The 72,089-nt window shown below is 38.3% G+C and overlaps 1 pseudogene; it reads right to left on the reverse strand.

Moving 5' to 3' along the window:
- Positions 1 to 4,967: 4,967 nt before the first annotated feature.
- LOC129872386 (B3 domain-containing protein At5g60130-like) lies at positions 4,968 to 34,209 on the reverse strand (annotated as a pseudogene).
- Between the last annotated feature and the right edge of the window lie 37,880 nt (positions 34,210 to 72,089).

Raw genomic sequence — 72,089 nt, forward strand, 5'->3', positions numbered from 1 at the left:
GCGGGGGCTAAGACATGTCCCTAGCCACCCTCAAAATAAGTGTCAAGAAATGTCTTCATAAAAGTTTTAATATTTTACAGAACATGAGCTTAAAATATAAAGGAGATTATTCCCGGAACATGGGAACTCACCACAAGTAACCTTCAACTCACCCGAGCTCGCCACGTGGAGGAGGTCGAGGAGAGACGTCGGTCCCTAAATGGTGATATCATGTAGGCAAAAGTATGTGTTTGTACTTTGAATGTACTAAGTATATTAGTATGCTACGAAATGAAGAACATAAGAGTAACATGAATAAGCAGTGTGCATAATGAATGCATACATTAAACATCATCATAAGAAACCTTAAAACATTCATTTTGTGGAGAAGTGACCTTATCTGACATTTAAGACCATGCGAGCTATTACATGGAATCCAACATAACCCCCTACGTTGGCACGGGAGACTACTTTCCGGGTAGAACTCTGTCAAATTTAACGTTCTTTAACTTTAACGCTATTGGGTTTTTATGGATCCACTAGCCTAAATAGCCTACAAGGGCTCCTATGTTGGTGCGAACCTCTCTGGTCAACCAAGCATAACTTTTGACTCCTAACTCCAAAAAATAAAATATTGTTGGTGTTGGAAAGAAGACTCAAAGAATTTTAATTTGATATGTTATGGGCCACCAATTCATTATATTCTAGGAGATATGGTTGTTTGAAATTGATCCTTCTACGGTCTCATACGAAAACTTAGTCGATAGAAATTCTTTGGGCTTACCTTGGTTTTAGAGATCCCTTATGACCATAAACCACATATTATACTCTTTAAATACTTAGGAATTGATCCTACCTCATAAATACAATTAAAAGTCGATGAGTTTGACCTTATACGCCTAAAGAGAATGGTTTGAATCTTGGCATAGAAATTTTTGAGATGTTACACACCCGTACCCCTCTTTTGATGAAAATCCCCAAATCACCAAAAATTATCCAATTTTCTTAAATATGACCCACCACTCAATTTTAATCCATGTCTAACCCTCTAACTATCTTAACCCAACCAAATTACCCATTCCCCATCTTCATCTCCCTCCTCCATGGAAACTTCTTCTCTGTCTCCATCTCCACCACCATATTCATTGGCTATCATCCTATCAAATAATAGATTCATTGACCTCACCGATGGTTCTCTCAAATCCAGCATCACCATCATTAATTTTCAACTTACCATTTTTACCCCTACTAATTCCTCCATCCTCACTTGCCCTTCGTTCTCCCTTTCCCTTCCTTTCCAAGAACACTATATTCTTGGTCTGTATTCATTTCACTTCCTCCATTGTTTAGCATTGGTACCAAGATTGAAACTTTACTCCAACTCGTTGTCTCACGATTACACCATTTTGATCCAGAAATTCCTCAAGGGAAGTGTTTTTTAAGGGATGGAAATTACTAAATCAAATATCTATAACAATGGGTTCACCATTGTTCATGGTTCACAAGGGTACGTCACTCATTTTTCTCCAATTTCTAATTGAACTGAGAGAATATTTACTTTATCCTTGTCATTTCTTCCACCAACATGGTGACATTTGCTGCCACACACTTGATGTTAAAGTATGCCATAAGTTGTCTGCATAACGACGGTTACATGACACTTGTTGTGAGGGCTAAGTACCCTGCTCTAGCAAATTTAAAATCGATGATTATTTTTGTAATGAATGATTTGGATATATTTGGTATTGGAACTGCCCATGAGTCTATAGAAAATCTTGGTTTCGTATTGTGTCTAATAGGCTTTTAATAGCATCTGTGTCATGGAATTGTCTCTTAATACAGAGTTGATGATAATAGAAAAAAAGGGGGGAAATTGGTGGTGACAACTGTGGGTGGCAAGTGTCCTTTGATATCAATGAAGATCAATTATGTTACAGTCAAGAATTTGGATCTTAGAGTGCGTATGTTCGGCTTTGAGGTAGGCAACGGTCTGCTTAGTCTTAGATTGTGCTTCGGAGGAGTTCATACCCGGAGAAAGAAAGCAGACTACTAAATCGACTACTTCATAAGATAAATTTTAGCGTATATTGCATGTGAGTAGGATTTTATTTGGCGGGTTTAGGAATTTCCTTCCCTTATCCTTAGATCTTGATTCCCTATTGAGCCTTGGGCTAGTTTAGTATTGTAAGATCCGTAGATTCAATTGGTACTCATTTACTTGTGCCTTAGCCTAGTGTTTCTAATTTCCTTTGGAGTTGTTGATTGATGTTTTATAGTAGTCGGTGTGATTAGTAACATAAAATGGGTTTGGTAGATCCTTAGTTATTATTGCGGCTTCTCGTGAGAACTTCTTAGGTTTGGTGCCTTCGCTAGTGCGGGGACATGAGGTTGAGTTAGGATTTTTGAGGTTCGGGCTTGCTTACACTACATGAAAAATGTGAAAAAATAATGCAAAAAGTGATGGACTTGGTCAACTCGATGGAAAAGCGACGCAATCACTTTCATAGTTTTTTTGCTCGATGTTTTTAAAAAAGCGAAGGACAGGTTCGCAAAAAGCGACGGACTACATCGCCCCTAAATTATTTAATATAAAGCGATGGATTATTGGTCTCCGTCCTTCGCTGTTTGATATTGGTGTTCTAAAAAATTTTCAAAAAGGCGAAGGACAGAGAGTCTTTGTCCGTCCTTTTTCGGGAAAAAATTTTAAAAAATATTCCAGAAAAGCGACGGACAAAAAGACCCTGTCCGTCGCTTATCTGCAATATTTTTGACAGCGTCAAAATTCAATTTACTTCATAGCAATTCATCTCATTCAAACACAAATACAATAAACAAAATACGCAAAATACATAATAACAAATATAATTAAACACTTAAAACGAATAAAGTCATTATTTAGAACGATTTTAAGTATTTCAAAGTTAACAAAAAAATTTCAAAATGTTCATAAACTAACATAGTGAACCTAAGGACTATTTTCTATGTACTCATCACAATCGTCGGATTCATCCGGAGTGTATCCTCTTAAATAATGGAGCGGAGGCTGACGGGTGAGGTTGAACACTTGTTTTTTAATTTGCTGAACTTGTTCATTCATACTTTTTTGCTCCTCAACCCTTCTTTTCTTAGATTCTGCCAATGCACGTCTAAGTTCTGCAATTTACTAAGACACAACAGCTATCTGAACCCTTTCAATGGCCTCGGGTTGACGCGATGATCCAATACCTTCTAAAACTGATTGGAGTCATCGTACATTATTCTTAGAGACCATTCCATCTATTCGTCTCTTGTGGCTGCCTCCAACCACTTTTTCTTTCCAAATTTGAGTGGACTGTTCAGGTGTTGGCTGGGTCGAATATCTAATATCACGTATATACCGCTCCTAATCTTGCTGCACATTAAAAAATAAAATTTATAATCAAAATATAAATATATATATGCATGCATGTATATATATGCATGTATGTATTAAAAATAAAAGTTAGAATCTAAATATATTATACATTATGTTAAATAACTTACATAGACTCGTTTGGCCCTTTCCTCCACCCACTCATCCAGATCTAACGCATTAGTCTTTTTCTTTACGTGAGTCTTTTTAAAGACTTCATGACGATAGGGAGTGTGTCCCAATTATTTTTCCTATAAATAAAAATACAATTAATAAAATAATATTTTGTCAAATAATTTATTTCAGAAAATGAATTTAAACTTAAAATTTAGAAATCGTACCATCCCCCTCTGAATTGTACCAACACTCTTTGCACCTCTAGTGTGCAACAATCTACCCTTTAGGCTGACTCTTGCTTTTTTTCCTTGTTCGGACAAAGCCTTGAATTCTTTGGTATCCCAATAGCGGCATAATTCTTCAAATATATAAGGTAGCATCGAACTCAAACGTGTCCGATCATCCCTAACTTTCTTTAGCCAGCTAGATAGTCTAGCGCTCGTTTTTCTTTCAAAAGTGGTCGCAATGACCATATTATACCTTGGCTCCCAGGTACATGAAGTCTGAAAAAATGAATAACGTTAAATAATTAGTTAAGTAAAATAAAGTAAAAATATTAAACGTAATTTTTTTAAAAATAGATTTAAACATATATATACCTTGAATTCATTAAACATCGCCTAACTAATATTGTTTGGAATTTCCTAGCAAGAGTGATAGGGCTCAGTATATAACCTCCTAACACTCTCCTGAAGAGCCCTGACGCCTCCTTCGAAAGATGTCATCTGCAAGACACATAATAAACATGTAATTAGTTCATGAATAATTTATTAATGTAGCAAAAATAAATAAATAAAATATTAAACTTATGAGGATCCATCAGACTCAATCACGACTCTCCAAATTTTGTCCCTCTTCCTAGGAGCTAGCCTAGGCATATCATGTGCTGCCACTAGTCTATTAGTAGAAGAAGGTGAAGCTGATGCTGTAGGAGTGTTAGTCTCAACACTAGAATCTCTAAGTCTCATAGTAGGTATGTGAGGTGACTAAGATGTGGGAGACAGAGTAGACGAAGATGCTACTCTTTGGGGTTGAGCAATAAACTTTGGGGGTAGATGGTAGGTATGATCATATGAAGTATATCAAATATGTGAAGAAGAAGAAGCATTGAGTGGTATGCAGAGCTGACTATGGTAAACTAAAGGATCCATAGTCCCAAAAGGCACAGCATAAAAATGTGTAGGACTAGCTCGGCGACACTGCATCTCCGGCGCTAAAGAAATATGTCCTGGGATATCTTCAGGATCAAAAAGTCTCCTAGACTTCTTTGTAATTCTACCAGAATGGCTAACCCCAAGATGATCCCAGAATGTATCACCATCACCAGATGACATCTATATGTAATGTAACAATACAATATATGAAAAATATAAATTAAATAAATTACTAGTTACAATCTACCACTCTGTTCCTCCTCGCTTGTTTCATTTTCATCATCTTTCCATTCCTCCTCCTCAGCTGTTTCATATTCATTGTCATTCTATTCCTCCTTCTCAAATGATTCGTATTCCTCGTTTACTTCTTCCTCAACATTTGGCATTATAAGTTCATCATCGGAAACCTCTTCTAGTATGTATTGAGGATGTTCTAGTATGGTTTCCAACTCAACATCAACTTGTTCTTGAACAAGTGCAACATCATTTTGGTACACCACATGTAAGAATTTCTCAATTTCAATTCTTCCCACAGGCTTTGTCATAATAACAACCCACCAATCAACCTTATCTCTATGCAATGGATATGGAGCGTAATTCACTTGCTTAGCATTTAGGCAATGATAAAAGGATCATAACTTTCATATTGTCTTGTGTGCTTAACTTCAATTATATTATGTTTTTGGTCCACCCTTGTGCCTCTGTGTGATGGGTCAAACCACTTACACCGAAACAATACTATTCAACGCACACACCACTATTATTGGTTTTCTTATGCATAGAAATTTCTTCAGTTTGAAACCTAAAACTATTCACACAATATTAATTCATTTCAGGAGGAAGGTTGTACAGGGCAAGAAATATAGGCCAGCAAGAATAAGGTGAGGCACCATTAGAGAATGGTGTGAATCCATCTACACACAACCCCAATCTGACATTTCTTGGTTCACTAGAAAAATCAACATACATGTTATCAAAATGTGTAACCCCCCCCCCCCAAAAAAAAAAATTTCCATAAGATTCAAACCTTTCTTGTATACGTGTAGGGTCGAACTCATTTATTGTGAAGTATATGCTTGGTTAAGATGAGTCCCTGAATAATTGAAGAGTGTTGGATGTGATGTGGGGTCACAAAGGACCCCTAGGACCAAGCTAAGTCCAAAAAGTTCGTCGTGACTATGTTTTTGGATGAGTTCGTTTAAGGGGTCGACTTCTAACGACCATACCTTTTGAAAGACAACAAACTAGGTGGCCCACGACCTATTAAATTAAAGGTCATCGAGCCTTCTTTCCAACCCCAACAAGAATGTAATTTTTGGAGTTCGGAGTCAAAAGATATGATGATCCTAAGACGAACTAGCACAACAGAAATTTTAGGCGTGGGCTGCAACTGCTGGGAATCTGGACTTCGCACAGCAGTGGCGCTACGCGCCACTATCGCTCCAGGAACACGCCTCAGTAGTTTGGTCCCTGGCGTGGTGTGCCACTACGAGGTGTGCAGGGTTTTCAAGCCTATTTTCTAGAACCCAAAAAATATGGCCTTGGCGCTGTAAGGGCGCGATGCGCCACTATCGCACCAAGAAAATGCCTCAGTAGTTTGGTCCTTGGCGCGGTGCGCCACTAGAATATGTGCCGGTTTTAGGCCAAATCGACCTGGCGCTGCAATGGCGCAATACGCCACTATCGCACCGGAGCATTTTAGCCTATTTTTCAGAATTCTAGAGAAAGGGCAATTTGGGAATTTGTCCCAAATTATATATGTATTATCCTTGAACATGTTGGGAACATATTTTTAGCCTCTCTATCTCTAGAAAAGCCCTAGAAAATCCTCTCTTCTCCTTTTTCTTCTTCTTCTTCTTCTCCTCCATTTCCAATAAGGAATTGTTCCAAGAGCTTTAAGATTCGAGTTCTCCATTGAAGACCCAACATCAAGGTTTTCTTAAAGTATTCATTAAGGTATGTAAGGCTACTCAAAACATGGGTTGACGTCACTCATGTGCCCTACTCTTTCTTTGAAGTCAAATGTCCATAGGAATAGAGTTTCTTGATAGGCCTATGTCTCAATGAGTCTTGTCACCCATTAATGTGATTTTTGTTTTGTTGATGTTGTTGAGACAAGAAATTTCTATAAAGAACCTTCATGTGAGTATGAGTTTATGAAGACAAGTTGTTAAACATATTTTATTGATTTTCTTAACTATGTAGATTATGATAAAGGATGTTATTTTCCTAATAATGTTGCTTATCTTAAATTGTTGATTCAAAGCCTTGAAGTTATGTTGAGTATCAAAGATTTATTAAATGGATAGAGGAAATGTTTGGTTATGTTTTCATGCTGCTATGAATGTGCATTTAAACTTACTTTGAAAAATATGATTGAGATTGATCGGATTGTATGACCTGGAGAGGTTTGATTGTGATAGAGTTGATGAGTTGACAAGGTTGTAATGAGACTTGTCGATATAATTTGATTGAGTTGATTGGATGGAGTTTATGAGCATTGAGTCTTGGGAGGAGTATCGAGCACTAAATTGGGCAAGAGGTCTGCTGCTACCAAAATTAGAGACTTTCTGAGGATGAATCCACCGGCATTCACGAGTTCTAAGGTTGATGAAGATCCTCAAAATTTTATTGATGAGATGTGAAAAATTCTGGAAGCTATGTATGCTATGGAAATTGAGGGGGTTGAGTTGGTGTCTTATCAACTCAAGGATTTTGCAAACATTTTGTATAATCAATGGGAACAAGATAGAGGTGAGGATGATGAACCTGCTATGTGGGATAAATTCGAGGGAGCCTTTCTTTACCACTTCTTTCCCTGAGATTTGAGGGAAGGGAACATGGAAAAGTTTGTGAATCTGAAACAAGAAGGCATGACTGTTAAGGAGTACAGCCTGAAGTTCATCCAGCAGTCCAGGTATGCTCCAGAGATGATCCCAGATGTGAGGTCAAAGATGAGGAAATTTGTCTACGGTTTGGGAAGACATGTGAAGAAGGATTGCAAAGCAGCATTGTTAATCTCTGACATGGATATTTACAGATTAATGGTGTACGCTATATAGGTGGAGGATGAGAAGAGAAAAGACAGAGAGGATCATTTGAGCAAGAAGGCAAGATCAGCGGGGCATGATAATGAACAGAGGCAGAACAAGGGCAATATGTCCTTCTTCTAGAAGAGGCCTTCCAACTATGCCTCATCTACCGCCAATGCACCTATGCCGCAGAACAGGTATGATCGGCAAGGGTAGAGTTACCAGAATTTCCGACCCCAGGGTTCTCAATCCTAAGATAGCGTAGGTCAAGGTTCACAAGGGAAGCCACCATGTGTCAAGTGTGGTAAGCTCCACTTGGGAGATTGCAGAGCGGGAAGGGTTGGTTGTTATAAATACGGACAAATAGACTATTTTCAGAAGGAGTGTCCAGCATGGGGGAACAAAGCCCTCTATTATACCACCGCACCACCAGCTAAAGGTAATTAGAGGGGCACTACTTCAAGTACAAGCGGAGGTACAAACCGACTATATGCCATGGGTAGTCGTTAAGATCAGGAGAACTCTCCAAACGTCGTAACGGGTATGATTCGACTCCTTTCTCTTGACTATTATGTTTTGATGGATCCGGGTGCCACACTATATTTTGTGACTCCTTATGTGGCAAGTATGTTCAATAAAATCCCTGAACGTCTTCTTGAACCTTTCAGCATAGCTACTCCTGTCGGTGATTCTGTCTTCGCTAAGAGAGTTTATAGAGATTGCACCGTGTGAATTCATCATAGGGATACCTTGGCTGACTTGGTTGAGTTGGACATGGTTAATTTTGATGTGATCCTTGGCATGGACTGGCTTTATGTCTGTTATGCCTCTATTGATTGTAGGACTCAGATTGTCACGTTCAAATTTCCGAATGAGGTTGTCATAGAGTGGAAGGGTAGTCCGGTTGTGCCTAAGGGTAATTTTATTTCATACCTTAGGTCCAGGAAGCTAATTTCAAAAGGGTGCATTTATCACCTTGTCCAAGTGAAAGATAACAATATTGAGTCTCCATCCCTTGAGTCAGTTCCGATTGTCAACGAGTTTCCTAACGTCTTTCCTGAAGATTTGCCTGGAGTTCCTCCTGATAGGGAGATCAACTTCGGGACTGATGTCCTTCCTGATACTCAGCCTATCTTAATCCCTCCCTATAGAATGGCTCCTACCGAGTTGAAAGAGTTGAAAGAACAATTGAAAGACTTGTTAGATAAGGGATTCATTAGGCCGAGTGTCTCACCATGGGGTGCTCCGGTCCTATTTGTGCAAAAGAAAAATGGGTGACTTAGAATATGTATTGACTACAGGTAGCTGAACAAGGTCACCATAAAGAACAAATACCCTCTCCCCAGAATAGATGACTTATTTGATCAACTTCAGGGTGCCACTTGTTTCTCAAAGATAGACCTAAGATCGGGCTACTATCAGTTGAAGGTGAGGGAGTGCGATATCCCAAAGATAGCTTTTTGGACCCACTATAGCCACTTTGAGTTCTTAGTGATGTCCTTCGGATTGACTAATTCCCCCGCAGCTTTTATGGATCTCATGAACCGATTATTTAAACCGTACCTTGATATGTTTGTGATTGTATTCATAGATGATATCTTGGTCTACTCCAAGAATGAGGAGGATCACGCCCATCATCTTAGAGTCATCTTACAAACTCTGAAGGACCAGGTATTATATGCAAAGTTCTCCAAATGTAAATTTTGGCTTGCATCAGTGGCTTTTCTAGGCCATATTATATCTGGAGATGGTATTCAGGTGGATGCTTAAAAGATTGAGGCAGTGAAAAATTGGCCCAGACCCATATCCCCGACTGAGATAAGGAGCTTCTTGGGTTTGGATGGCTATTATCGAAGGTTTGTTGAGGGATTCTCATCCATATCATCACCATTGACCAAGCTGACCCAAAAGAAGGCTCAGTTCCGATGGTCCGATGCTTGTGAAGAGAGTTTCCAGAAATTGAAGACCAAGCTAACCACTGCTCCTGTTCTAACTTTGCCCGATGGAACAGAGGGTTTTGTGATCTATTGTGATGCATCTAGAGTTGGTTTGGGCTGTGTGCTAGTGCATAGGTGAAAGGTTATAGCCTATGCTTCAAGAGAGCATAAGGTTCATGAGAGGAACTACCCAACTCATGACCTTGATCTGGCAGCTGTGGTATTTTCCCTTAAAATTTGGTACCACTACTTGTATGGAGTGCATGTTGATTTGTTCACTGATCACAAGAGTTTACAATACATCTTTAGCCAGAAGGAACTCAACCTGAGGCAAAGGAGATGGTCGAACTACTCAAAAACTATGATATGAGCATCCTCTACCACCCAGGTAAAGCTAATGTTGTTGCTGATGCTCTTAGCATATTGTCTATGGGTAGCACTACCCTTGTAAAGGAGGGAAGGAAGGAATTGGAAAAGGAGGTACATAGATTAGCCCGATTGGGAGTCCGTCTGGGAGAGGACAATGAAGGTGGAGTTACTGTTTAGGATAGGTCTACATCCTCACTTGTGGCAGAGGTAAAGTAGAAACAAGAACAAAATCCCGTCCTTCTCTAATTGAAGAAAGTTGTTCACAAACAAGAGGTAATTGTTTTTACCAAAGGGGGAGATTGTGTGTTGAGGTACCAAAATAGATTGTGTGTACCTGATGTCGATGATATTTGAGAGAGGATTATGGCCGAAGTGCATAGTTCTAGATACTCTATTCATCCGAACTCCACAAAAATGTATCATGATTTGAGGGAAATCTATTGGTGGAGTAGGATGAAGAGAGATATTACGGAATTCATTTCCAAGTGCCTGAATTGCCAACAGCTGAAAGTTAAGCATCAAAGGCCATATGGCTTGGCTCAAAATATAGACATTCTGGAATGGAAGTGGGAGATGATCAACATGGACTTTATTACGGGTTTGTCGAGGTCCCGAAAACAACATGACTCGATTTGGGTGATTATGGATAGAATGACGAAATCAGCTCACTTCTTGGCAGTTAAGACTACTGACACCGCATAAGATTATGCAAAGTTATACATTCAGGAGATGATCAGATTGCATGGAGTCCCCTTGTCTATTATCTCAGACAGAGGAGCTCAATTCACTTCCCAATTTTGGAAATCTTTTCAGAAGGAGTTAGGTTCGAAAGTGAACTTGAGTACGGACTTTTATCCCCAGATGGATGGCCAAGCAGAGCACACCATCCAAACATTGGAAGATATGTTGAGGGCATGTGTGCTTGACTTCAAGGGAAATTGAGATGATCACTTACCTCTCATAGAGTTTGCCTATAATAATAGCTATCATGCAAGCATTTAAATGGCTCCTTATGAATCTTTGTATGGGAGGAGGTGTAGATCGCCAATTGGATGGTTTGAAGTGGGTGAAGTTGAGTTGATTGGGCCTGATTTTGTTCACCAAGCCATAGAGAAGGTGAGGGTTATTCAAGATAGGCTAAAGACAGCCCAAAGCCGCCAAACATCTTACACCGATGTGAGGAGAAGGGACTTAGAGTTTGAGATGGATGATTGGGTGTATTTGAAAGTGTCACCCATAAAGGGTGTCATGAGGTTTTGAAGAAAGGGGAAGCTTAGTCCCGATACATTGGTCCTTACCAGATTTCGAGGTGGATTGGGAGTGTTGCCTATGAGTTGGAGTTACCCTCAGTGCTAGCCTCTATTCATACGGTATTCCACGTTTTGATGTTGAAGAAGTGATTGGGCGACCCCTCGTTGGTAGTCCCCATTGATAGTATTGGAGTTAAGGATAGCTTATCCTATGAAGAGGTCCCAGTCTAAATTCTAGATCGCCAAATACGCAAATTGAGGAACAAAGAGATAGCCTCAGTTAAAGTCCTGTAGAGAAATTTGTTTGTTGAGGAAGCCATGTGGGAAGTGGAGGAAGATATGAAATCTAAATACCCACACCTATTCATGCCTACCGATGAGAATGTTGAAGGTAATGTCCATTTCCTTGACTTGAATTCGTTTGTGCATCTTAAGCTTGATTGGTAATTTGTTTAAGAATTTGATTGACTGAATGAATGAATTCTGATTGTGATTTGTACCTCGATTTCCATTATTTGTTTACTCGTCATTCGAGGATGAATGATCCCAAGGGGGAGATATTGTAACCCCCCCAAATATTTTCCCTAAGATTTGAACCTTTCTTGTATACGTGTAGGGTTGAACTCATTTATTGTGAAGTATATGCTTAAGTTAAGATGAGTCCCTGAGTAATTGAAGAGTGTTGGAGGTGATGTGGGGTCACAAAGGACCCCATAGGACCAAGCTAAGTCCAAAAGGTTTGTCGTGGCTAAATTTTTGGATGAGTTCATTTAAGGGGTCGACTTCTAATGACCCTACCTTTTGAAAGACGACAATTTGGGTGGACCATGACCTATTAAATTAAAGTTCGTCGAGTCTTCTTTCCAATGCCACCAAGAATGTAATTTTTGGAGTTCGGAGTCAAAAGATATTACGATCCTAAAAAGAACTAGCACGACAGAAAATTTAGGCATGGGCTGCAACTGCTGGGAATCTGGGCTTGGCGCCACAGTGGCGAAACGCTCCACTATCGCGCCAGGAACATGCCTCAGTAGTTTGGTCCTTGGCGCGGCGCGCCACTACGAGGTGTGCAGGGTTTTCAAGCCTATTTTCCAGAACCTAGAAAATATGGCCTTGGCGCTGTAAGGGCGCGATGCGCCACTATTGTGCCAAGAACATGCCTCAGTAGCTTGGTCCTTGACGCGATGCGCCACTAGAAGATGTGTAGGTTTTAGGCCAAATCGACCTAGCGCTGCAATGGCACGACGCGCCACTATCGCGCCAAGAGTGTTTTAGCCTATTTTTCAAAATTCTAAAGAAAGGGCAATTTGAGAATTTGTCCCAAATTATATATGTATTATCCTTGAACATTTTTGGAACATATTTTCAGCCTCTCTCTCTCTAGAAAAGCCCTAGAAAATCCTCTCTTCTCCTTTTTGTTCTTCGTCTTCTTCTCCTCCATTTCCAACAAGGAATTGTTCCAAGAGCTTCAAGATTCGAGTTCTCCATTGAAGACCCAACATCAAGGTTTTCTTGGGTTGAGTTCACCCATGTGCCCTACTCTTTCTTTGAGGTCAAATGTCCATAGGAATGGAGTTTCTTGATAGGCCTATGTCTCAATGAGTCTTGTCACCCATTAATGTGATTCTTGTTTTGTTGATTTTGTTGAGACAAGAAATTTCTATAAAGAACCTTCATGTGAGTATGAGTTGATGAAGACAAGTTGTTAAACATGTTTTATTGATTTTCTTAACTATGTAGATTATGATAAAGGATGTTATTTTCCTAATAATGTTTCTTATCTTAAATTGTTGATTCAAAGCCTTGAAGTTGTGTTGAGTATCAAAGATTTATTAAATGGATAGAGGAAATGTTTGGTTATGTTTTCATGTTGCTATGAATGTGCATTTAAACTTACTTTGAAAAATATGATTGAGATTGATCGGATTGTATGACCTGGAGAGGTTTGATTGTGATAGAGTTGACGAGTTGACAAGGTTGTAATGAGACTTGTCGATATAATTTGATTGAGTTGATTGGATGGAGTTTATGAGCATTGAGTCTTGGGAGGAGTATCGAGCACTAAATTGGTCAAGAGTACAGTCCATACTCGAACCCAATAGCTACGTCGCCAAACGTACGAGGGGAATGAACCATTAAAGTTGGATGTTTCCCCAAAATTATTGTCCTGACATTATAGGAATTGGTTGGATTGGATCCATGATTGGTTGATTCGTTCATACCCTGACAAAGTATGAACGGATGCGGCAACAACATCAGTTTGTTGTACTTTCACTGGCTCATAAGTGATGGTTGTCAGATAAGAGAAACTCCCACATAGTTATTGATAGTACTCTAAGTTAATCGAGTTGAATTGTATGTGATTTTGTCCCGTCTAAACTATATTCTTGCTTAGACTCAGGACGCTTATTGAGATGTATTTCTTTCTGAGTTGAGATTCTCGAGCTGATTTGGTTCCTCCTGATATTGTTCATTCGGCCATTTTACATACTCGTACATTCCATGTACTGACGCTATTTGGCCTGCATCATTTCATGATGCAGCGACAGGTTATAGAGATCATCAATCGGCGCTCTGTTGAAGATCCACATACACCCCCAGCCAGTTGGTGAGTCCTCCCAGTTTCCGGAGGATGTTGAGCTTTCTTGTATAATTTTGTTGTCGTTTCCTTTATTTTGATTATTGGTAGCCATGGGCTTGTCATTGGCACCTTCTAGACTTTGATAGAGGCTTTATAGACTAGAGTGTGGGGAGGTTAGACTATTATCTTTTTTAAGGAGTCTTATTATATTTGTTGTGATGAGTTGATAGGGATTGGCCCTCGGCCCCTATAGTATGAATAGTGTGTTTTTGATTGAGTCTTCCTATAAGTGAATGTGAATGAATGATAGTGTGACTGAATCAAGTGGTTCGCTTGAAGGCCAGAAATGGCTTCCGAGTGTCGGTCGCGCCTAGGGTACCCTCCCAAGGCATGACAAAATGTTTCCATGCTTCTTCGTCAGATAGATGAGACAAGACACCTACGGGCCTTCTATATTCACGATGCCATCTAATATGTGGGGAAGACCTCATCGATGCATACAACCTCTTTAATTTAGGAATAAGAGGTAAATAATGCATTGCCTTAATTGGGACCATCTTTCCAGTTGGAGTCCTTTTATAACTAGCTTGTCCATAAAACTTACAATTTTCTAATTCACTATCAGTCTTATAGAAAAACATACAACCATTAACACAACAATGAATTCTATCATACGACAATCCTAACTTGGAAACCAATCTCTTTTCCTGATAGAAGTTCTTTGGTATGTTAAACTTAGGATTAAATAGTTCGCCCAAAATATCAATCATTGAGTCTATAGTTGCATGAGGAACTGTCACGACCCAACCCCGAGGGTCATGACTGGGGTCCGACCTAGACCCCCGTTTACGTAATTATCGACTATAGACAAATTGGACTATGAATAACGTGATACTGCTCACAAAAACCTCAAGGGGTTAAAACCTTTTTCATGTTCATACAGCCTCCTAGATATAGAAATCAAACACATGAACCCAGTGGGTGATAAAATATTCATACACGTGTGGCCTCTTTCATTTGCATCCTGTCATATAAGGGAAAGCCAGCCGATAAGGCTGCCATAACATAATCGCTTTTACAATATATCGCATAGGCATAACCGAAATAAACTCCTAAACAACCCACACACATATGTCTACAGACCTCTAAGAATAAGAACGACAACATATGGCGGGACAGGGCCCCCGCTGAACCCCTGCATAAACAAATATATACATCGCAGGACCAGTACTCAAAAGCTAGGCTCCGAAATAGTGAAGCACTTCCAACATAGTTGAGCGGAAATCCTAAGCTGGCGGATCTCCGAAATGAACATTTGTGCCTGCGGGCATGAAACGCAGCCCCCCGAGGAAAGGGGGGTCAGTACGATATATATACTGAGTATATAAGCATACATAACTGAGATAACAACTGAAACAGGGATGCAGGAAACCAAGTATAGCATTTAATAGGGTACTGTACATGCATCTCATAAAATAAAGTCATGTTTACCATTATCACGTACCGTATCTGGCCCGCTCGGGGACTCGGTGTTACAAACATATCATCTATCATGATAGGCATATGCATATTATTAGCACTGTGGAAGGTACAACCCAATCCATATATATAGCAAGCACATGCCGAGGAACGACGGCCCGATCCATATGTCACATGATAATGCCGAGGTATGACGGCCCGATCCATATATATAATGCATAATAATGCCGAGGTACGATGACCCGATCCGTATAATGCATAATAATGCCGAGGTACGATGGCCTGATCCGTATAATGCATAAGCTGTCGTGGAACGTATGACCCGATCCTTACATAGCAAACTCTGCAGAGGTACGTTCGGCCCGATCCATATATATATATAATAATGCATATAAGTGCACACAAAACTCTGTAACATATCAAACATCCCTTAGATACCATCATAAAGCATGTTCAAGAGCCCCTAGGTATAGGAGCTTACACATCCCAACACTATTCAACCTATAGGAGGCTCAAGGGTCGTAGTTCAACTACTTTAAGGCCCTTATCATTCAGAAGTGGGTACAAGTTATGAGTTACGTCCAGAATCTATAACTGGAGCTATCTCCAAATCCATGTTCTATAGTACCTATCGTCCTTTCTTTCTAGAAGTAGGAAAAGACAAGCTCTACATGTACCATTTCCTATCACATGGAAGACTTTGAAAAAGTAATGACTCAACTTGTTACAGGAGTTCTAATCAGTAGGAAGTGAACAAGAGTCTTAACTTCATATACACAATACTTACATCTCAGTCATGCCTTCAGAGAGGAAGAATAACTTTACATACACTAGCTCTCAGCATATAGAAAACTTGAGGAATGGAAGCTTAACTACTTTAAGAGTCTTAACATTCAACAGTGAACACGAATTATGAATCATGAATCATGTTCAGAGCTCATGAATAGATTTACTCCAAGCTTCATACACATATCACTTGTCACTTAGATCTAATACATGCCCAAAAGAAAGAACAGATAGGCTTTACATACTTATACCAAAACATGCCAAAAGAAGGAATAGCTTTACATACTTATGCCAAAAACATGCCAAAAGAAAGCTTCACATACCTCGTATGGACTTCTCTTAATCATGTCCACGTCATCGTCCTCCAAACCTATTTAACATGGAAGTAATATGAGTATCAAACCTTCTTAACTTTCCAGCATCTTAGGTTACACCTTAGTATTAATGGAGTATATTTCCTTAGTCGTTTCCTCGACTAGTTCTGTTATTTGCTAAGGCGTCGACAAAAATTGGGCAGCACCTCCCCTATAATGTGCCATATCCAAATTTCTGATTAGGTCCCTAAGACCTACAGCCAACCAACAACAATAACCTTCAGCATATGTTTAAGCAATTCACACCAACAATATACAACATAAACTCCAAATGACTTATTCAAAAATACGATATCACAATAGGGCGTCTTAGCCTTTATTTTGTAACGCCCTTAATTATACGCAACGAGGGGTCGTGTGGATTGAACCAGCAGCACCCTAACCCACATTAGAACATATTTAGTCCCTGCAACGACACATCAAACCCCTGCCGCAGTACCTCACACGAACAACACTATCCTTTGACGACAATTTACCTATAGCAATTCCAATTTAGTTTATTTTGAACGTCGAGCATTTCTACGACAATATTAAAATTCCATAAGCATAAAAGGGGTGTAATACACCATATAACAACACCATAAACTCCAATTTAAAATGGAAGGCCTTACCTTACGTTAAACTTGTCAAACTCGCCGAAACTATCAAAACGCGATATCTGGACAGCCCACTGTCTTATGTTGTCTCTTAGTTTCGGAGGGGTAATTGAGGGAAACAGGATTTGTGGCCTCAATGAAAGTTATATACATGTGTCTCAAGGTCGCAAAAAAATTTTGAATTACCCCTACAACAATTTTTTACGAAAATATATGCCCAAAATACTCACAGCTGTCCGTGTAGGATTTTCAAAACAAAATCTGGGTAGCAGCTCCCCCAAGCTTCACCACCATTTTTCGAGCAGCTAAAAGCAAAAATAGGTTGTAGAGTCTGAATAAAAGTTGTATACCTATGAAATATCTTTCCAAAACATCTTTAATCACCCGAAACTAAGCTGTACACAAGAAGTTATACCAATATTACTAACAACTGTCCTATTCAAAAACGGGTTTATTGACAAAAACGAGAAGTTCCTCGAAACCCCAACTATAAATTTTACGTTGTGAAACCCCTCTATATAAACGTAGGATACCCTAAATAATTAATTCACGGATCGAAAACGGAGGCCTTACCTTATTCTTGTGGCTGCCGTGACTCTCTCTTCTCTCCCTCAAGTTTTCTCCAATTTTCCTTAAGTGTAAATGCTGAAAAATGACTTCCTTAGTCATAATTTCAGCATATATATCCAACTTTTGGAGGTTACACGTGGCATCCCCTAGGGGTGACACGTGTTATCACCCTAGGGTGCCACCTCATTGATGCATCCAACCCAAATCTGCCATGTGGCAACATGGGACCCACCTAGGTGTGTCACCTGCTTGCTTGTCACCTGCTTGCTTCGCTTTCGTAACTTTGAAAAATAGTTTTTTTTTTGCTCCCTTTCGTAGGTTCTTCATCTTGTCTTATTTTAAGAGCCTATGTAATCCTTTCTACGCAAGCTTGGTATGTCCTTAAGCAACTCAAGTATGTAAGACGTCTAAGTTGGTAGCTTACGCGACTCAATCGAGTCCTACGACTCATTTCTCGGCTTCCAACTCCTTTCGAATTTTTATAACCCTATTACCAATCTTCCTTATTATGAAGCATTTCGTTCTCCTTTCCTTGGAGTTATTTGATAGCATTATTAACTATCCGACTCACATAACGACTTTTAAGAAACTTAAGAGCCTTCCTAGAAACTTGAGAAGCTTAAGAAGCCTTCTAAGGTACCAAAGTACGGGGTGTAACATCCTTCCCCCCTTTAGAACATTCATTCTCAAATGTTAAATTAGCCTCATAAGGTCTTACGAGTGCTTCAGGATTCTTCTGTACTGGTTGCCGTTCATAGGCCTTGTATCAACTCATATGGTCTATTTAAGAAGGTAGATTACCTGTAGGCATAGGGAACAAGTTATATTTCTTTTCCATCACTTCTTTCCAGTTTCTTAAACACACATCATATTGCACCCCTTTACACGAACATGTGTAGGAGCTTAAAGTAGCCCGAAAGATGCTTTAGCATCACCATACTAGTCTGTACGTAAACCTGTGTCGTTTCTTACTTCCTTCCTTTACTTACCCTTGAGTTTCCTCATATTCCAGTATAGGAGAGATCTCTCATCCTTTCCTTGTTTTGCTGCTTGTACACCACAATATTAGTAGTCAGTAACTTTGTTACAAACGTCTTACCTTCAGTCGATTATAGCCTGGCTATTCCTTACAGCATGTTTAAGTTCTCATCGTAATTCTCTTGTTGTATTCATCCCCTTTGTATGCACCTATTCTTTGATGTCATACTATTCAAGTCCTTATTATTAATTCTCTGCACTGTCGCCGGTACCATGGCTTCTATCCGTTTATTGTTGGCCTTTAGATCTTATTAACTCGTGGCAGTATGGGATCTCACTTGAAGCCACTTCCCCCCCCCTTTAGGGTGTAACCATGTCACTATCTGTTGTGTTCTACCTTACGCCCTTATTTCCAATTTTTCAATACGTATGATTCTTTTCCAACACATTCGGTATACTGCACCATATCTATGCCTTCCTTTATCTCTTCCATACCTTTGGTTGCCTTGGTACGACAACTTAACACAATCATGAGGTGCTAATCCAGTCTAATTATGGGTACTTGAGTCACATAGCAATTTATTCGAACCCACTTTCTCACAAGGCTACTTATTTTCATAACTATCCTCATTATATTCACATCATATCCTGTTCACATTCTACCCTATAGTATAACACTTCTTAACCTTTTTCACGATTCTTACTATGGATTACTTACCCTTCTTAGTTAGTCTTATCCTTAATATCTCACAAGTTGTCTTATTAACACTTCACTTTCGTCACAATTCTTTTCCCCTTGTGCTCTTGTTTTAAGCATACTGTTACTTCTTTCAACTATAACTCATCATAGTTTATCCCTGTGTATCAATTCAGGCGATGCCTTAATATATTGTTTTATCCAGATCTATCAATCTTCTCTAAATCATCTTCTTTGTCTTATAAGTCTTTTCCAATTTCGTTCTACTATACCAGTATCGACCTCCTAGTTTCTATTGCCATCAATTTAGTAATTAACTCATTTTTGGAGGTCATCCATACTCTTAGTTTAATCAAATCTCATCATTGTTATGGGCACAACCTTTCAAGATATACTACAGCCCTATATCTCATTCTCTTCTTATTTCTAGGAAATTTTGGGCAGAGTTTCCTCTGTATTTCTTACTATCTCAACACCTACACGCAGAAAATGCCGACAATGCCTCACAGGGGAAACACACATAAAGATACATATATATGTATCATATCACATCATATCTCAGCCTCACAAGGAGCCCAATATCAACAATAGTATAAACTGATGGACTTACCTCGTATGTCCAACTTGAACTGCACCTGTTTAGACTTTCCGTCTACTTTTCCTTTCAATTTTCAACTTTACATGTCAACCGTAATTCAATACCTTACCTGGCACCTATTATTCGTGCGTTGCTTACCTGCATGCTGTGTAACTTTCAATATCGTCAGTAACCTTCTTATATCGATGTTGTCCTTCTGTTGAAATCATAAGTTAGTATGAGGAATTTCATTCCCTATGACTCGGCTCTATCGCACGATCGTAGATATAAAAGAAAAGTAACATCCTAAATGTCCTGTAGCCTCTTGTCTATAGATGTGGTGCACAACACACCGATAAACAAGACTCTACTAGACAGGATCTGTAGACACTACAAGGACGAACTGCTCTGATACCACTTCTGTCACGACCCAACCCCGAGGACCACGACTGGGGTCCGACCTGGACCTCCATTTACATAATTGTCGACTATAGACAAATTGGACTATGAATAACGTGATACTGCTCACAAAAACCTCAAGGGGTTAACCTTTTTCATGTTCATACAGCCTCCTAGATATAGAAACCAAACACATGAACCCAGTGGGTGATAAAATATTCATACACGTGTGGCCTCTTTCATTTGCATCCTGTCATGAAAGGGAAAGCCAGCCGATAAGGCTGCCATAACATAATCGCTTTTGCAATATATCGCATAGGCATAACCGAAATAAACTCCTAAACAACCCACACACATATGTCTACAGACCTCTAAGAATAAGAACGACAACATATGGCAGGACAGGGCCCCCGCCGTACCCCTGCATAAACAAATATATACATCGCAGGACCATTACTCAAAAGCTAGGCTTCGAAATAGTGAAGCACTTCCAACATAGCCGAGCGGAAATCCTAAGCTGGCGGATCTCCGAAATGAACATCTGTACCTGCGGGCATGAAATGCAGCCCCCCGAGGAAAGGGGGGTCAGTACGATACATGTACTGAGTATATAAGCATACATAACTGAGATAACAACTGAAACAGGGATGCAGGAAACCAAGTATAGCATTTAATAGGGAACTGTACCTGCATCTCATAAAATAAAATCATGTATACCATTATCACGTACCGTATCCGGCCCGCTTGGGGACTCGGTGTTACAAACACATCATCTATCATGATAGGCATATGCATATTATTAGCACTGTGGAACATACAACCCAATCCATATATATAGCAAACACATGCCGAGGAACGACGGCCCGATCCATATGTCACATGATAATGCCGAGGTACGACGGCCCGATCTATATATATAATGCATAATAATGCCGAGGTTAGATGGCCCGATCCATATAATGCATAATAATGCCAAGGTACGATGGCCCGATCCGTATAATGCATAAGCTGTCGTGGAACGTACGACCCGATCCTTACATAGCAAACTGTGTCGAGGTACGTTCGGCCCGATCCATATATATATATAATAATGCATATACGTGCACACAAAACTCTGTAACATATCAAACATCCATTAGATACCATCATAAAGCATGTTCAAGAGCCCCTAGGTATAGGAGCTTACACATCCCAACACAATTCAACCTATAGGAGGCTCAAGGGTCGTAGTTCAACTACTTCAAGGCCCTTATCATTCAGAAGTGGGTACAAGTTATGAGTTACGTCCAGAATCTATAACTGGAGCTATCTCCAAATCCATGTTCTATAGTACCTATCGTCCTTTCTTTCTAGAAGTAGGAAAAGACAAGCTCTACATGTACCATTTCCTATCACATGGAAGACTTTGAAAAAGTAATGACTCAACTTGTTACAGGAGTTCTAATCAGTAGGAAGTGAACAAGAGTCTTAACTTCATATACACAATACTTACATCTCAGTCATGCCTTCAGAGAGGAAGAATAACTTTACATACACTAGCTCTCAGCATATAGAAAACTTGAGGAATGGAAGCTTAACTACTTTAAGAGTCTTAACATTCAACAGTGAACACGAATTATGAATCATGAATCATGTTCAGAGCTCATGAATAGATTTACTCCAAGCTTCATACACATATCACTTGTCACTTAGATCTAATACATGCCCAAAATAAAGAACAGATAGGCTTTACATACTTATACCAAAACATGCCAAAAGAAGGAATAGCTTTACATACTTATGCCAAAAACATGCCAAAAGAAAGCTTCACATACCTCGTATGGACTTCTCTTAATCATGTCCACGTCATCGTCCTCCAAACCTATTTAACATGGAAGTAATATGAGTATCAAACCTTCTTAACTTTCCAGCATCTTAGGTTACACCTTAGTATTAATGGAGTATATTTCCTTAGTCGTTTCCTCGACTAGTTCTGTTATTTGCTAAGGCGTCGACAAAAATTGGGCAGCACCTCCCCTATAATGTGCCCTATCCGAATTTCTGATGAGGTCCCTAAGACCTACAGCCAACCAACAACAATAACCTTCAGCATATGTTTAAGCAATTCACACCAACAATATACAACATAAACTCCAAACGACTTATTCAAAAATACGATATCACAATAGGGCGTCTTAGCCTTTATTTTGTAACGCCCTTAATTATACGCAACGAGGGGTCGTGTGGATTGAACCAGCAGCACCCTAACCCACATTAGAACATATTTAGGCCCTGCAACGACACATCACACCCCTGCCGCAGTACCTCACATGAACAACACTATCCTTCGACGACAATTTACCTATAGCAATTCCAATTTAGTTTATTTCGAACGTCGAGCATTTCTACGACATTATTAAACTTCCATAAGCATAAAAGGAGTGTAATACACCATATAACAACACCATAAACTCCAATTTAAAATGGAAGGCCTTACCTTACGTTAAACTTGTCAAACTCGCCGAAACTATCAAAACGCGATATCTGGACAACCCACTGTCTTATGTTGTCTCTTAGTTTCGGAGGGGTAATTGAGGGAAACAGGATTTGTGGACTCAATGAAAGTTATATACATGTGTCTCAAGGTCGCAAAAAATTTTGAATTACCCCTACAACAATTTTGTACGAAAATATATGCCCAAAATACTCACAGCTGTCCGTGTAGGATTTTCAAAACAAAATCTGGGCAGCAGCTCCCCCAAGCTTCACCACCATTTTTCGAGCAGCTAAAAGCAAAAATGGGTTGTAGAGTCTAAATGAAAGTTGTATTCCTAGGAAATAGCATTCCAAAACATCTTGAATCACCCAAAACTAAGCTGTACACAAGAAGTTATACCAATATTACTAATAACTGTCCTTTTCCAAAACGGGTTTATTGACAAAAACGAGAAGTTCCTCGAAACCCCAACTATAAATTTTACGTTGTGAAACCCCTCTATATCAACGTAGGATACCCTAAATAATTAATTCACGGATCGAAAATGGAGGCCTTACCTTATTCTTGTGGCTGTCGTGACTCTCTCTTCTCTCCCTCAAGTTTTCTCCAATTTTCCTTAAGTGTAGATGCTGAAAAATGACTCCCTTAGTCATAATTTCAGCATATATATCCAACTTTTGGATGTTACACGTGGCATCCCCTAGGGGTGACACGTGGCATCCCCTAGGGGTGACACGTGGCAGCACCCTAGGAGTGACACGTGGCAGTACCCTAGGGTGCCACCTCATCGATGCATCCAACCCAAATCCGCCATGTGGCAGCGTGGGACCCACCTAGGTGTGTCACCTGCTTGCTTCGCTTTCTTAACTTTGAAAACTAGTTTTATTTTTTGCTCCCTTTCGTAGGTTCGTCATCTCGTCTTATTTTAAGAGCCTATGTAATCCTTGCTACGCAAGCTTGGTATGTCCTTAAGCAACTCAAGTATGTAAGACGTCTAAGTTGGTAGCTTACGCGAGTCAATCGAGTCCTACGACTCATTTCTCGGCCTTCAACTCCTTTCGAATTTTTATAACCCTATTTCCAATCTTCCTTATTATGAAGCATTTCGTTCTCCTTTCCTTTGAGTTATTTGATAGCATTATTAACTATCCGACTCACATAACGACTTTTAAGAAACTTAAGAGCCTTCCCAGAAACTTGAGAAGCTTAAGAAGCCTTCTAAGGTACCAAAGTACGGGTTGTAACAGGAATACTCCAATCTGATTTAATATTCATTAACCTAACTTCAACTGACAAAGCAGAATGCAGACTCTCTTCACATAGTGGATGACTAGCCTCTTCTAATTGTTGATAGAAGTGTCTTGCTTCTTCATTAGGAGTTTCATCAAAATATTTTTTGGGTTCCATCCCACCTTGAACCTTGAAAGCATCATTGATCAATTCATGAACTCTATCATATTGAAATGTATCATGTTGGATTCTATCATGTAGAACCCTATCATGTTCAACCCCAATTTTACCATGTAGTGTAGGCATATTATATTCATCTACGGGCAGCAGATTATAAAATATATTATTCAATCAATCTATTTCTGCATGATCAACCCATACAAAATATCTAGGCTTAAATCCATTATCATACAAATGAACCATAACTATATCTATATTAAAAAATTTTGAGCACCTACATTCACGACAAGGACACCTAACCAATCCATTTCTCTTAAAAATATAAGTGTCATTGCATGATCGATAAAACTTCTTACACCCTCAATAAATTTAGGTTTCAAACCACCACCAACTTCATAATGCATGTTATACACCCACAAATGATGATCCATCTCAAAAAATATATATATTCAAGCTTAATTAGTTCATAAAGACTACAATTCATCGAGAATACAACTGTCATTAATTTAAGTTATAATTAATCAATTCATATAATAATTAAGTTCAAGTTATAATTAATTTAAGTTATAATTAATTAATTCATATAATAGTTAAGTTCAAGTTCTACTTAATTCAAAATTATCTTTAATTCAAGTTATAATTAAGTTCAAATTCTCATTAATTCAAGTTAAAATTAAGTTCAAGTCCTAATTAATTCAAGTCATCATTAATTTCATGTTGTAATTAATTCAAATTATAATTAATTTCAATTTCTAATTAACTCAACTTATAATTAAGTTCATATTCTAAATAATTTAAGTTATAATTAAGTTCATATTCTAATTAATTCAAGTTATAATTAAATCAAGTAAAAATTAAGTTTCAAACCTCATGACATTCAAGTTGAAGTTCTAAATTAAAATATCCTATAATTCAAGTATCTAAGTTATTCAAATTAGCTATAAAGTCTAAAGAGTTCAAAATTTATACAAACCTAAAAAATTTCTAAGTTTAACTTCAAAAGTCCTAAAGTTCTACTTCATGACATTAAATATCTAACTCTACTTAGCTTAATTAATTCTAAAGTCTAGAGATTTCAAAAATTATACAAACCTAAAGTTCAAAATTAGTATCTAAGTTATTCTAATTATAAGTTCTAAATTAAAGTCCTATAATCAAGTATCCAATTTCCAATATTTTTCTAAGTTTCAAACTTCAAAATTTCCTATATTCAAGTATCTAAGTTATTCTAAAGTTCAACATTAGCTAAATTAGTTCAAAAGGAAGCTTAACTTCAACAAGATTTCTAAAGTTAACAAAAAATTCAACTTCAAAGTTCTAATTAAGTTCAACTTCTAAATTTAAGTATCCTAAAATTCAAGTATCTAAATTATTCTAATTGTAAGTTCTAAAGTCCTAAACCTCAAGCCTCTAATTAAGTTCCAATATTTTTCTGTAAGTTTCAAACTTCAAAACTTCCAAAGTTACAATCCAATATACAAACAAACTACAACAAACTACATCGAATAAACTAATTAAGTAACTACTAAATCATAAATTACTATCCAATTTACAATCTAATACAAAAATCCCAAATCTAACTTAAAGCTTAAAATTAAAACTATAACTAGATTCACTAATTTTACAATCCAATATACAAATAAAGTACAACAAACTAAATGGAATGTACTAATTAACTAACTAACATCACAAATTACTAAAATATTTAATCTAATTCAACAACTCAAATCTAACTTAAGCCCTAAAATCAAAACTATAACTACATTCACTAATTTCACAATCCAATATACAAATGAACTACAACAAACTAAATGTAATCAACTAATTAACTAACTAACAAGTGACCAATAAAAAAATCGAATTATTTTATAAGGTTTAAGTCCTAACCTCTAAGATGAATAATACTCTTAAAGCAGCTGCGACGAAGGTGGGATACAGTAAAGGGGGTGGGGGGATGGCGGTGGGAGGCGGGGAAGCGATGGGAAGTGGTGGATTTATAGAGAGAAGGGAGAGAGAAGAGAGAATTTAGAGAGGGGAAACAGAAAAACAATATTTTTTTCAGATATATTTTAATAAAAGCGATGGACAGCGTCTCTGAGTCCGTCGCTTTTAAAAAAATATTTGACCGCTCTTTTGACCAAAAAGAGATGGACAAAGCGACCCAATCTGTCACTATTTTATATTTTTTGACCAAATCTTTTGACCAATAGCGAAGGACTTAGAGACCTTGTCCGTCTCTATATTGAAAAAAATATTAATAAATAAAAAATAAATACTTGCGATGGACGGAGTAGTTATATTTAATTTATAAATAATTATTTTTTAATAAAATATATAAAATATTTATATAAAAATAATATTTATTTTTAGCGAAAAAACTGCAAAAATAAGTGACGGACTAGGCGTCACTGTCGTCGCTCCTATTAAAAATAAAATAAATGAAAACGATGAACAGTGTCGTTTTATCCATCACATTTTATTTGCGACGCTGTCCGTCACTTTTTGTGTTGTGGCTTTTGGGACACTTTTTAGTAGTGTTATGCCTATGATTGTGATGAGATCCTTACCTTATGATTAGACCTTGATTCCTTCGAGGCATATTGTTGCTATAGGATGAAGTTAGCAGTGGTTTGGTCCTTGAATGTTATCTTTAGGTAGTTTTTGAGGTTCTTAAGTTACTCCTTCATTTAATGACTCTTGGTGATTCCTTTCATTATCTGAGTTGGGATGTGCCCTTTTATAATATTGTTGGTTATATGGTTAGAGTATTTTGGGCCCGAGGCCCTTGATTAAGGATTAGCTGGATTCTAGACTAGTTTTTGTACTCTAGGAGTGAGATACTTGATATGTATATGGTGTTACTATCTTCTTGAGTTGTTGGATTCTGGTGGTGGCATGCATTGCATTTGTTGATCACAGACACGTGTTTTGGGGTACGATCCCGAGCATGCATTGGTTTTACCTTCATTTTTTGAGAAAACAAATTTGTTGCCCTTTTTACTACTAAACTTATCTTTTAACGGGTGTCGTACCACCTGGATCTTTTTGATAAACTAATTTTGGATAATAATGAGGTGTTGAGGACGTACTCTTTTTCTACTTGAAATATTAGAGACATTTAGGATGTACTCACTTTTTACTTGATTGGTCGTGGTTCGTGGGCCGTTGTGATGATTCTATTGGTTATATTGATGATCTCCAGTAACACTGACGGAGCAAAAAGTACTGGATCAGGACCAGGCAGATATATATGGACAACACCAAGTCCCCCATGGATTTCTTTATCCGTGTGACCCATTGCAACAGGAATATGGAGGTGCACATGGTTCCTACATCAGTGGTCGGGACTGAGGGTTAGGTATATATATCTTCGTACTATGGAACTACTGATTTTATTGCATTACTCTCATTCATATACATTACCTATCACCAATATAATTTGATATGGACCTTTTGGTCTTATGGAGGCTGTACAGGTTTTAGATTGTGATCACGTACTTGCCAAGCATTTGGGGCTCGATAAGGTTTTGGTTGGCTATTTGTATACTTGTGGCAGTACGAAGGGTGGTTCTTTTGTTTGATGGTAGGTACTCCCCTTTTTCTCTCCTATCTGACTCTTTTATGACGGATTGTTCTAGAATGGCCTTCTTAGATTCTATGTGCCACTTGTGGTTGTTTCTATTGGTATGCCTTTGGTTAGTAGTCTCCCTTAATAGAGCTTTGTCGTGTATAGGTTGATGTGCTATCACATCTAGGTTTTTCCTTTTCTTCTTTTACCCTGCTTTTCTCTCTTTCGGTGCTTAGCTTCCAGTTTGTTCCTTATTATGAGTTTACTGTTGTTTCGTTATTACTTTTGATATATGCTCTTGTCATATATGCCTATGATGCTAATTTTATCTTCCAAGCTCAGTCGGCCTATGTCGAATGAGTGTCACTTGTTGGTACTCATACTACACTTCTACACCTTGAAGATCATAGTACGGGTACTCACTGCTGATTAGGGTCTCGTGCAGAGCATCTCTTTGGGATTCGGAAACTGGGGTGAGCTCCTGGCTTTTGGAGTTGCCTATCTCCCTTAGCATTGGACAGGACTAGTCTTTATTTTGTTTTCGGAGACAATTTGTACTTATATCTTGTTTTGTATAAGCTTGTACTCTAGTTTTGACTAGAAGCTCATCTACAAACTGATACCAAGTCTTGGAGCTTTATTTCTGTATTTTGGGGTCTAACCTTCTGAAAATACCCTTATGGGTTTTGGATAAAATTTAAAAAAATCTCGGGAATGAAGAGTAGAATATTATTCTTTCCTATGAAATATACTTTTGATAGAGATTGGGATTCAATTTACCATGTGGCAGCATGCTATTGGGTTCGATCTTTTTTTATTTATCTTTTAAAAATTACAAACAATAAAATACTACCTGAATATTAAATACAAACAAATAAAAAGATCATATTTTTTAATTTTTCTTTTTATTCGTAAATCAAAAATAAAAGTATTGTCTAAAAAACATGACTATTTTTGTATATTTCAAATTTCTCAAGTAAAGTTTTTTCTAAAAATGAGATAAAGGTCAAAAAATTAACTTTTACACTAAAAGAAAAAATCTAATGCTAAAAAGGTGTAAATATTAGGCAGGGTCAAAAATCATGTGTCTACAAACATAATAGAACCAGACACAAAATCTATCTAATTACATAAAATAGTATACCCATTTCTCTTTAGCGTTTTTGTTTTAGATAAGACATAAATGCAGAGTTTCTAAATCAATACATGTGCATCAAGGTGTCAATGATTGGAAATTTGAGAAATTCCTATGATTTTCTTCAAATAAAAGAGTGACTGATTTATTAATTCTAAAACTAGACTAAATTCTAAGCTAGGAATTTAATAGGACACTTCGAATTCAAGAATATATGACCTTTTTTAAGGGGTCGGAGTTGTAAATAAGCAAAGATAAACTGATATCCGTTCATATTATAAATGCCATTAGAGTCCACAACCTCATCTAATGGGTTTAGCTACTCATACTTGAAATGAAAAATACAAGATAAAATGTGTTACGGAAATATCGTGGGCTAACTAGCCACAATCACAAACATATAAAATAGAGACAAAAAATAGTGCAAAGATTTAACGAGGTTCGGTTAGGTCTAATCTTCCAAGCAAAAGAAGATAGAGTTTTCCACTATGAAAGAAAAAGAAGTTTACAATCCTTTAGAATCCAAAATACATCCCATTTATATAGATGCCAAGTAGGCTCAAACCTATAAGGAAAAGGTTCTCCTAATCCTAAAATGACAATATATTCATTTTTCAATTCTATTAGGACAAAAAGTTTCCTCAACCAATAGAGATTATGAGTATTCTCAAATATATAGGAAAATATTTAAGACATAATTAAAAATATGTACGAACAAAAATAATTATAGATTAAACAAAGAAGAAGATGCAAACTTGTTGTGTCCAAAAAAACACACAAGTGTTCGTAATCATACACGTATAGTAGGATTTTAAGTGCAGATATCGTACCCAAAACGACAATTAACTATTTACTAAATTAAACTAATCACAATGTTGTGCAAATTGCCAAGCTTCGGAAGCATAAAATAGTACTAGGTTGGCGCACTGATAGGCATGGGGCACTACGTGGCATGCTGAACTTGGCCTATTTCGGGCGAAAATTATTTCAAAGCCAAGTCCAAGATGACTAAGAAACTTACTTTACTAGCATAGATTATACATCGGATGAACAGTGAAAAACATAACAAATTCAGTATTTTGCAAGTGAAGTAATGGACATTCCATGTTTTCCAACAAAACTTAGGAATTCCAACAGATCAATGTAGACCAATAATGGTTTAACATTTGAATGTAAATAATCTAGTCTTTAGTCTTAACGCCAATTAATTGGCTTATCTTCTGGATCTATTAATACAAAAAAAATATTCTTCAATGTTTGGTCAACAAACAACAGTACTTATATTCTTCAAAATTTGTCTACATATAAAAGCACCGCAGGCCATAAAAATTAAAAGGTATGTTAAATAGCAGCATATTATTTCTTGTTGGGATGGGAACCTTCTCCTTCATAGACAACATGAGTTTGTAAGTAAATTTCTTTTTTGTGTTTTCGTCTCACAAATTCACAAATGGACGTATCATTTTTCTCCACAAGGCTCCATCTACATAAACTGCGCAACCCGCCAATTAGCCAAATTCTAGTGTCCTTCCAAATCTTGAGTTTTGCCTCAAATTCTTTGCCAGCAGAGTCACGAATGGTCATACTTGAAGGGAGTTCAAGTTTGTAGTCTCTCACTACATCAGCCGGAATGTACTACAGATAGGGAAACAATCTTTGTTAAATGTGAATACAATAAAATCGAACTATAAAACCATTCACTAAAATAGTTGTAGGTTTATAATTACCAGGTGATCTCTCCTATTTGGTCATATTTTTGTTACAAATTAAGGATTTTTTGGCTTAGTTACACGTCCACTTCTGAGTATATGTGTAGCAATTTTTTCATGGGAATCATTCACCTTGCCAGCACTGGCTCTTTTGCATTCAACTAAATCAAAAACGTTTAACTAGTTAGGTTCACAAATAGAAATCACATGAAAACTCAGAGTTGCGCTTTCTATTTTATTTTACAGGGTTGTGTTTTATTGAAATTAACTTTAAGAAAGAAACTAGACTTTTGACACATATCAGAGGTTTTAGAAAATGATATTTAACTTCATTATTTTCTCTGTTATTCCAATAACTAACAAAAAGTTCCCTTAAAAGGCTCACTTTGTCGATTGAACCTTTTCAAAAACCCTTTAAAACTTAGTCTTAAATATATCATGACATTTCTATGAATACCAGATCATGTCAAAATATTCAAAGATGTCATTCTTGCAATAACATACTAACAAGAGAGGAATTGAATTAGATATAAAATGAAATAAAGTAGTACATTTATAGATCTGTTGTCACAATCCAAGCCTAGGGTCTAGACGTGACACGGCGAATGAGACACCCGGAGGTACCTCACCAAGCCTCTTAGCATTCATTAAGTAATTCATTGGTAATAATAAATAAATCAAGCAGAAAACAAAAGGGATGTAGGGACTAAGGGGCTTCACATTTAATAAGAGCCAAAGACAACGTAACATCTTTTTTTATGTCCAACCATTCCTTCTACATTAAAGACTTGGCGGGAGATAAGACATGTCCCTAGCTCACCCTCAAAATAAGTGTAAAGAAATGCCTTAATAAAAGTCTTAATGTTCTACATAACATAAGCTTAGAATAAAAATGATATTGTTCCCGAACCATGCTAACTCACCACAAGCAATCTTCAAACTAATTCGAGCTAGCCACGTGGAGTAGGTCAAGGAGCGACGTCGGTTCCTACATGGTGATATCATGAAGGAAAAAGTATGAGTTAGTACTTTGAATATACTAAGTATGTGAGTATGCTATGAAATGAAGAACATAAGAGAGACATAAGTAAGCAATATGCATAAGTGAATGCATGAATTAGACATCATCATATGAAACCATAAAATATTCATTTTATGGGAAAGTGACCATAACCGACATTTAAGACCATGTGAGCTATTACATGGAATCCAACATAAGCCCCTACATTGGCACGGGGAGACTACTTGCCTGGTAGAACTCCATTCAGGTTATATTCAATTATTTAATATTTGGTGGCTACAAAGGCCTAGCCGAAAAGGCTCCAATGGTGGCATATAGTTAATGCAACATGACACTTTACTTAAGGACCCCTTAGGTCAAGTCCCCATCTACATGCTACATCCGGTGCTAGGTCAAATTCCACGGAATAGCGTTTGAACATCAATATAGAAACTTTAACACTTAAAACATCAATCGGTGGAATGTCTAATTAAAACCTTTGATTTATAATATCATCATGGTTGCCATGCCCTATTTACCGTTTTACTAATGAACCTTAATTTATAAGAAAATTAGGTCTACAATTAGTGATGGTATTCCAGGTTCCATGCTAATCGGATATTCCTATTTGGAAAATATTCAAAAGCATTGACGGCCAATAGGGATGCCATACATGGCATATCATAACCTTAAACATTTCATTTGATTTAATGAGAGAATTGTCCTTTCACATTGAAACCTTACTTTGGCTAAGAAGGCACTTTCATCAATCAATCGTTTCATAAAGACTCCACTTCATAACTATTTACTTCATAACATTCATTGGAGTCAAACTTCATTTCAACTTTACATTATCATAGGAAACTAGGTGGGTTCATTTCAAAAAGACTTTCAAATACATTTAAATAATACTTGTATGGATGGGAGTGATATGAATGCATCCAATTTACCATCTTAAAAACAACCCACCAGATGCACTTTAAAACTACCTTTCAAGCCTTCATATAAGAACATTGATAATTCATCAATTTTATGTAAATAAGAATCAACATAAGTCAACATAGACAAATAAACTTCAAATATTCAAGAATCTATACATTTGAAATCGTAGTATGAAAATCCATAAAATCTCATCACTTGAAATTGAGAGTCAATATACATATACATCAATAGGAGTAAATAAACTTAAAATATACCATAATCTATGCATTTGGAATCAACATGTAAAAGCCTATAGGATTTCGTCATTTTGAATTGAAATGCAAAGTTGAGAATACATTTGGATTCCATTGGTGGAAGAACCCATGGATGAAAACCCACATACCTTAGATTGAAGCTTTTAAGAAAGTTTGATTCTTGGTCTTCTATAAGGAGCCTTGAATCCTTTGAGTTTGAGAGAAAAAATGAAAGGGATGATTTGAGAAAGAGGAGGATGAAGTTTAGAGTTTTGGGGAGGTGAAAGACTGAAAACAAATGACCCAAAATGCGTCCAAGTTTGTATATATAGATATTAAGTTATTTTCCTAAAATGTCACTACAAAATCTGGAAAACTAGGTAAATCCACGACAGGTCCGCGACAAGGACGTATCGCGCACCTTTCTGGTTGACAAAAAAATGAAATCCGGAAAAATTATCCAAGTTCACTGCAGGTCCGCGATGTGGACTGATCAAGGACCTCTCTGGCCAACCAAGCATAACTCTTGACTCCAAACTCGGCAAAATGCAATCTTAGTGGCATTGGAATGAAGACTCAGCGAACTTTAATTTGATAAGTTATGGGACACCCAATTCATTATATTCTAGGAGATATGGTCATTTGAAGTTGACCTTTATACGAACTTATTCCGAAACTTAGCCGATAAAATTTCTTTGGAATCGGCTTGATGTTAGAGATCCTTTATGACCCTAAAACGCATCTAATACTCTGAAAATACTTAGGAATTGATCCTAACTCATATATAAAATTAAAATTCGATGTGTTTGACCCTATACGCCTAAAAAGAATGGTTCGAATCTTGGCATAGAAATTTTTGAGATGTTACATCTGTAATTAGTGTTTACCTTTTGAACGTGGCATTTCTTTGTTAAATATGCCAGCCCTTTCATTCTCTTCTTCCTCCTATTCTTTGTATTCATCCTCTTCATCTTCATCATCATATTCTTTCTCTTCCAAATATCTACATTTTGAACATGATGCCTTTTCAGTCTCTTTTCCCTCTTCCTCGTCCTGTTGTTCTTCTTCCTCTTCCAGATGGATGCAATTTGAAGGTGGCACATTTTCTGTTTCTTCATATTCCTCATCTCGATCATCTTCTTCTTCTACCATGTTATCCTCATCACTATCATTAGAAGATGAATTGCTCGTGCTATCTCTGGCCCAAGTATTCTCCTTTAACTCCATAGTCTTTTGATGGTCAACATTCATTTCTTCCTCGTCCTCCTCCTTCATAGAAAATTTTAAACCTCCATCTCCTTTCTTTACACATCCAGTTCTTCCAAGTAGTTTAAAGTCAAAAATTCTAGTTCCATCATAGTCAAAAATAATGAAGTCTCCAAACTCTACGATGTTGTCTTCAATGAATTTCTCCCATCCATGTTCAAAATAAATATGTTTTCCTGATTTGGTTACTCCTATAGGCCACATATTTCCAAACATATACCTAAGGGAAACATTCCTAGGTAGCATTCCATTCTTGTAATCTATATAACCTGTGGGAAGTTTCTGTGAAAGAAAAAACTTTGACTATCGAAAAAATAAATGTAGAGCAACACGAATTTCTTTAAATAAGATTTGACCATATCATAAATGCAGCCAGTTTTAGATAAAAAAATATTTCAAGTAAACTCAAAGTTTGAGATTTTTAAGGTTGGAGTTCAAGAATGTAACTATTTCAAAAACTACAAAACAAAATTTGAGGCATTTCCATAGTTTTACTGCAAAATTACTTCTATCAACACTCATAATATGGTTAGTTAGAAATGATATATGCAATTTTTAACATCGGCTGACTAAATTATACATAGTACTGGTATAAAATTTGGAGATTTAACATATATAAAAAATTATAAAATTTACTTGCATCACAAAAGGCATCTTTCCACTTTTTACTTTCTCTCCCCTTATTCAAAGCACAAATTTTCAAAAAGAATAAATTGAAAATGTTTCAAGAAAAAGGATCAACAACAATAATAGATTAAATACATGAATATAAGAACATAAAAAGAGGATGAAAGGGAAAGTACATTTAAAAAGTATAAAAATACCACAAGGTATATCCAAGTTTTGCAGATCTAAATCTCAACAAGACCTTCCCCTCCCCATATATATATGCTGCCCACATCTCCAAAAAGAAAAAAAATATTCAAGAATCAAAGTCCCATCAAAGACCATGATAAGGGGTAGTATACTCACAAGTCGTTTTGCACTGATTTCTGGGATGAAAACTTTGAAGATAATGAAGATATAGTAATCGTTTTTCCTCTCATGTAGCCAATGTACTATATTAACTAGGGAGAAACGTGATGAATTATAACAACTGAGATGAACTTTTCCTTAATTGGAAATATAACAATTATAACTAATCTGGTGACCCAATAAAAGAAAGCAATGCTACCATCAACGTAATCATAACTGATGCGGTAACTTATTGACTTAGTTCATGAAAAGAAATAATTTCGGAACGTATTTTAGTAAGATAATGGATCATACTTGAAATTTAGAAGTTCAAAGTGAAAATGTGTTGTAAAAAAATAAGTATATTTGATTACTTACGTAAGCGACCAACTTGGAAATCTTACATACTTAAGCTACTTGAGAACATACCAAGCTTACGTAGCAAGGATTACATAGGTTCATAAAATAAGACGAGATTACGAACCCACGAGGGGGAAAAGAAGGTGACACATGGCAGCATGATAGAGTGCCATGTGGAAGCATCTGGAAGTGCCATGTGGCAGAAGCTGGAGCAAGGGGTGGACCCCACATACCACGTGGCAGCTCATGGTTGGAGGAGGTGGTGTGTTGGCCCAATGAGGGCTTGACACGTGTTACCACTTAGGGGTTGACATGTGTCACCTCCTAAGATGGCATATATATATGTTTATGATCATCCTTATCAACAAAAGGTCATTCTTATCTCAAAAATTCAAGAAACCTCTAGAGAAAAAAAGAGAAGAGAAACCCTAAGCTAAGAGAGAAAGAAGGCTACGGATTTGGAGGAAAAAAAGGTAAGTCTCCAATTTCATTTTGTGAAATAATTAACTAGGGTATACCAAGGTGATATGAAGGTGTTATTAATGTAAATTTATGATTTGGGGAAGCACCAAAAGGACAACAAGAAGCCACAAAGTTTTAGTCGCGCTAAAGAAACTTCCGAGGCGAGTTTTGGCGAGTTTGGCGTGTTTTGGGAAAGGTAAGGTTTTACCTTTCAAATTGGAGTTTATGATGATTTTATGAGGTATATTACATGTCTTAAATAAGTTTTGAAGTGGAAAAATTGCATAATTATGCTTGATGTTAGAAACAAACTAAATTAAAGTCGTTATAGTGAAATAGATGTCGAGTAGTGTGTTGCGATTGTGGTGCTGTGGTTGCAGATGGTTTTGTTGCATTTTTCAGTCTGGAAGGTGTTTGAAAAATGGTTTGGGTTCATATGGTTGAATCCACACAACCCTACATTTCATATTGCTAAATATTTTACGAAATAAAGGTTAAAAACTCTATTTTGGTATCATAGTTTTTAGCTAGTTGTTTGGAGTTGTATTGAGTAATGTTGAAGTGATGTCATTGTTTATATGGATTCTGGTTGTTGTTAGTAATATGGCTGCTAAGATTAGCGGTTGGATACGGCAAGTTATAGGGGAGATGCTGCCCAATTGTTGGTAACTTCGGAACTAGTAATAAACTAGTCGAGGGAAATGGATACTTGGTTGTAGAGTTGGAAATTGGAAATTGGAAAGTGAAAGGTTATTAAACTTAGTATTGCTTTAATGTCAAATAGGTTCAAAAGACGATGAGGCGAACGTGGGTAAGAGTAATCCATAAGAGGTATGTGAAGCTATCTCATTTCTCTTGGCATGTCTTTGGTATGAGTAAATAGAGCTATCCTTCTTTCCTCTTGGTAAGCTTTTGACATAAGTATGATGCTATTATGCTATAATTATTCACCGAGCCATGACGGACCGGGTATGATATATGCATATGATAACTCCATGAGGGAAAGTAGAGAGTATTTAAAGCTTATTCTTTCTCTTCTTTTGGCATGCCCTAGATGTACGTAAAAGATGATAAAATCTCGGAGGTGACTCCACCCTGATTAGATCTCATCCTCGCCATCATAGAAAGAGAGAAACAAATAGGATTTAGAGGTGTTCATCATGATTAGCGCACGATTAGAAAAAAGAATAGTGACTTAATTTCTAACAATGTCCTATAGCGTCCCGAAGATTGGATATAGACGTCATCTTACCGATCCGCGAGTCTCTACTAGACACTTGCTCTGGTAATGGTAAGACCGGTCAACCTAAGCTCTGACACCACTCTATGAAGACCCAAATCCAGGCAATGATGGCGCCTACTATAACCCTAGAATAGGCAAGCCAAACCCAAATCTAGAGAAAGTCAAACCTTAAATTAATTAAATAATAAATAGCATAAGAAGGCGGAAGCTAGACAAAGATTACAAAAAATATTGGGACAAAGTATAAATATGTAAATACAATACAAAATATACAAAAAGGCCCAAAGGTGACCAAATCTGGCGGGATGACACTATACCAAACCTCGGACCTGGTGTCACCTATACAGGAGCTACTATATACAAAAGCTAATAATAGATATAAATATATAATGCAGAAATGATTGTCAAAAATATAAAATACAAGTCAGAGCAAAAGAGGGAAGGTAGATGTCACGCTCCGAGAGGGTACCCTAGACGTGGCCGGCACTCGAAGACCATTGCTGGTCCCCAAGCGAACCAACTAGTCCAATCACATACCCATTCATTCAAGTAGTTGCTTACTACCGCTCCTATTTTGTATCTTCTAGTTGAGGGTAAGAGCTTGTCAGTATATTATGATGCTTCTAGTGTAGGTCTTAGGTGTGTTCTGATACAGCAGTTTTGAGTTATTTCTTATGCTTCTAGACAGTTGAGAACGCATGAGTGCAACTACCCCACTCATGACCTAGATTTGGAGGCATTACATATATACGGTCTAATGTGAGATATATACAGATCACCATAGCATACAAAATATTATGAGTTAGAGGGAGCTTAATTATAGATAGCAGTGCTAGATGGAGCTATTAGCTGATTATGATATCTCTATCCTCTACCTTTCTAGGCAAGGCAAATATAGTAGAGGACGCTTTGAGCTGAAAGGTAGGGAGTATGGGCATTTTAGCGTACTTGCCTATTGTGAGCGACCCATACCCTTAGATATTTGGTCTTTGACTAATACCATGGTCAGGTTGGATATCTCAAATTCCAAACCAATTTTGGCTTTTGTGGAAGCTTGTTCATATTTATTGGATCAGATTCATGGCCAGTAGTTTCAGGACAGAGCATTGGTAGAGCTTTGAGAGTTGGTATTATGAGGCGAGTGTGGCCAGGCTTCTATAGATTTAGATGGGGTACTATGGTTTCATGGTCGCCTTTTTGTTCCCAGAGTTGGAGACTTTATTCTGGTGATCCTTCGTGAGGCCTATAATTCTAGGTATTATATTCATCCGAGCACCCAAAGTTGTATCAGGATTTAAGGTAGCATTACTCATGGTATGGCATAAGGAGACATATAGCTTAGTATTATAGCTTGAGTTGCCAATAGGTTAAGGCCTAGAATCAGCGGCCTGGTGGAGTGTTTCAGAGATTACCTATTCCCAAGTAGAAATATGAGCATATCGCCATGGACTTCATGATGGGATTAACTCAGACACCCTGAGGTAATGATGGTATTTAAGTTATCATTGATCTATTAACCAAGTCAGTGCACTTCCTACCATTGCGATCTACTTTCACTGCAGAGCATCTAGCTCAGATCTATATTCAATAGGTGGTCCATCTTCGCCGGGTACTAGTGTCTATTATATTAGATAGAGGATCTCAGTTTACCTCTAGTTTTTGGAGAGTCTTTCATAGAGAGTTGGGACTCCGAGTTGATCTTAGCATGATATTTCATCCACAAACCGATGGTCAATCACAACATACTATTCAGGTTATAGAGAATATGTTACAAGCTTTTGTATTAGAGTTTGAAGGTCATTGGGAGTAGTACTTGCCTTTGGCGGAGTTTTTATACAACATCAGCTACCACTCTAGTATTCAAATAGCCCTATTTGAGGCCTTATATGGTAGGCAGTAGGCATTGTCGCAATCTAATTGGCTGGTTTGATTCTTCTAAGCCTTGGCCGCACAGTATTAATTTACTTGAGGAGGACGTAGCTATGGTTTGGGTTATGCAAGATAGGCTCAGGACAGCTAAGAGTAGGCATCAGTCTTATGTTGATCGCAAATGCCGATCCTTGAACTTTGAGTTGTAGATTAGGTGTTCTTACGGGTGTCGCCCTTGAAAAGTGTAATGAGATTCTGCAGGCGGGGCCAGCTTAGCCCCAGGTATATCAGGCCTTTTGAGATTCTGAGGAGGGTTAGAGAGGTTGCTTAAGAGTTGGCCTTGCCTCAACCAATTTCAGCTATACACCTTATTTTCCATGTTTTTATGATGCACCGGTATATCCCATATGAGTCAAACGTACTCCGATATGATTCAATTGAGTTGGTTGATCGCATGACTTTTGTTGAGGAGCCGGTTTCTATTCTAGACAAAGATGTTTGCCATCTTTGTTCTAAGTTCATCCCTGTGGTTAAGGTCTAGTTGAGCTATTGTCCAATAAAGAAGCCTACCTGGGAGACTGAGGAGGAGATGCAGGAGTAGTTCCCCAGCTTAATTAAGCCTCTAGGTATGTCCTTGTCTTTACTTTCGTGGAAAAAAGTTCTTTTAGAAGTGGATGTTGTAATGACCCTCCAGGTAATTTTCCTAATACTGCACCCATTTCATTGTTCAGAGCATTCTTATAGAGACCCCAGGTCATTTATGACCTGCTGTCACCAGTAGCATAATTGTCTGGTCATTTGTTTGGTTTTAGACCTATTTTCTTGTTTAGGAGCTTTTATAACTTGAAAAGTTGACTACGGTCATAACTTCAGGAAAATGACTTCAGAATAGAATTTTGACAGTTCCATCAGCTCTGGAATGGCCAAATTAGGCTAGTGGCATGGTCGAAATGAGTACCGAGGCAATCGATATGAGTTTGAGACTATTTGGCACTTTTGCTTTTAATATTTGTCCCATGGTTGACTTTAGTCAACATTCTTGGAAACCATGCTCGGATGAAAATTCTAAGAGTGAGGTTAGCTCTGGAATTACGAATTTAGTCTAGAACGACTCTTCGTTTGCTTCCTGAGGCTTCTAGTCTAATTTCGATGCCCGTTTTGGAATTTCGCTCAAAATGACCCTTGTCTAATCGTAGAATCTTGTGTGGAGGCTTCGTGTGAGGTAAATTTATGAAATTAGCTACTGACCTTAGTGATTTTCGGATTGATATATTTTTGAACTTTAGGAGATTGTATCTTGATAATTTGAGCTCCGTTTTTTGTGAATTTTGTGGCTAAATTGTAGAGTTTCTTGCTAGGAACGTCATGGTGTAATGTTTTTGGATTAGGAGAGTTTATTTTTTTTTAGAAATAGTTAATCAAAGATGCCTACTGGGTACCCATTATCTTGGTCTAGTGTTTCTAATTTCCTTTGGAGTTGTTGATTGATGTTTTATAGTAGTCAGTGTGATTAGTATCACAAAATAGGTTTGGTAGATCCTTAGCTATTATTGTGGACACTCCTAAGTCCCCCATGGATTCCTCTATCCGTGTGACCCATTGCAATAGAAAGAGGGAGGTGTGCAGGGGTTCTACCTCAGTGGATGGGACTGAAGGGTAGGTTTATATATATTGGTACTATGGCACTACTGATTTTATTGCATTACTCTCATTCATATGCATTGCCTATCACCAGTATAATTGGATGTGGAATTTTTGGTCTTTTGGAGGCTGTACAAGTTTTAGGTTGTGATCACGTTCTTGCCGGGCATTTGCGGCTCGGTAAGGTTTTAGTTGGCTATTTATATACTTGTGGAAGTACGAAGGGTGGTTCTTTTGTTAGAAGGTAGGTACTCCCCATATTCTCTCATATGTGACTCTTTTATGCATGATTCTTCTAGAATAGCCTTCTTAGATTCTATGTGCTACTTGTGGTTGTTTCTCTTTCTATGACTTTGGTTAGCAGTCTCCCTTAATAGAGCTTTGTCATGTATAGGTTGATGGGCTAGCACATCCAGGTTTTTCCTTTACTTCTTTTACCCTACTTTTGTCTTTTTCGGTGCTTAGCTTCCGGTTTGTTCCTTATTATGAATTTCTTGTTGTTTCATTATTACTTGTGATATATGCTCCTTTCTTATATGCCTATTATGCAAATTTTATCTACGGAGATCAGTCGGCCTATGCTGACTGAGTGCCACTTGTTGGTACTCATAACACTTCTGCACTATGCAGATCATAGTAAGGGTACTCACTGCTGATTAGGGTCTCGCGCAAAGCATCTCTTTGGGATTCGGAGACTGGGATGAGCTCCTGGTGTTTGGAGTTGCCTATCTCTCTCAGCATTGGATAGGACTAGTCTTTATTTTGGTTTCGGAGATAGTTTCTACTTATACATTGTTTTGTATAAGCTTGTACTCTGGTTTTGACTAAAAGCTCGACTACCGACTGATACCAAGTCTTGGGGGTCTATTTTTGTATCTATTTGATTCTCTCTCCTTCTCATATTTGCTATTATTATTGTCATCTCTCGCATTCTTTGCTTCTGTTTGATAGCCCGCTGTCTCAGGCTTCGCGATATGGGTTAGGTTTACCTACTAGTGGGATATAGTAGGTGCTATCATGACTCAAGAAATCAGGTCATGACAATGATCTATTAGTCTTCCATCTTGTTTTACTTTCACATTTTCCTCCTTATTTGGGTTTTAGGTTGATTAGTCAAGGTGGGACCATTTTTTGATCCTGACATATGTGACCTATATTTTGGGGTCTAACCTTCTGAAAAATACTCTTATGGGTTTTGGATAAGATTTAAAAAAAGGTTGGGAAGGAAGAGTAGAATATAATTCTTTCCTATGAAATCTACTTTTGATAGAGATTGGGATGAAATTTACCATGTGGCAGCATGCTATTGGGTTCGATCTTTTTTTATTTATCTTTTAAAAATTACAAACAATAAAATACTACCTAAATATTAAATACAAAAAAATAAAAAGATCATATTTTTTAGATTTTCTTTTTATTCAAAAATCAAAAATAAAAGTATTGTCTAAAAATCATGACTATTTTTGTATTTTTCAAATTTCTCAAGTAAAATTTTATAAAAATGAAATAAAGGTCAAAAGATTAACTTTTACACTAAAAGAAAAAATCTAATGCTAAAAAGGTGTAAATATTAGGCAGGGTCAAAAATCATGTGTCTACAAACATAATAGAACCAGACACAAAATCTATCTAATTACATAAAATAGTATACCTATTTCTCTTTTGCTTTTTTGTTTTTGATAAGGAATAAATGCAGAGTTTCTAAATCAATACACATCGTACATTATCTTTAATTCATTTTGAATTGAGACTCGAACGTGATAACTTCTACGCTTCAAAATAAAGTGTAGTATAGTCTACCAATAATAAACTCAATAAAGATTGGGGTCGATCCGACGTGGAGTACACGTGCGTCAAGGTGTCAATGATTGCAAAATAGATAAATTCCTAAGATTTTATTCAAATAAAAGAGTGACTGATTTATTAATTCAAAAACTAGACTACATTCTAAGCTAGGAATTTAATAGGAAACTTCGAATTCAAGAAAATATGACCTTTTTAAGGGGCCGGAGTTGTAAGTAAGCCAGATAAGCTAATATCCATTCATATAATAAATACCATAAGGGTCCACAACGTCATCTAATGGGTTTAGCTACTCATACTAGAAATGAAAAATACAAGATAAAATGTGTTACGGAAATATTGTGGGCTAACTAGCACACCATCACAAGCATATAAAATAGAGAGGAAAAATAACACAAAGATTTAATGAGGTTCTGTTAGGTCTAATCCTCCAAGGAAAAGAAGATAGAGTTTTTCACTATGAAAGAAAAAGAAGCTTACAATCTTTTAGATCCAAAAATACATCCCATATATATAGATCCCAAGTAGCCTCAAACCTATAAGGAAAAGTTTCTCCTAATCCTAAAATGACAATATATTCATTTTCCAATTCTATTAGGACAAAGAATTTCCTCAACCAACAGAGATTATGAGTATTCTAAAATATACAAGAAAAAATTTCAAGACATAATTAAAGAAATATAAGAACAAAAATAATTATAGATTAAACAAAGAAGAAGATGCAAACTTGTTGTGTCCAAACAAACACACAAGTGTTCATAGTCATACACGAATTGTAGGATCTCAAGTACAGAACATGAGCTTAGAATATAAAGGAGGTTATTCCCGGAACATGTGAACTCACCACAAGTAACCTTCAACTAACCCGAGCTAGCCATGTGGAGGAGGTCGAGGAGAGACATCGGTCCCTACATGGTGATATCATGTAGGCAAAAGTATGTGTTTGTACTTTGAATGTACTAAGTATGTGAGTATGCTACGAAATGAAGAATATAAGAGCAACATGAATAAGCAATGTGCATAATGAATGCATACATTAAACATCATCATAAGAAACCTTAAAACATTCATTTTATGGGGAAGTGACCTTATCAGACATTTAAGACCATGAGAGATATTACATGGAATCCAACATAACCCCCTATATTGGCACGGGGAGACTACTTGCCGGGTAGAACTCCATCAAATTTAACGTTCTTTAACTTTAATGCTATTGGCTTATTGTGGATCCACTAGCCTAAATAGCCTACAAGGGCTCTTATGTTGGCGCGGACCTCTCTGGTCAACCAAGCATAACTTTTGACTCCAAACTCCAAAAAATGAAATATTGGTGGCGTTGGAAAGAGGTCTCAAATAACTTTAATTTGATATGGTATGGTCCACCAATTCGGTATATTCTAAGAGATATGGTCATTTGAAATTGACCCTTCTACGGTCTCATACAAAAATTTAGTCGATAGAAATTCTTTGGGCTTGACTTGGTTTTATAGATCCCTTATGACCGTAAGCCACATATTATACTCTTTAAATACTTAAGAATTGATCCTAACTCATATATACAATTAAAAGTCGATGAGTTTGACCCTATACGCTTAAAAAGAATGGTTCGAATCTTGGCATAGAAAGTTTTTAGATGTTACACACCCGTACCCCTCTTTTGATGAAAAGCCCCAAATCACCAAAAATTATCCAATTTTCTTAAATATGACCCACCACTCAATTTTAATCCATGTCTAACCCTCTAACTATCTTAACCCAACCAAATTACCCATTCCCCATCTTCATCTCCCTCCTCCATGGAAGCTTCTTCTCTGTCTCCATCTCCACCACCATATTCATTGGCTATCATCCTATCAAATATTATATTCATTGACCTCGTCGATGGTTCTGTCAAATCCAGCATCACCATCATTAATTTTCCACTTACCATTTTTGCCCCTACTAATTCCTCCCTCCTCACATGCCCTTCATTCTCCCTTTCCCTTCATTTCCAAGAACACTATATTCTTGGTCCGTATTCATTTCACTTCCTCCGTAGTTTAGCATTGGTACCAAGATTGAAACTTTAGCTCCAACTCATTTTCTCACAATAACACCATTTTGATCTAGAAATTCCTCAAGGGCGGTGTTTTTTAAGGGGTGGAAATTACTAAATCGAACATCTATAACAATGGATTCACCATTGTTCATGGTATACAAGGGTACGCCACTCATTTTTCTCCAATTTCTAATAGAATTGAGAGAATGTTTACTTTATCCTTCTCACTTCTTCCACCAACATGGTGACATTTTCTGCCACACGCTTGATGTTAAAGTATGCCATAAGTTGTCTATATACCGACGGTTACATGACACTTTTTGTGAGGGCTAAGTACCCTGCTCTAGCAAATTTAAAATCGATGAATATTTTTGTAATGAATGATTTGGATATATTTGGTATTGGAACTGCCCATGAGTCTGTAGAAAATCTTGGTTTAGTATTGTGCCTAATAGGCTTTTAATAACATCTGAGTCATGGAATTGTCTCTTAATACAGAGCTGATGATAATGGAAAAAAAGGGAAATTGGTGGTGAAAACTGTGGGTGGCAATGGTCCTTTGATATCAATGAGGATCAATTATGTTACAGTCAAGAATTTGGATCTTAGAGTGCGCATGTTCGGCTTCGAGGTAGGCAATGGTCTGCTTGGTCTTAGATTGTGCTTCATAAAATAAACTTTAGTTTATATTGCATGTGAGTAGGATTTTATTTGGCGGGTTTAGGATTTTCCTTCCCTTATCCTTATATCTTGATTCCCTATTGAGCCTTGGGCTAGTTTAGGATTATAAGATCTGTAGATTCAATTGGTACTCATTTACTTGTGCCTTAGCCCAGTGTTTCTAATTTCCTTTGGAGTTGTTGATGTATGTTTTATAGTATTCGGTGTGATTAGTATCATAAAATGGGTTTGGTAGATCCTTAGTTATTATTGCGGCTTCTCGTGAGAACTTCTTAGGTTTGGTGCCTTCGCTAGTGTGGGGACGTGAGGTTGTGTTAGGATTTTTGAGGTTCCGAATTGCTTACACTACTTGAAAAAGGTGACAAAATGACACAAAAAGCGATGGACTTGGTCAAACTCGACAGAAAAGCGACGAAATAACTTTCATCGCTTTTTTGCTCGATGCTTTTAAAAAAGCGACGAACAGGTTCGCAAAAAGCGACGAACTACATAGCCTCTAAATGTTTTTAATTAAAAAAATATATAAAAATACAACGGAATCTGTCTTTTTACTTTTTTAAAAAAGTAATTATTTAATATAAAGCGATGGATTATTGGTCTCCATCCTTCTCTATTTGATATTGGTGTTCTAAACAATTTTCAGAAAGGCGACGGACAGAGAGTCTCCGTCCATCCTTTTTTTGGAAAACATTTAAAAAAATATTCCAAAAAAGCGACGGAATAAAAGACCCAATCCGTCGATTATCTGCAATACTTTTTACAGCATCAAAATTTAATTTACTTCATAGCAATTCATCTCATTCAAGCACAAATAACAACAAACAAAATACGCAAAATACATACTAACAAACATAATTAAATACTTAAAATGAATAAAGTCATTATTTAGAACGATTTAAAGTGTTCCAAAGTTAACAAAAAATTTCAAAATGTTCATAAACTAACATAGGAAACCTAAGAACTATTTTCTATGTACTCATCACTATCGTCGGATTCATCCGGAGTTCACCCTCTTGAATAACGGGGCGGAGGCTGACGGGTGAGGTTGAACAATTGTTCTTTAATTTTCTCAACTTGTTCATTCATATTCTTTTTCTCCTCAACCCTTCTTTTCTCAGATTATGCCAATGCCCTGTAAGTTCTGCAATTTACTGAGACATAGAAGCTATCTGAACCCTGTCAATGGCCTCGGGTTGATGCGATGATCCAATACCTTCTAAACCTGATTGGAGTCATCGTAGATTATTCTTAGAGACCATTCCATCTATTAGGCCCTTGTGGATGCCTCCAGCCACTTTTTCTTTCCAAATTTGAGTGGACTATCCAGGCATTAGCTTGGTCGAATCTCTCATATCACGTATGTGCTGCTCATAATCTTGATGCATATTAAAAAATAAAAGTTATAATCAATATATATATATATGCATGTATGTATTAAAAATAAAAGTTAGAATCAAAATATATTATACATTATGTTAAATAACTTATATAGACTCGTTCGTCCCTTTCCTCCACCCACTCATCTAGATCTAACGCATTAGTCTTTTTCATTACATGAGTCTTTTTAAAGACTTCATTACGATAGGGAGTGCATCCCAATTATTTTTCCTATAAATAAAAATACAATTAATGAAATAATATTTTGTCAAATAATTTATTTCAGAATGAATTTAAACTTAAAATTTAGAAATCTTACCATCCCCCTCTGAATCGTACCGACACTCTTTGCACCTCCAGTGTGCAACGATCTACCCTTTAGGACGACTCTTGCTTTTTCTTCTTATTCGGACAAAGCCTTGAATTCTTCGGTATCCCAATAGCGGTATAATTCTTCAAATATATGAGGTAACATCCAACTCGAACATGCCCGATCATCCCTAGTTTTTTTAGCCAGCTGGACAGTCTGGCGCTCACTTTTCTTTCAAAACTGGTTGCAATGAACATATTGTACCATGGCTCCCAGGTACATGAAGTTTGAAAAAATGAATAACATTAAATAATTAGTTAAGTAAAATATAGTAAAAATATTAAACGTAATTTAAAAAAATAGATTTAAACATATATATACCTTGAATTCTGTCACACCCTGGGAGGGTACCCTAGACGTGACCGACACTTGAAAGCCATTTCTGACCTTCAAGCGAACCACCTAAGTCAATCATTCCGTCATTCAGTCATATACTCTCAGAAGAAGGATCAATTATAACATGCTAGTTACAATATGGGGGCCGAAGGCCAAACATGCTTAACTCAACAAAATAAATATAATAGGACTCTTCAAAATAACAGTCCAACCACCCTACACTCTAGTCAATGAAGCCTCTATTAAAGTTTGGAAAGTGCCAATGACAATCCCATGGCTACCAACAATCAAAATATAGAGACAAAATGAAACTATGCAAGGAGCTCAAGATCCTTCGGAAACTAGAAGGACTCACCAATTAGCTGGAAGTGTATGTGGATCTTCAACGGGGCACCGGTTGATGATCTCTAGTACCTGTCGCGGCATCATAAAACGATGCAGGCAAAATGGCATCAGTACATGGAATATACGAGTATGTAAAATGGCCGGAGGAAACAAACATCAAGAAAGCATCAATATCAACTCAGGATCTCAACTCATATATATATATACATAACAACTCACTCAAGTGCCCTAAGTCTAACAAGAAGTGATTTAGATCAAACCAAATCTCATGCCACTCAACTGACTCAGAGTACTATCAAGACTTAAATGGGAGTTTCTCTTATCCGACAACCATCACCTATGAGCCAGTAATAGTACAACAATCAGACGTCATTGCCACGTCCGTCCATACCTTGCCAGGGCATGAACGCCTCCATAATCATGGATACCATCGATTAGTCAAGTCCTATCATTTCAAGATAATAAAATGGGAAAAATCTGACTTTAACAGTTCGATCCCATGGGAAGCATTCGACTTTAACGGTTCCATCCCTACCTATATTGGTGGCATAGTTTCTAGGGTTCGAGTATGGACTATACTCTTACCTGCTTCGGTGCTCGATACTCCTCCATGACTCTATGCTCATAAGACTCCCTCCAATCATCTCAAACAAGCCCTCACGGCTAGTTTCATGTGAGTCATTGCCAATTCATCAACTCTATTCTCATTTCAACTCAATTAAGTCATGATAGCAAGTTCCATTTAGGACCTCATCCACTCGTCAATTCTATCCTCCAATCAACTCAATCAAGCCTTATTTAGATAAGCATTTATGATATCTTCTCAAGACTCATTACGACTCTATGACTTTAGCTCAACAATTCAAGTAGAATAACACATTTACGGAAATTGACTTTAGCAACATAAGCACATGGCTAAAGAGATCAACAAAACATAATAAGACGTCATCCTTACCAACTCATACGAACATGAGGGTTTAGGAACATCTTAGCTCAACAACATTAATACAAACAAAATTGAATTTATAAGAGACAAAACTCATTCAAATATAAACCATACCAAGAAACTCCATTCTCATGGATCTTTAACCATCAAAGCAAGAGTAGGTCACATGGGTGTACTCAAACCATATTTTGGATAGCCTTACATACCTTAGAATAGATTCTTGAAGAAACCTTGTAGTTGGGTCTTCAATGGAAACTTGAATGTAGAAGCTCTTGGAACTCTTCTTATTGGAAATGGAGAAGGAAAAGAAGAGAGAGAGAGAGGAACTCCTACGGCTTTTTATAGAGAGAGTGAGGCTACAAATATGTGTTCCGAAATGACCAAGGGAAATACATATATAATTTGGGTAAGTTCCCAAATTGCCCCTCCTCAAAATTCATGAAAATAGGCTTAAATGCTACTGGCGAGATAGTGGCATGTCGCGCCATTGCAGCACCAGGCTGATTATGCCTAAAACCTGCACACCTCGAAGTGGCACGCTGCGCTAGAGACCAAACTACTGAGGTATGTTTCTGGTGCGATAGTGGCACACCGCGCCCTTACAGCGCCAAGGCCATTATTCTTGGGTTCTGGAAATTTGGCTTGAAAAACCCTGCACAACTTTTAGTGGCGCATCGCGCCAAACACCAAACTACTGAGGCATGTTTCTAGCGCAATAGTGGTGCATTGCGCCCTTACAGCGCCAAGGCCAATTTCCCAGCAGTTGCAACCCAGGCCAAAAATGAAATTCCTGTCGTGCTAGTTCATCTTAGGATCGTCATATCTTTCGAATCTGAACTCCAAAAATTACATTCTTAGTGGCGTTGGAAAGAAAACTCGACCGCCTTTAATTTAATAGGTCGTGGGCCACCCAAATCGTCATATTTCAAAAGATAGGGTCGTTAGAAGTCAACCCCTCATGCGAACTCCTCCTCAAACTTAGCCACGCGAATCTTTTGGATTGATTTGGTCCTAGGGGTCCTTCATATGACCCCACTTCACCTCTAACGCTGCTCAATTTCTCAGGGACTTATCTTAACTCAAGCATATACTTAGAAATAAATACGATTGACCCTATATGTGTACAAGGAAGGTCCAAATTTTTAGGAGAAATTTTTGACGGGTATTACATTATCTCTCCCTTGGGATCATTCGTCCTCGAATGACAAGCGACCATGAATGGACTCGGGGTAAAAATTAGCATCAAAATTTCAGTCATTCAACCAATCAAATTCTCAAACAATTATCAATCAAAACCCAAAATGCATAAATGAATTCAAGTCAAGGAAATGGACATTACCTTCAACATTCTCCCCGGTAGGCACAAATAGATGTGGATATTTAGATTTCATGGCTTCCTTTACTTCCCATGTGGCTTTCTCAACAATTTGGTTCCTCCACAAGACTTTGACTAAGGTGATCTCTTTGTTCCTCAGTTTGCGAATTTGGCGATCAAGAATTTGAACCGAAACCTCCTCATAAGACAAGCTATCCTTAATTCCAATGCTATCAATGGGGACTACCAATGAGGGATCGCCCAAGAACTTTTTCAACATCGAAACATGGAACACCAGATGAATAGAGAATAGCCCTGAGGGTAACTCCAACTCATAGGCAATACTCCCAATCCGCCTCAAAATCTGGTAAGGACCGATATATCGGGGACTAAGCTTTACCTTCCTTCCAAACCTCATGACGCCTTTCATGGGCAACACCTTAAGGTATACCCAATCCCCCACCTCAAACTTTAAGTCTCTCCTCCTCACGTCGGTGTAAGATTTTTGGCAGCTTTGGGCTGTCTTTAGTCTGTCTTGAATGACTCTCACCTTCTCCATGGCCTGATGAACAAAATCAGGCCCAATCAACTCAACTTCACCAACTTCAAACCAACCAATGGGTGATCTACACCTCCTCCTATACAAGGCTTCATAAGGAGCTATTTGAATGCTTGCATGATAGCCACTGTTATATGCAAACTCTATGAGAGGTAAGTGATCATCCCAATTTCCCTTGAAGTCAAGCATACATGCCCTCAACATATCTTCCAATATCTGGATGGTGTGTTCTGCCTGGACATCTGTCTGGGGGTGGAAAGTCGTACTCAAGTTCACCTTCGAACCCAGTCCCTTTTGAAAGGATCTCCAAAATTGGGAAGTGAACTGAGATCCTCTGTCTGAGATGATAGACAAGGGAACCCCATGCAATCTGACGATCTCTTGGATGTACAACTTTGCATAATCTTCTACGGCGTCAGTAGTCTTAACCGCCAAGAAGTGAGCTGATTTTTTCATTCTATCTACAATTACCCAAATCGAGTCATGTTGTTTTCGGGACTTTGGCAAACCTGTAATAAAGTCCATGTTGATCATCTCCCACTTCCATTCCGGAATTTCTATGTTTTAGGCTAAACCACATGGCCTTTGTGTCTCAACCTTCACCTGTTGGCAATTCAGGCACTTGGAAACGAATTCTGCAATATCCCTCTTCATCCCACTCCACCAATAGATTTCCCTTAAGTCATGATACATCTTTGTGGAGCCTGAATGAATAGAGTATCTAGAACAATGCGCTTCGGCCATGATCCTCTCTCAAACATCATCGACATCAGGTACACACAATCTACTTTGGTATCTCAACATACCATCTCCCCCTTTGGTGAAAACCATTACCCCTTGTTTGTGAACAACTTCCTTCAATAAAAGGAGGACGGGATTATAACACCCCTCAAAAGTTTTCCCTAAGATTCGGACTATTCTTGTATTCAGGTAGGGTCAACTCGAGTATTGTGGAGCAGTTGCAGGAGTTAAGACGAGTCCTTGAGAAATTGAGAAGTGCTAGAGGTGATGTGGGGTCACGAAGGACCCCTAGGACCAAGCTAAGTCTAAAATATTCGTCGTGGCTAAGTTTTAGGATGAGTTCATATGAGGGGTCAACTTCTAATGATCCTATCATTTGAAAGACGACAATCTAGGTGGCCCACGACCCATTAAATTAAAAGTCATCTAGTCTTCTTTCCAATGCCACCAAGAATGTAATTTTTGGACTTCGGAGTCAAAAGATATGACGATCTTAAGATGAACTAGCGCAGTAGAGATTTTCAGGCCTGGGTTGCAATTGCTGGAAAAATGGGCTTGGCGCCGCAGAGGCGCGACGCGCCACTATCGCGATAGGAACATGCCTCAGTAGTTTGGTCCTTGGCGTGACGCGCCACTAAAAGTTGTGCAGGATTTTTCAAGCCTAATTTCCAGAACCCAGGAACAATGGCCTTGGCGCTGTAAGGGCGCGATGCACCATTATCACCCCATAAACATGCCTCAGTAGTTATGTCTATGGCGCGGCGTGCCACTACGAGGTGTGCAGGTTTTAGGCATAATCGCCCTGGCGCTGCAATGGCGCGACGCGCCACTATCGCGCCAGCTGCATTATTAGCCTATTTTCAGAACTTTTGAGGAGGGGTAATTTGGGAACTTACCCAAGTTATATATGTATCATCCTTGGCCAATTTGGGGACATATTTTCAGCCCTCAATCTCTCTCTAGAAAATCCCTAGAAATCTCTTCCTCTCTTTTCTTCTTCTTCTTCTTCTTCTTCTTCTCTATTTCCAGCAAGAAGAGTTCCAAGAGCTTCAAGACTTCAAGCTTTCCATTGAAGACCCAACAACAAGGTTTCTTCAAGAGTCTACTCTACGGTATGTAAGGCTATCCAAAACATGGGTTGAGTCCACCCATGTGCCCTACTCTTGCTTTGAGGTTAGATGTCCATGAAAATGAAGTTTTTTGGTATGGTTTATGGTTGAATGAGTTTTGTCCCAAATTTATTTGATTCTATATGTGTTGATGTTGTTGAGCTAGGAAGTTCCTAAAATGAGCCCTTATGTGAGTATGATTTGATGGAAATAAGTTGTTAAAATCTGTTTTATTGATCTTCTTAACTATGTGGATTATTATAAAAGATGTTATTTTCTTAAGAAGTGTTTCCTATTTTAAAGTGTGATTTAATGTCTTGAAGTTTTGATGAGTCTCAAGGATTTCTCAAATGAATGGAGTAAATGATTGGTTATGTCTATATGTTGCTATAAATGTGCTTTTAAATTTCTTTTGAAAGATATGATTGAGATTGATCGGATAGTATGATTGAGAGAGATTTGATCATGATAGAGTTGATGAGTTGACAAGGTTGTAAAGAGACTTGTCGATATGATTTGATTGAGTTGATTGGATGGAGTTTTATGAGCATTGAGTCTTGGGAGGAGTATCAAGCACCGAATTGGGCAAGAGTATAGTGCATACTCGTACCCAATAACTACGTCGCCAAATGTAGAGGGGGATTGAACCGTTAAAGTCAGATGTTTCCCCGAGATGTTTGTCTTGACATTATAAGACTTGGTTGGATTGGATCCATGATTGGTTGATTCGTTCATACCCTGGCAAAGTATGAACGGACGCGGCAACAATGTCGGTTTATTGTACTTTGACTGGCTCATAAGTGATGGTTGTCGGGTAAGAGAAACTCCCAAATAGGCCTTGCTAGTATTCTGAGTCAGATTGAGTTGAATTGTATGTGATTGGTCTCGTCTAAATCATATCCTTATTTAGACTTAGGACATGTGATTGAGTTGTTATCCTTTTTGAGTTGGGATTCCGAGTTGATTGATTCTTCCTTAATGTTCGTTGCATTCGGCCATTTTACATACTCGTACATTCCATATACTGACGCCATTTGGCCTGCATCGTTTTATGATACAGAGACAAGTACTAGAGATCATCAACCGGCACTCCGTTGAATATCCACATACACTCCCAGATAGTTGGTGAGTCCTCCTAGTTTTGAGAGGATGTTGAGCTTTCTTGTATAGTGTGTTGTCGTTCCCTTTATTTTGATTATTCGTAGCCATGGACTTGTCATTGGCACCTCTTAGACTTTGATAGAGCCTTCATAGACTGGAGTGTGGGGAAGTTGAACTGTTATTTTGAGGAGCCTTATTATATTGTTTTGTTGGGTTGAAAATGCTTGGCCTTTGGCCCCTATATATATATGAACAGTATTTCTTTAATTGAGTTTTTCGCTAAGAGAACATATTTGAATGAATCTGTGACTGGACGAGGTGGTTCGCTCGTAGGTTAGAAATGGCCTCCGAGTACCGACCACGCCTAGGGTACCCTCCCGGGGCGTGACAAATATGGTATTAGAGCCCAGAGTTCAATAGTCCTAGGGAGTCTATGAAGCCGTGTCGAGTAGAGTCTTGCTTATGGGCTCGTTGTGCACCACACTTATAAGTAGGAGGCTATAGGACATTAGAAATTGTTTCACTTCATTCATACTCTGAATTCGTGCGATGGAGTTAAACCGTATGAAACTTCCCTTCTAATTCGTGCGTTTATACGTTACAGATAATGCCTCCAAAACGTACTGCCAGCCAGAGAAATGGCAAAAATGCAGAGATGCCTCAGTCTGAGGTACGCCCGGCAAGGGCTGGAGGCCAACCTGTGAGATATGCGGAGGCGCCTCAAGTGCCTGCTACCCCGCCTGCACCCACATCAGAGGCAAAATTTCCAGGGGCGATTGCCATATTCATTCAATTAATGGCTGCCCGGAATGGTAACCAGAGTTCGCCCACTTTTAGCTCTAGTCCCCAAGAGCCGTCTGCTACCGCCAGAATTCGAGACTTTTGAGAATGAATCCGCCAGCATTCATGGGTTTGGAGGTTGATGAGGACCCCCAAAATTTTATTGATGAGATGTGTAAAATTTTGAAAGCTATGCATGCTATGGAAATTGAGGGGGTTCAGTTTATGTCTTATCAACTCAAGGATGTGGCAAACATCTGGTATAACCAAAGGGAGCAAGGTAGGAGTGAGGATACTGAACTTGCTAGGTGGGATAAATTTGAGGGAGCCTTTCTTGACCACTTCTTTCCTCGAGAATTGAGGGAAGCAAAAGTGGAGGAATTTGTGAATCTGAGACAGAAGGGTATGACTGTTAAGGAGTATAGCCTGAAGTTCATCTAGCTGTCTAGGTATGCTCTAGAAATGATCCCAGATATGAGGTCAAAGATGAGGAAGTTCGTCTTCGGATTAGGGAGGCATATGAAGAAGGAGTGCAAAATAGCATTGTTGATCTCGGATATGGATATATCCTGATTAATGGTGTATGCTCAACAGGTAGAGGATGAGAAAAGAATAGATAGAGAAGAGCACCTGAGCAAGAAGGTAAAATCAACAGGCCATGAGAGTGAACAAATGCAAAACAAGGGCAATTCCAACTATGCCTCATCTACCGCCAGTGCACCTATGCTGCAGAATAGGTACGATCGGCAGGGTTAGGGTCAAGGTTCGCAAGGGAAGCCACCATGCGCTAAGTATGGTAAACTCTATTTGGGAGTGTGTAGAGCGGGGAGGGCCGGTTGTTATAAATGCGGCCAAATGAACCATTTTCAGAGAGAGTGTCCAGCATGGGAAGACAGGGGCCAGTTGTCTACTACCGCACCACCGACTAGGGGTGAGCAGAGGGGCACTACTTCAGGCACGACGGGAGGTACGAACCACCTATATGCCATAGGTAGTCTTCAAGATCAGGAGAACTCTCCGAACGTTGTGACGGGTATGATTCGAGTCTCTTCTCTTGACTGTTATGTATTGGTGGATCCAGGTGCCACATTATCTTTTGTAACTCCTTACGTGGCTAGCAAATTCAATAAAATTCCTGAATGTCTTCTTGAGACTTTCAGTGTAACCACTCCTGTGGGTGATTCTGTCTTAGCTAAGAGAGTCTATAGAGATTGTACTGTGTCAATTCATTACAGGGATACCTTGGCTAACTTGGTTGGGTTGGACATGGTTTATTTCGATGTGATCCTTGGCATGGACTAGCTTTATATCTATTATGCCTCTATTGATTGTAGGACTCGGGTGGTTAAGTTCAAATTACCGAACAAAGCTGTCATAGAGTGGAGGGGTAGTCTCGTTATGCCTAAGGGTAAGTTTATTTCTTACCTTAGGTCTAGGAAGCTAATCTCAAAAGGGTGTATCTATCACATTATCCGAGTGAAATATGGCCATATTGAGTCTCCATATGTTGAGTCGGTCCCGATTGTCAATGAGTTTCCCGACGTCTTTCCCGAGGATCTGCCTGGAGTGCCTCTTGATAGGGAGATTGACTTCGGGATTGATGTTCTTACTGACACCCAGCCTATCTCAATCCCTCCATATAGAATGGCTCCAGCTGATTTGAAGGATTTGAAAGAATAGTTGAATGACTTGTTAGATAAGGGATTCATTAGGCCGAGTGTCTCACCATGGGGTGCTCTGGTCCTAGTCGTGCAATAGAAGGATGAGTCCCTTAGAATGTGTATTGACTATAGGCAGCTGAACAAGGTCCCCATAAAGAAAAAATACCCTCTCCCTAGAATATATGATTTATTTGATCAACTTCAGGGTGCCACATGTTTCTCAAAGATAGACTTGAGATCCGGTTACCACCAGTTGAAGGTGGGAGAATGTAATATTCCGAACAATGCTTTCTGGACTCGTTATGGACACTTTGAATTTTTGGTCATGTCCTTTGGATTGACAAATGCCCCCACATCTTTTATGGATCTCATGAACCGAGTGTTTAAACCATATCTTGATATGTTTGTGATTGTATTCATAGAGGATATTCTGGTCTACTCCAAGAATGAAAAGGAGCACGCCTATCATCTTAGAGTCATTTTACAAACTGTGAGGGACCAGGTATTGTATGCAAAGTTCTCCAAATGTGAATTTTGGCTTGCATCAGTGGCCTTCCTAGGCCACAATTTATCTGGAGATGGTATTTAGGTTGATGCTCAAAAGATTGAAGCGGTGAAGAATTGGCCCAAACCCACATCCCCGATAGAGATAAAAAGATTCTTGGGTTTGGCTGGCTATTATCGAAGGTTTGCAGTGGGATTCTCATCCATATCATCACCATTGACTAAGCTGACTCAAAAGAAGTCTAAGTTCCAATGGTCCGATGCTTGTGAGGAGAGTTTCCAGAAATTGAAGACCAAGCTAACCACTGTTCATGTCGTGACCTCGCTCGATGGAACAGGGGCCTTTATGGTCTACTGTGATGCATCCATAAGTGGTTTGGGTTGTGTGTTGATGCAAAGAGGGAAGGTGATAGCCTATGCTTCAAGACAGCTTAAGGTCCATGAGAGGAACTACCCAATTCATGACCTCGAGCTGGTAGCTGTGGTGTTTGCACTTAAAATCTGGTGCCACTACTTGTATGGAGTGCATGTTGACGTATTCACCAATCACAAGAGCTTACAATATGTCTTCATCCAGAAAGGACTCAACCTGAGGCAAAGGAGATGGCTCGAGCTATTCAAGGACTATGACATGAGCATCCTCTACCATCCAGGTAAAGCTAATTTTATTGCTGATTCTCTTAGCAGGTTGTCTATGGGTAGAACTGCCCATGTGGAGGAGGGAAGCAGGGAATTGGCGAAGGAGGTACATTGATTAGCCCAATTGGGAGTTCGACTCGAAGAGAATAATAAAGGTAGAGTAAACGTTCGAGATGGGGCTACGTCCTCACTTGTAGTAGAGGTCAAGATCAGGATCCCATCCTCCTCCGGTTGAAAGAATTTGCTCACAAGTAAGGGGTGATGGTTTTCACAAAAGGGGGAGATGGTGTGTTGAGGTACCAAAGTAGATTGTGTGTACCTGATGTTAATGAGGTTCGAGAGAGGATTATGGCTAAATCGCATAGTTCCAAATATTCTATTCATCCACGCTCAACAAAAATGTACCATGACTTGAGGGAAATCTATTAGTGGAGTGGGATGAAGAGGGATATTGCGGAATTTGTTTCCAAGTGCCCGAATTGCTAATAGGTGAAGGTTGAGCATCAAAGGCCATGTGGTTTAGCCCAAAACATAGAAATTCCATAATGGAAGTGGGAGACGATCAACATGGACTTTGTTACAGGCTTTCCGAAGTTTCGAAAGCAACACGATTCCATTTGGGTGATTTTGGATAGAATGACGAAATCAGCTGTAACATCCCCTAAAAACGTTATATACGATGTTTCAATTTTTGCCTAAATATGATACAACCTCTGTATTTTGGTCATAACTTTTCATAGGAATATCCAAATTGAGTGATTCAAATTTCGGAGTAACCAGAAGATAATTACCTACAACTCTTATGAAGACCATATTTTAATATTCGGAGGTTAAGTAGGTCAAATAAATTAATCTTTGTAAGGTAGGATGCTGTGACGGAAATGAGTATTTATAGAAGAAAAATCATATCTCACTGTAGGTTTATCCAAATTGGTTGATTCTTGAACGATATGAAACTAGACTTCCATATCTACAATTCTTATGAAGATACCAAATCCTAATAAGGAATTTATCTTATTCAAACGTAGCTCCCAAAACGAGTATTCTATCAAAGATAACTCATTTCACCTACCATAGAAAGATCTAGATACATTTGACATCACTCATGACATAAATTGTCCTCCATTTAACATCATCCATGACATCAATATATTCCACTAAATTTTTAGATTTTTATTTATAATTATTTTATTTATTGTTAGGTCCTCTTTCCCACCTATAAATACCCACCTTATTTCCTCATTTTATTCATCAAGCTTTCTCAAGCAAATCTTCTCTCTATACACTTCTTTACACATTCTCAAATATAGTTTTAGTTCTTAGTAGTGAAGAAATACTATTCCGGTAATTCATATATTCCGGGTAGTACACAAAACGTTCCGGCAAGGAGAAAAGCTAGGACTCAAGAGTGGTCATTAAGTCTTCCGGTACCAACTAAAGCTTCGGTTTCCAGGTATGTAAGGTTTCAATGAGAGTATTCCTTCCACTCTCATGTCTAAATTATTTTGATTATATGATAAATTATGTTTATTTTCTTTAAGCTTTACTCTAAGTTATGTGGGTGTTTATCCATGGTTTTTTTCACCCATGTAGTCCAAAAACTCTTTCAATTAAATCTTTTGATTTCAAGTAATATTTTCTTATGGTAATTCTTATTTTTACTTAATAGTATGAATCATGGTTAAACTAATGATTATTGGTCTATTTTGATGCAATATAATTTTATATATATGAATTGATGGTTTACAAGTAATTCCTCTATTTATCTATTTAAAGGCTCTTGAAATTCATGGTGGGTTGTTTAAAGCATGATTTTTAATTAATGGATTTCAAAGTATTTATGAATATTTATTTACATACATATTTGCAAGTTGAAGTGATTTGAACCCACCTAGTTTTACTATGTTTTTAATAAAGTTTGACTTGAAAGTTTTGACTCCAAATAAATGTTTATGAAAGCAATATCTATGATCAAAAAGGGAGTCTTATGAAATGAAAGAATGATGAAATGATATGAATGATGGATTCTTTATGCAATAAAGACAATTCTTGCATATTTGAATTATCAAATGTTTTAATGAGCTATTCTAACGAATATGATGTTTGAATTCTCAAGTTATATGCTATGAATATTTTGAAGTATTAAACTATTCCGTGGGATTGACTTAGCACCGAATGAGGCATTGAGGTGGGATTCGGTAAGGGAATCCTAGTAGCAACCCCTTGTCTCATTAACTATGTGCCAACATAGGAGCCCTTGTAGGCTAAGGCTAATGGATCCATAAATAGCCCTTAAAGTTAAAGTTAAAGAAATGAATAAAGTTGACGGAGTTCTACCTGGCAAGTACTCTCCCCGGCCAACGTAGGGGGTTATGTTGGATTCCATGTAATAGCTCGCATGGTCTTAAATGTCGGTTATGGTTAATTTCCCACAAAATGAATGTTTTAAAGGATATATATATGATTTATTATGCATACATTAAATTATGTTCCATATTACATAAATGTTTTAATGTTTCCTCAATATTCATGCATCCTTACATACTTAGTACATTCAAAGTACTAATGCATACTCTTTTGCCTACATGATATCATCATGTAGGGATCAGTGCTCCTCCCCATTCTCCTCCACGTGGCTAGTTGATATTCCATTGAAGACTACTTTTGGTGAGTTCCCATGTTCCGGGAACAATACTCCTTTATCTTTCTAGTTTATGATATGTTAAGATATTTTATTATGGAATTTCTTCTATTATGATTGAGGGTGAGCTAGGGACTTGTCTTAGCCCCGTTAAATCTAATAGTTAGAGGTATTGTTGGACATATGTAAGTTGAAGATTTATTATGATTTCCGCTTGTTTATTTATCATCATTACCTATGAAAGGCTAAAAGAATGCTAAGAGGCTTGTTTGAGGTACTTTCGGGTTCCTCATTCGCCATGTCATGTCTAGGCCCTAGGCTTGGATCATGACAAACTTGGTATCAGAGCCCGAGGTTTTGAATGATCCTTGGAAGTCCAACATACTGCGTCGAATAGGTTCTTGTTCATGGTTGTGAAGCACGCCACAATTATGAATAAGAGACTATGAGACATTTAGGAAAATTTTCACTTCTTTCAAATTCATGTCGTGCCTTAGAGTGTCCTAAGCTTTCCTTTAACTAACGACCCATTTTGTGTTCTCTAGATAATGACTCGTGGAAGACCACCTCAAAGAGCAAGGGTTGACGATGAGGACCAAACTCTTCCGATTCCTAATGCCCAACATCATGAGGACGGGGTAACCCATGCCGAGTTTCGCAGTGTTATTACTTTGTTAGCCCAAGTCGTAGCTAACCAAGGGAATCTAGGTGTTCCTCCTCCCCAAATGCAAAATGCAGCCTCTAGGATTCGGGATTTCCAAAGGATGAATCCACCCGAGTTTGATGGTTCTAAACTAGATGAGGACCCTATGGAGTTCATTAATGAGGTGTACCGGATTGTGGCCATCATGGGTGTGCCACCAAATGAGAAGGCCGAGCTAGTGGCCTATCAACTCAAAGGTGTGGCTCGAGTGTGGTATGAACAATGGGTTGTTGAGAGGGATGAAGAAATAGGGCCGATAGGATAGGAAGAGTTTAAAGGTGCCTTCTTAGATCGCTTCTTCCCATTGGAGTTAAGGGAGGCCAAAATCCAAGAGTTTATCAACCTCCATCAAGCAAGTATGAGCGTGAGGGAGTATGCTCTCAAATTCACTAAGTTGTCAAAGTATGCTCCCTTCATGGTCTCCGACCCAAGAGCTAGAATGAGTAAGTTTATTTTCGGTGTCTCAAGCTTGGTGTCCAAGGAGTGCAAAACAGCCATGTTGGTCAAGGAGATGGACATCTCTCGGTTAATGACTTATGCAGAACAAATCGAAGAAGAGAAGCTTAGAGAGAGATCAAGGGGGTTCAAAAAGGCTAGAGTGGATGGTGGAGGGTTTAACCCTCAAAGGTCCGATCATGGTAACAATGACAAAGGCCAAGGTGGGCAAAGATTTGTGGGACAAGGTTCCACCAATACTCCTCCTCCAAAGTTCAACAAGGACAAGAGTGGTAAACTAATGATTCCAAGAGAGAATGTTGCTACTCAAACTTTCCCCACTTGCAAGAAGTGTGGAAGGACTCACAAAGGGGAATGCTTAGCCGGCTCCAATGCATGCTTTAAGTGTGGCAAGCTGGGCCACCATGGTAAGGATTGTAGAGATGGTGGTGGTAGGACTCAAGGACAAATTGCTCATAGTCAACAAGTCCAAGGAGGTGTCCAACGCACCAACCGCTTTTACGCCTTGCATGGGAGACAAGAGGTTGAGGATGCACCTAATGTCATTACCGGTATGTTAAAGGTCTTTTCTTTTGATGTGTATGCACTATTAGATCCGGGTGCAAATTTATCTTTTGTTACTCCATTCCTTGCTAATAGATTTGATGTTTTACCTGAAATGTTATTAGAGCCCTATTTGGTGTCTACCCCCGTTGGTGAGTCAGTTATTGCTAGAAAGGTCTATAGGGGTTGCCTTGTGTCTGTCTTGCATAAAGTTATTCCTTGTGATCTCATTGAGCATGACATGATAGATTTCGATGTCATTCTTGGGATGGATTGGTTACATGCATCTTATGCTTCCATAGATTGTAGGAATCGTCGAGTCAAATTCCAATTTCCAAATGAGCCTGTTATTGAATGGCAGGGTCATGATTCGGTGGTGAAGGGTCAGTTTATTTCTTATCTTAAGGCCCGAAAAATGATTTCTAAGGGATGTATTTACCACATTGTGAGGGTTAGGGATGTCAACTCTAAAAGTCCTTCTCTTGAGTCAGTTCCTATAGTCAATGAATTCCCCGATGTATTTCCCGATGACCTTCCTGGTGTCCCTCCCGAAAGGGAAGTTGATTTTGGTATCGATCTCCTCCCTGATACCCAACCTATCTCTATTCCTCCTTACCGTATGGCCCCGGCAGAATTAAAAGAGTTGAAGGAACAGTTAAAGGACTTTTTAGAGAAGGGGTTCATAAGACCAAGTATTTCTCCATGGGGTGCTCCCGTTCTATTTGTAAGAAAGAAGAATGGGTCACTTCGAATGTGCATAGACTACCGGCAATTAAATAAGATGACCATTAAGAACAAGTACCTACTCCCTAGAATAGATGACTTGTTTGATCAATTGCAAGGGGCAAGTCACTTCTCCAAGATCGACCTTCGGTCCGGCTATCACCAACTACGGGTAAGGGAGTGTGACATTCCCAAAACAGCCTTCCGAACAAGGTATGGTCACTATGAGTTTGTGGTGATGAGTTTTGGGTTGACGAATGCACCGACGGTGTTTATGGACTTGATGAATAGGGTGTTCAAACCTTACCTTGATACCTTTGTAGTAGTCTTCATTGATGATATTTTAATTTACTCTCGGGGTGAGGAAGAACATAAAAATCACTTGAGAGTTGTGCTTCAAATACTGAGGGATAGACAATTATTTGCAAAATTTAGTAAGTGTGAATTTTGGTTAAAGGAGGTAGCATTTCTTGGTCACGTAGTGTCCGGTGATGGAATCAAGGTTGATCCTAAGAAAATAGAGGCAGTCAAAAATTGGCCTAGACCATTATCTCCTTCAGACATTAGGAGCTTCTTAGGTCTAGCCGGGTACTATAGAAGGTTCGTCAAAGGCTTTTCTTCCATCTCATCTCCTATGACAAAATTGACCCAAAAGAAATCCAAATTCATATGGACAGATGAGTGTGAGAAGAGTTTCCAGACCTTAAAAGATCGACTTACCTCTGCTCCTATTTTAACTCTCCCAGAAGGATTAGAGGGGTTTGTAGTTTATTGTGATGCTTCAAAGATTGGTTTAGGTTGTGTCTTAATGCAAAACAGCAAGGTCATAGCCTATGCTTCTAGGCAATTAAAGGTGCATGAGCGTAACTACCCTACCCATGACCTTGAATTGGCGGCCGTTGTTTTTGCTCTGAAGATTTGGAGGCATTACCTCTATGGGGTGCATGTGGATGTGTATACTGATCATAAGAGTCTTCAGTATGTGTTCACCCAAAAGGACCTTAACCTAAGGCAAAGGAGGTGGCTAGAACTCCTTAAGGACTATGACATGAGTGTGCACTATCATTCGGGTAAAGCTAATGTGGTTGCTGATGCACTTAGTAGAGTGTCTATGGGGAGTATGGCCCATGTGGATGAAAGTAAGAGGGAGTTGGTGAAAGATGTTCACCGATTGACTAGATTAGGGGTGAAGTTGTGTGGTACTAATGATGGGGGTATGGTTGTTCAAAATAGGTCTGAATCCTCTTTGGTGGTGGATATTAAATCCAAGCAAGATCTTGACCCAAAGTTTATCGAGTTAAAGAAGCTGGTAAAGGAAAAGAAGATAGAGGTCTTTTCCCAAGGGGGAGATGGGGTACTGTACTATCAAGGTCGGATATGTGTTCCAAATGTTGATGGCTTAAGGAGTTTGATCATGATGGAGGCTCATAATTCTACATACTCCATTCATCCCAGTTCAACAAAAATGTACCGAGACTTAAAGGAGTTGTATTGGTGGGGTGGCATGAAAAAGGACATAGCAAGGTTTGTGTCCGAATGTACGAATTGCCAATAAGTGAAGGCCGAACATCAAAGGCCGGGTGGCCTAGCCCAAGACATTGAAATCCTAACTTGGAAGTGGGAAGATGTGAATATGGATTTTGTAGTGGGTTTGCCTCATACCCGGAAGCGTCATGACTCAATTTGGGTAATTGTTGATAGAATGACTAAGTCAGCTCACTTCCTACCGATTAAAACTTCCTATAGTGCCGAAGACTATGCCAAGTTGTATATTCGGGAGTTGGTGAGGTTGCATGGTGTGCCATTATCCATTATTTCGGATCGTGGTACCCAATTCACTTCTCACTTCTGGAGATCATTTCAAAAAGGCCTCGGTACTAAGGTAAAGTTGAGCACAACATTCCATCCTCAAACGGATGGGCAAGCCGAAAGGACGATTCAAACACTAGAGGATATGTTAAGGGCTTGTGTGTTGGAGTTTAAAGGGAATTGGGATGATCATCTACCTCTCATCGAGTTTGCCTATAATAATAGTTACCACTCAAGTATTGAGATGGCACCGTTTGAGGCTTTGTATGGGAGACGATGTAGATCACCGGTTGGTTGGTTCGAAGTAGGTGAGATGACCTTGTTGGGCCCCGATTTGGTACTTGATGCTTTAGAGAAGGTGAAGATCACCAGAGAAAGGTTGAAGACGGCTCAAAGTCGTCAAAAGTCCTATTCTGACACTAGAAGAAGGGATCTTGAGTTTAATGTGGATGATTGGGTGTATCTGAAGGTTTCACCCATGAAAGGTGTGGTTCGATTTGGTAAGAAAGGGAAATTGAGCCCTAGATATGTAGGGCCTTATAGAATCGTGAGACGTGTTGGTAAGGTGGCATATGAGTTGGAATTACCATTGGAAATGGCCATGGTTCATCCGGTGTTTCACGTGTCTATGTTGAAAAAACATGTGGGTGATCCTAGTTCCATTTTACCTATGGGAGTAGTGAATATTGAAGAAAACTTGACCTATGAAGAAGTTCCTGTGGAAATTTTGGACCGGCAAGTTAAGAGATTGAGGAACAAAGAAATTGCATCTGTTAAAGTCCTTTGGAGGAATCAACAAATAGAAAGTGCAACATGGGAAGCGGAAGCGGATATGATTAAGAGATACCCTCATCTTTTCCCCTCTACCCAAACCTAAGGTATTAAGTTGTCCTTGCTCAATTACTTGAAATCCTTATATCTCAACTTTTCTTGTCATATGCTTGCAAAATTATGAAATATATTTTATACGATATTTTAAATTACACTATTGCATTAATGATAGGTTATTTGTTAACACTCTACTCTACTCAAGCTAAGTCTTTTCTCATTCGAGGACGAATGTTCCCAAGGGGGAGATAATGTAACATCCCCTAAAAACGTTGTATACGATGTTTCAATTTTTGCCTAAATATGATACAGCCTCTGTATTTTGGTCATAACTTTTCATAGGAATATCCAAATTGAGTGATTCAAATTTTGGAGTAACCAGAAGATCATTACCTACAACTCTTATGAAGACCATATTTTAATATTCGGAGGTTAAGTAGATCAAATAAATTAATCTTTGTAAGGTAGGATGCTGTGACGGAAATGAGTATTTATAGAAGAAAAATCATATCTCACTGTAGGTTTATCCAAATTGGTTGATTCTTTAACGATATGAAACTAGACTTCCATATCTACAATTCTTATGAAGATACCAAATCCTAATAAGGAATTTATCTTATTCAAACGTAGCTCCCAAAACGAGTATTCTATCAAAGATAACTCATTTCACCTACCATAGAAAGATCTAGATACATTTGACATCACTCATGACATAAATTGTCCTCCATTTAACATCATCCATGACATCAATATATTCCACTAAATTTTTAGATTTTTATTTATAATTATTTTATTTATTGTTAGGTCCTCTTTCCCACCTATAAATACCCACCTTATTTCCTCATTTTATTCATCAAGCTTTCTCAAGCAAATCTTCTCTCTATACACTTCTTTACACATTCTCAAATATAGTTTTAGTTCTTAGTAGTGAAGAAATACTATTCCGGTAATTCATATATTCCGGGTAGTACACAAAACGTTCCGGCAAGGAGAAAAGCTAGGACTCAAGAGTGGTCATTAAGTCTTTCGGTACCAACTAAAGCTTCGGTTTCCAGGTATGTAAGGTTTCAATGAGAGTATTCCTTCCACTCTCATGTCTAAATTATTTTGATTATATGATAAATTATGTTTATTTTCTTTAAGCTTTACTCTAAGTTATGTGGGTGTTTATCCATGGTTTTTTTCACCCATGTAGTCCAAAAACTCTTTCAATTAAATCTTTTGATTTCAAGTAATATTTTCTTATGGTAATTCTTATTTTTACTTAATAGTATGAATCATGGTTAAACTAATGATTATTGGTCTATTTTGATGCAACATAATTTTATATATATGAATTGATGGTTTACAAGTAATTCCTCTATTTATCTATTTAAAGGCTCTTGAAATTCATGGTGGGTTGTTTAAAGCATGATTTTTAATTAATGGATTTCAAAGTATTTATGAATATTTATTTACATACATATTTGCAAGTTGAAGTGATTTGAACCCACCTAGTTTTACTATGTTTTTAATAAAGTTTGACTTGAAAGTTTTGACTCCAAATAAATGTTTATGAAAGCAATATCTATGATCAAAAAGGGAGTCTTATGAAATGAAAGAATGATGAAATGATATGAATGATGGATTCTTTATGCAATAAGGACAATTCTTGCATATTTGAATTATCAAATGTTTTAATGAGCTATTCTAACGAATATGATGTTTGAATTCTCAAGTTATATGCTATGAATATTTTGAAGTATTAAACTATTCCGTGGGATTGACTTAGCACCGAATGAGGCATTGAGGTGGGATTCGGTAAGGGAATCCTAGTAGCAACCCCTTGTCTCATTAACTATGTGCCAACATAGGAGCCCTTGTAGGCTAAGGCTAATGGATCCATAAATAGCCCTTAAAGTTAAAGTTAAAGAAATGAATGAAGTTGACGGAGTTCTACCTGGCAAGTACTCTCCCCGGCCAACGTAGGGGGTTATGTTGGATTCCATGTAATAGCTCGCATGGTCTTAAATGTCGGTTATGGTTAATTTCCCACAAAATGAATGTTTTAAAGGATATATATATGATTTATTATGCATACATTAAATTATGTTCCATATTACATAAATGTTTTAATGTTTCCTCAATATTCATGCATCCTTACATACTTAGTACATTCAAAGTACTAATGCATACTCTTTTGCCTACATGATATCATCATGTAGGGATCAGTGCTCCTCCTCATTCTCCTCCACGTGGCTAGTTGATATTCCATTGAAGACTACTTTTGGTGAGTTCCCATGTTCCGGGAACAATACTCCTTTATCTTTCTAGTTTATGATATGTTAAGATATTTTACTATGGAATTTCTTCTATTATGATTGAGGGTGAGCTAGGGACTTGTCTTAGCCCCGTTAAATCTAATAGTTAGAGGTATTGTTGGACATATGTAAGTTGAAGATTTATTATGATTTTCGCTTGTTTATTTATCATCATTACCTATGAAAGGCTAAAAGAATGCTAAGAGGCTTGTTTGAGGTACTTTCGGGTTCCTCATTCGCCATGTCACGTCTAGGCCCTAGGCTTGGATCATGACATCAGCTCACTTTTTGGCGTTTAAGACTACTGACACCGCAGAAGATTATTCAAAGTTGTACATTCAGGAGATCGTCAGGTTGCATGGGGTTCCTTTGTCTATCATCTCAGACAGAGGAGCTCAATTCACTTCCCAATTTTGGAAATCCTTTCAGAAGGGACTGGGTTCGAGGGTGAACTTGAGTACAGCCTTCCATCCCCAAATAGATGGCTAGACAGAGCGCACCATCCAAACATTGGAAGATATGTTGAGGGCATGTGTGCTTAACTTTAATGGAAATTGGGATGACCACTTACCTCTCATAGAGTTTGCATACAATAATAGCTATCATGCAAGCATCCAAATAGCTCCGTATGTAGCTTTGTATGGAAGGAGGTGTAGATCGCCCATTGGGTGGTTTGAAGTTGGTGAGATTGAGTTGACTGGGCCTGACTTTGTTCACCAAGCCATGGAGAAGGTGAGAGTTATATAGAATATAGGCTAAAGACAGCCCAAAGCCGCCAAAAATCTTACACCGATGTAAGGAGGAGAGACTTAGAGTTTGAGGTGGGTGATTGGGTGTATTTGAAAGTGTCACCCATGAAGGGTGTCATGAGGTTTGGAAGGAAAGGGAAGCTTAGTCCTCGATATATTGGTCCTTACCAGATTTCAAAGCGGATTGGGAGTGTTGCCTATGAGTTGGAGTTACCTTCAGAGCTAGCCTCTATTCATCCGGTGTTCCACATTTTAATGTTGAAGAAGTGGTTGGGAGATCCCTCGTTGGTAGCCCCCATTGATAGCGTTGGAATTAAGGATTGCTTGTCTTATGAAGAGGTTCCAGTCCAAATTCTTGATCGCCAAATTCGCAAGTTGAGGAACAAAGAGGTCGCCTCAGTCAAAGTCCTGTGGAGGAACCAATTTGTTGAGGAAGCCACATGGGAAGCGGAGGAAGCCATGAAATCTAAATATCCACATCTATTCGTTCCTACCGACGAGAATGTTGAAGGTAATGCCCATTTCCTTGACTTGAATTCATATGTGCATTTTGAGTCTTGATTGATAATTGTTTAAGAATTTGATTGATTGAATGACTAAATTCTTGATTAGGATTTGCGCCCCGAGTCCATTCTTGGTTACTCATCATTCGAGGACGAATGATCCCAAGGGGGAGATAATGTAACACCCCTTAAAAATTTTCCCTAAAATTCGGACCGTTCTTGTATTCGGGTAGGGTCGAACTCGAGTATTATGGAGAATTAGAAGGAGTTAAGATGAGTCTTTGAGAAATTGAGAAGTGCTAGAGGTGATGTGGGGTCACGAAGGACCCCTAGGACCAAGCTAAGTCCAAAAGATTCGTCATGGCTAAGTTTTAGGATGAGTTCATATGAGGGGTCAACTTCTAATGATCCTATCATTTGAAAGACGACAATCTGGGTGGCCCACAACCCATCAAATTAAAGGTCATCGAGTCTTCTTTCCAATGCCACCAAGAATGTAATTTTTGGAGTTTTAAGTCAAAAGATATGATGATCCTAAGATGAACTAGCATAGTAGAGATTTTCAGGCCTGGGTTGCAATTGCTGGAAAACTAGGCTTGGCGCCGCAGTGGCGCGATGTGCCACTATCGCGCCAGAAACAAGCCTCAGTAGTTTGGTCTTTGGCGCGACGCGCCACTAAAAGTTGTGCAGAGTTTTTCAAGCCTAATTTCCAGAACCCAGGAACAATGGCCTTGGCGCTGTAAGGGAGCGACGTGCCACTATCGCGCCATAAACATGCCTCAGTAGTTTGGTCTCTGCAACGGCGTGCCACTACGAGGTATGCAAGTTTTAGGCGTAATCGGCCTGGCGTTGTAATGGCGCAACGCACCACTATTGCACCTGGTGCATTTTTAGCCTATTTTCAGAACTTTTGAGGTGGGGTAATTTGGGAACTTACCTAAGTTATATATGTATCATCCTTGGCCAATTTGGGGACATATTTTCAGCCCCCACTCTCTCTCTAGAAAAGCCCTAGAAATCTCTCCCTCTCTTTTCTTCTTCTTCTTCTTCTTCTCTATTTCCAACAAAAAGAGTTCCAAGAGCTTCAAGACTTCAAGCTTTCCATTGAAGACCCAATAACAAGGTTTCTTCAAGAGTCTATTCTAAGGTATGTAAGGCTATCCAAAACATGGGTTGAGTCCACCCATGTGCCCTACTCTTGCTTTGAGGTTAGATGTCTATGAAAATGGAGTTTCTTGGTATGGTTTATGGTTGAATGAGTTTTGTCCCCGATTTATTTGATTTTATATGTGTTGATGTTGTTGAGCTAGGAATTTCCTAAAATGAGTCCTTATGTGAGTATGAGTTGATGGAAATGAGTTGTTAAAATATATTTTATTGATCTTCTTAACTATGTGGATTATGATAAAAGATGTTATGTTCTTAAGAAGTGTTGCCTATTTTAAAGTGTGATTTAAAGTCTTGAAGTTGTGATGAGTCTCAAGGATTTCTCAAATGGATGGAGTAAATGATTGGTTATGTCTATATGTTGCTATAAATGTTCTTTTAAATTTCTTTTGAAAGATATGATTGAGATTGATCGGATAGTATGATTGAGAGAGATTTGATCATTGTAGAGTTGATGAGTTGACAAGGTTGTAATGAGACTTGTCGATGTGATTTGATTGAGTTGATTGGATGGAGTTTTATGAGCATTGAGTCTTGGGAGGAGTATCGAGCACCGAATTAGGAAAGAGTATAGTTCATACTCGAACCTAATAACTACGTCGCCAAACGTAGGGGGATTGAACCGTTAAATCAGATGTTTCCCTGAGATATTTGTCCTGACATTATAGGACTTGGTTGGATTGGATCCATGATTGGTTGATTCGTTCATACCTTCGCAAAGTATGAACGGACGCGGCAACAACGTCAGTTTTTTGTACTTTCACTGGCTCATAAGTGATAGTTGTCATGTAAGAGAAACTCCTAAATAGGCCTTGCTAGTATTCTGAGTCAGATTGAATTGAATTGTATGTGATTAGTCCCGTCTAAATCATATCCTTGTTTAGACTTAGGACATGTGATTGAGTTGTTATCCCTTTTGAGTTGGGATTCCTAGTTGATTGATTCTTCCTTGATGTTCGTTGCATTCGGCCATTTTACATACTCGTACATTCCAGAGACAGGTACTAGAGATCATCAACCGGCGCTCCGTTGAAGATCCACATACACTCCCAGATAGTTGGTGAGTCCTCCTAGTTTCCGGAGGATGTTGAACTTTCTTGTATAGTGTGTTGTCGTTCCCTTTATTTTGATTATTGGTAGCCATAGACTTGTCATTGCCACCTCTTAGACTTTGATAGAGGCTTCATAGACTGGAGTGTGGGGAGGTTGAACTGTTATTTTGAGGAGCCTTATTATATTATTTTGTTGGGTTGAAAATGCTTGGCCTTTGGCCCCCATATATATATGAACATTATTTCATTAATTGAGATTTCCGCTAAGAGAACATGATTAAATGAATGTATGACTGGACCAGGTGGTTTGCTCGGAGGATAGAAATGGCCTTCGAGTACCGGCCACTCCTAGGGTACCCTCCCGGGGCGTGACAGGGATCCTGATCTTGCTTTTCCTTTACCTCTGCTATAAGTGAGGACGTAGCCCCATCTCGAACGTTTACTCCACCTTCATTGTTCTCTTTGAGTCGAACTCCCAATCGGGCTAATCTATGTCCTCCTTCACCAATTTTCTCCTTCCCTCCTCCACATGGGAAGTGCTACCCATAGATAACATGCTAAGAGCATCAGCGACAACATTAGCTTTACCTGAATGGTAGAGGATGCTCATATCATAGTCCTTGAGTAGCTCGAGCCGTCTCCTTTGCCTCAGGTTGAGTTCCTTCTAGCTAAAGACATATTGTAAGCTCTTGTGATTGGTGAATACGTCAACATGTACTCCATACAAGTAGTGGCGCAAGATTTTAAGTGCGAATACCACAGCTGCCAGCTCAAGGTCATGAGTTGGGTAATTCTTCTCATGAACCTTAAGCTGTCTCGAAGCGTAGGCTATCACCCTCCCCCTTTGCATCAACACATAGCGTAACCCAATTCTAGATGCATCATAGTAGACCACAAAGCCCTCTGTTCCATTGGGAAAGGTTAGGACATGAGAAATGGTTATCTTGGCCTTCAGTTTCTGGAAACTCTCCTCACAAGAATCGGACCATTGGAACTTAGCCTTCTTTTAGGTCAGCTTAGTCAATGGTGATGATATGGATGAGAAACCCTCTACAAACCTTTGATAATAGCCGGCTAAACCCAAGAAACTTCTTATCTCTGTCGGGGATGTGGGTCTGGGCAACCTCTTCACAATTTCAATCTTCTGAGCGTCAACCTGAATACCATCTCCAGATACAATGTACCCTAGAAAATCCACTGATGCAAGTCAAAATTCACATTTAGAGAACTTTGCATACAATACCTAGTCTTTCAAAGTTTGCAAGACGACTTTAAGATGATGGGCATGCTCCTCCTCATTCTTGGAGTAGACCAAGATATCATCTATGAATACAATTACGAACATATCAAGATATGGTTTGAATACTCAGTTCATGAGATCCATAAAAGTTATGAGGGCATTTGTCAACCCAAAGGACATGATCAAAAATTCAAAGTGACCATAACGAGTCCGAAAAGTGTTTTTCGGAATATCACACTCCCTCACCTTCAACTGGTGGTAGCCGGATCTCAGGTCTATCTTTGAAAAATAAGTGGCACCCTGAAGTTGGTTAAATAAGTCATCTATTCTGGGGAGAGGGTACTTGTTCTTTATGGTAACCTTGCTCAACTGCCTGTAATCAATGCACATTCTAAGGGACCCATCTTTCTTCCGCACGAATAGGACGGGAGCACCCCATGGTGAGACACTCGGCCTAATGAATCCCTTATCTAGCAAGTCCTTCAACTGCTCCTTCAACTATTTCAACTCGCTGGAGCCATTCTATATGGAGGGAT

The sequence above is a fragment of the Solanum dulcamara genome, chromosome 2 (assembly GCF_947179165.1).
Source record: "Solanum dulcamara chromosome 2, daSolDulc1.2, whole genome shotgun sequence".
Lineage (NCBI taxonomy): Eukaryota > Viridiplantae > Streptophyta > Magnoliopsida > Solanales > Solanaceae > Solanum > Solanum dulcamara.